The sequence below is a fragment of the Megalobrama amblycephala genome, linkage group LG14 (assembly GCF_018812025.1).
Source record: "Megalobrama amblycephala isolate DHTTF-2021 linkage group LG14, ASM1881202v1, whole genome shotgun sequence".
Taxonomy (NCBI): Eukaryota; Metazoa; Chordata; class Actinopteri; order Cypriniformes; family Xenocyprididae; genus Megalobrama; species Megalobrama amblycephala.
The window spans coordinates 32,751,224-32,813,798 of NC_063057.1; the positions used below are offsets into that span (position 1 = coordinate 32,751,224).

The window sequence follows — 62,575 nt, forward strand, 5'->3', positions numbered from 1 at the left end:
AATAATAGAAACAAAATGTATTAGCATTTTTACCCGTTATTATCAATCTAAATTAATCTCGTTTTTAATTTAACTTAATTTCGTTTTTCTTTATTTAAATTTCGTTTTTCTTTATTTAAATTTCGTTTTTTCTTTATTTAAATTTCGTTTTTCTTTATTTAAATCTACCCTTACTGTGCCAATTTGTTAGTCAGAAAAATATTAGACTACCTTAAAAGTATTGCTTAATTTAACAGACCTGTGTGTGTGCGTTTTATATCACTAGTGCAGTGTCCGTTCTCGGAGCATAAGCCCTGCCCGCGTGAGGTGCGCCGCTTCCCGCTCGTGCTGTTCTGACTGTAGTTTACTAAAAGTTTATTAATTCTGAATGTGTCGCGTCTCGCGTGTCCATCTATATTGCACCAAATGCGACACTGCACTGCCTTGTGAAGTCGACTGGATGAACGGTTCTCGAAATAATAAAAAAGCAAACGGACATACAGACACAGATTCCTGCCTTTATTAGAGAGAAAAATATGTTCAGCCCCTCTCTCCGAAGAGTCGATGTTCATTACTACCGAAGCTTCGAAGCTCAAAAAATGGTATTCGGACCAGCCCTAAACTTTTTCCTCTTACAAGGCTATTCTTGAATTCAGTATTATTCTGGGGGCCGGATGGAAATCTCTGGCGGGCCGGATTTGGCCCGCGGGCCGCCAGTTGACGTTGCATGCTCTATAGCATCTCACTGTCACTGATTCATCATGAGCTCAAAGCATTATGGGTAGAGTCTCTCTACAGTCTGATTCATCAACACAGTTTCACTGATGATCCAGAATCATAAACCATAAACCCAGGATAGAGTGGTTGAGTGAATGTGGTCTGTTCTGTGTGGATGAGGATCATTGTGTCTCCAGAGACGCTGTAGAAGGACAGAGTTCCTGCACTGTGATCCACATACACTCCTACTCTATAGTGATTCTCCTCATTCACTGATCTACTGCTGATGATGGGCTTCACAGGGAGTTTAGCCTCTATGTCATTGTGTCTGAATAAGTAACTGGAGGGAGAGCCCTCCAAACTCCAGGACTGATCATTAATCCAAACACACACTTATAACCCTTTCCCTTCCTGCTGATGCTCTTATATGACACTGCTATATACACATCTTTTCCACTCCACTCAATCTCCCAGTAACAGCGTCGATCACTCACACTCTCTCTACACAACACCTGAGGATTATACACATCAAATCTGTCTGGATGATCAGGATACGACTGTGGTGTGTGAGTGAATGTAATCACTGTGTTGCTCTCAGACAGATGGAGGAGTTCATTCACTGTGTTCAGATCCAGAGTGAACTGAAGGGAATCTGATGGAGATAAAACACATCACAATCAGGAACTAGATAAAAAAACGTTTGTAGACAAACTTTGAAGTAGTTTTAAAAGCTTAAAGTTTGAAGGTTTTCAGCTGGAAAGTTGACAGTTTTTCTCAGTCACTTTGGCTCAATTGTCGAATGAGGCTTTTATTTCTCAGAACAATAAGTTCAGGTCTCTGAACATTCAGTTTCTTGTTCACATCAGACTTGATTTCTTAGTGATTTAAGCAATTTGAATGTGTTTTGTCACATGTGTGCGGAAGAATAAGTACAATTGTCTACAGTTTGCACAACATCTAAATGTACATGTCTTGATGATCAGAACTGAGCTGATTCTCAGTGAAACACATCTTCATCGTGTGAGCCTCATCATGCAAAATCATCCATCCACTTATCAAAATCTGTCGGACATGCATGTATATTCCATAAATACCTGTGACATGGAGTATTTGTAATGTAAGTGTCATTGAAAGGATTCATGCATAAAGATGTTTATTTTTGTTCAGAAAAAAGGGGAATATTTTTGTTGAATATTATTATTACTCGCGCTGATAAAATGTGTCTTTATTTTCCTTAAGATGCAATATGTTTCATTATACAGTTACACCAGTTATTGTCTTTGGTTTGGTACCGCTAGTATTGCGAGATTTAACGAGAGCTTGAGAGACTATCGGGCCACAGGTACAATAGACACGTCCTCACATGCTCGGGACTTTCAGAGCGAGAGCCACGCTTAAGGCAGCTTCCAAAGGCTAGCTAACCAGCTGCAGAAGGTACTTGTTTTGTACATGTATAATAACTGTAATTGTGAAGTTGTGTTGTGCTGATTATACTGTTCAATGTAGACAGCTAGAAAACGCACAAATCGATTGAATATTCGCCTAAAGACGTCCGAAGTGACAGGCGGCCACGAGGTAGCTAATTTTATTTTACACTTGTGTGTTTAGCAAGCCAAAGTGGAGTGTCTAATTGCACTGTTTACTCTGTCCTTTAGTTTTCACAGCGTTTCATGGCATTTGAGAAGGCTAATAAATGCGCCCGTACTCGAGAAACCGTGTGCAGTGTTGTCATTGAGGAGCTACATGTAATGTCTGCTGAATTGGCAAACAGCCTGACACTGCCAGCCAAACACTGTGCACAACCCTCACTGAGATAACACACACTGTCACTCAGAACACACTGAGAGTAAAAACACTAGCATCAAACACCAACACTTTACAGTTTGAACAATTTCAGTGACTTCATACAAAGTCATATTTTATTTAATTTTTTAGAACATAACAATTCTTTAAGGTAAATGAAAATTAGCAGTTTGCTTCAATAGTTTTTTTTCCAAACCAATTTAATCAGCCTTTTTCACAAGAATCTTAAATCATGTGATACACAGTAAAGTTATTTTTGCTATGGGTTTGCAGCTATTAGATTAATATGCTCTTTTCTCAAATATCACTTCTTATCTTCTTCCCAAGTTGCTGTTATATCATCTACAAAGAAATGAATTTCCACTTGTTTGTAACTACGGTCACTCGGAGCGTTGCTCGAATATACCGGCGGGTGGTTTCATTTCACCTGCTGTCAAACAGTATGGGCTCCGCAGCTACTCATTCAGCAGTTCCCTGCTCAAATCACCATACGACCAACATTTATTGATATAATTTATTCATATTTAAACTAAACCCCCGATACATGCTTCAATGCGGGACATAACGTCATGAGATACATAATATTGTCCTGAGTTTAATATGTTTCAAAAGTGACATTACATCCCACATTATTCTAACTAATCCTGACCGATTCAAATGATTAAACTAAGACATAATTAATATCCAAGACCACCCTGTACACAACTATCAGTCTTTGCATTAATGTTGCAACAGAAACAATACTACTACTATGGGTTTGTTATACTGTGCATATTACAGACTTTAAGATGATGACGACAGGAAAATATGAGTGAGTGAATGAGATGAAACATCATTGAGAGATGACAGATTTGTTTATATATATCCAGAAATATCCAGAGTGCGAGCGGTCCTGTTCTCATTATGAATCAGAGGATCAGGTGTGTGTGATAAGGGAGCTGCCAGACGATCATTTTCCCGGCACGTCACGAAAAACACACCCTGCATCCCGATGTGCATACTATCCACCCTAAATAGTACTGAATATTACTAATGTCACATAGCCTACTATTTAGGATGGATATTATACACATTGAGACGCAGACACTCTTAGGCTCAGCTATCTATCACTGTAACCGGAAAAAAACGAAAAAATTCCGGGGAAAAACCCAGAAACAAACATTTTCATTAATTTATTGGTCATTTTAACTGATGATAATATTAATAATTGATTGTTTAATATACCGTGATACCATGATATTTTCTGAGACTGTTATCATACCGTGGAAATCTCATACCGTTACAACCCTAATCTGAACTCTATATGCTCAATATTTTCAATACACGATCGACTCTAAAACTCTTCTTCATCTCTTCTTTCACATGAACACACTCAGAGAGTTTCTCTGCTTGTTTGTCCTACAGTGACTTACATTGTAAAGAAGTCGTCCCTGGTCTTGGGATCAGTTTCTGTGGAAATCAAGAGACATGAAGAGTGTGATTATAATCAGGAGAAAATCATCCCTGCATCATTACTAACACATTTCTAATATGAGGATCTACATGAGATGATGGAGGATCATTTCTGAGAGCAGATGAATCATGAGATCTTTTTGAGCTTCTCTGCGCAGAAATCCTCCAACACAGAAGATATTTAGAGAAATGCTGTTTACAGAGCCCAAATCCTGACACAACCTCTACTGAGGGATTGATATCATTATTGACACGTCACCATATTTAATTTGTCGTTAACACTTCATAATAACGTTCAGTTATAAGTCATTTATGAATTATTAGTTAATGATTAACAAATTATTTACAAAACATGAATATGCATTTATAAATGATTAATAAGTGATATACTAATATTTTATGAATGTTTTATTAATTTAGTTATAAGTCATTAATAACTTATTTGTTAAATATGAACAAATCATTTACAAAATATGGCTTTACATTCATAAATGATAAATAAGTTAAATGTTAACATTTTATGAATGTTTTATTAATTCAGTTATGAGACATTTATAAGTTATTAGTTAATGATGAACGAATCATTTACAAAACATGATAATATACGTTAATAAATGATTAATAAGTGTTGTGCTAACAATTTACAAATGTGTTGTAAGTTATCTAAATCAAATAAATCAAACAGATCATTAGTAGATGGTTTATAAGTTATTAGTTGATGCATTATTTATAACAATAATTGAAGTATTTATGACAAAATTGTTTTAGTGTCAATATCTCAATAAACAAATCATGTTAATCGTGAACAAATGATGAACTAGCGAGCTGGCAGTGGTGACGGACGCAAGAGCGCGTAAGTGTTTTGCTTAATATCTGTTCTGGGTCAGTTGCTTCGTTTATTATTTGCTGCTAGGAAGGATTTAATTCGTATCTGTGTTTGTCCTATTTCCTACCTCGACTATAATTGTATTTTAATTGTACTTGTTTAGAATAACAGCCGCCGCGTTTGCAGACTTTATTGGTGTTATTGCCCGCACTTAAGCTTTAGTTAGTTTCGGTTTTCAGCCATTCACGGGTTTAGGCTTTTGCAGTGCTGATTTGCAAGGCGGGCCTAGCTCGTTTCAATCACGTGTTAATAAGCAGTATATTAATTGTGTGTGCGCGCTGTCGCGGAAGCGTCAGCGGGAGCGTTCAGCCTCCTAGTGTGAAGACCGACTCGGGTAAAGACCTGCGACTCTACCTGCGCGACTCCACCGAGCAACGACACCGGTAGGCACTTAAGTTTCTTCCCTCCTTTCACACTTTTCCTTCTTCCTCAGCATGTGCTTTCAACTCATTCCTGTTGTCTCTCGGCAACGCTCCACTAACCCACGTAAAAGGCAGCGCAATGTTTCTAACCTGCGCCCTATTTACTCCTCTTCTAATACTAACATTCCTCTCTCTGTCTCTGTGGGTCTATGGAATTGTCAGTCAGCAGTTAACAAAGCTGACTTCATTCCAGCCTTTGCTACTAATTCTTCTCTTAATATCTTGGGCTTGACTGAGACCTGGATTCGTCCAGAGGACTCAGCAACCCCTGCTGCTCTCTCTAACAACTTCACTTTCTCTCATACCCCTCGCCAGTCTGGGAGGGGTGGGGGCACAGGTCTTCTCATTTCTGACAATTGGAAATACTCAACTCATTCCTCTCTGTGCAACTACAATTCATTTGAGTTTCATGCTATTACAATCTCAATTCCTGTCAAAATTCATATCGTAGTAATTTATCGCCCCCCAGGCCAACTGGGTACCTTTGTAGAGGAACTGGACATGCTGCTGTCCTCATTCCCAGAGGATGGTAGCCCACTTGTAGTTTTTGGCGATTTCAACATTCATCTAGAGAAGCCTTATGCTTCAGACTTCCACTCTCTTCTAGCCTCATTTGATCTTAATCGGCTCATCACCACGAGTACACACAAATCTGGCAACCAGCTTGATCTCATTTACACACGCAACTGCATCACCGACAACATTCTGGTAAAACCTCTGCACTTTTCTGATCATTTTTTCATTACTTTTAATCTTCAACTCCCCATTTGTTCACCACCAACCCCGCTACCAGTTACCTTCAGACGAAACCTGCGCTCTCTTTCTTCTTCTCATCTTTCCTCTGTCGTGTCATCCTCCCTTCCCTCACCCTCACAATTCTCATCTCTGGATGTGAATACAGCAACAGACACTTTATGTTCCACATTAACTTCTTCTCTAGATAGTATCTGTCCTCTGTCATCCAGGCCTGCACGTGCCACTCCCTCTAATCCCTGGTTATCTGATGTTCTTCGTGAACATCGGACCAAACTCAGGGCTGCAGAGAGGAAGTGGCACAAATCAAAAGACCAATTTGACCTATGTAGCTATCAGTCTCTGCTCTCATCCTTTTCTGCTGAAATTCATGCTGCTAAATCCTCCTATTTCCACAACAAAATCAACAGCGCTTCAAACACACGTACACTTTTCAAAACATTCAACTCTCTCCTCTGTCCCCTCCACCACCACCCACCTCATCCCTTACTGCTGATAATTTTGCTACATTTTTCACTGACAAAACATCTACCATCAGCAGTCAGTTCTCCGCTCCACATACACAGGAACACAGACCAACCACACACACAGCCACACACCTCCTCTCTTCATTCTCCCCCCTCACTGAGACAGAAGTATCCAAACTTCTCCTCTCCAATCATCCCACCACCTGCCCTCTAGATCCCATCCCCACACACCTTCTACAAGCCATCGCTCCCACACTTTTACCAGCACTTACACACATTATCAACACATCTCTCCACACTGGCACTTTCCCTAACACATTCAAGCAGGCTCGGGTAACCCCACTGCTTAAGAAACCCACATTAAACATGTCTCTTGTAGACAGCTACAGACCTGTTTCTCTCCTACCATTCATAGGAAAAACACTTGAACGAGTTGTTTTCAACCAGGTGTCATCTTTCCTCTCACAGAGCAACCAATTGGATGTCAATCAATCTGGTTTCAAGAGTGGCCACTCGACTGAGACTGCACTGCTGTCAGTCACTGAATCCCTGCGGATTGCAAAAGCTAATTCCAAATCATCAGTTCTCATTCTGCTCGATCTATCTGCTGCCTTTGACACGGTGAATCATCAGATCCTCCTGTCCACCCTCTCGTCACTGGGCATCACAGGTACTCCACTTCTCTGGTTTGAATCCTATCTCACAGGAGGGTCTTTCAGGGTTGCCTGGAGAGGGGAGGTATCCAAAGCTCATCAACTGACCACGGGTGTTCCTCAGGGTTCAGTTCTTGGACCCCTCCTCTTCTCCATTTACACTACATCACTTGGTCCCATCATTCAGGCACATGGTTTCTCCTACCATTGCTATGCTGATGACACACAACTCTTCCTTTCATTCCAACCAGATGATCCCACAGTAGCTGCACGAATCTCAAGCTGTCTGGCGGACATCTCGGCATGGATGAAAGAACATCATCTACAGCTCAACCTGGCTAAGACTGAGCTTCTCGTCTTCCCTGCCAATCCGACTCTAAATCACGATTTCAGCATCCACCTAGGCACATCCTCAATTACCCCATCAAATTCGGCCAGAAATCTTGGAGTAATCCTTGATGATCAACTGACCTTCAAAGACCACATTGCAAAGACAGCTCGGTCATGCAGATTTGCACTTTACAACATCAGGAAAATCAGGGTCAGAATATTTGCTGTTGAGGTACTCAACAATGCTGGTCTTGATCGATTTACAAAGCTCGCTATCACCCTCTTCACATGCCAGGAGACTTTCGTTAAAAAGGTGCAGCACAGGTTTCACATAATATATAGTGACGTACTCCTCACCTGATAAAGCATCAGTAAAGTCCTGGAGAGGTTTCAGGACCTTTTGGACTGCTTCTAGGACCTCTAAGTCCTGCCAGGTAGGGACAAGGTGCATGGTCTTTTTGTCATTAGACAGGACTTTGGCCAGTGCTCCTTCCTGCTCCAGGACTCTCTCTATCATCTGCTGCCTGGATCCCCAGCGTGTGGCAGACTCGGTTATGAGTTGGTGACTTGGCAGACCCAGCTGAATCTGGACTTCAGCAAGATGTCTCCTTTTCTTCCAGCTGTATGAAAAACAGCTTACAATTCTTTTGCACAAAGAAATGGCCCGGGTGACAACCTTTCAGAACTTTATTTTTGTCATTCATGCCTTGTCCTGTCAGAATCATAAAAAACTATTAAACAAATGTGCTTATGCGAGAAATTTGACTCTGGTTTCACTTTAACACATTCATACAACTAATCCAAAATCAAGCTTTAGAAATATTCTACATTAATATTATTTTCTCGTTTCATAGTTTATTTTTTTAATCAACACCAGTACTAATCATAAATATCAAATATTATATTAATTTTTTTTCTGAATTTTAATCATGTAAGTGATTTTTATGTATTATTATTTTTGTATAATTTATAAATGATGACTATACTGTATGTACATTTACTCGTGTTCCGTTCTTGTTGTTGTTTAGTATTTAATATTTATGCTATTTTTTAATGCTACTTCATATTTCTACTCCACTAAAAACTCCACAATGTTTAGGCATATGTGTCAACATTAGTTTCTAGTTACTTTGCAGTTTGCTATTTTCAATCCAGAGAAAAAACTATAGTCTATCATAATAGCTAAATATATGTTACTGTAAGGACCCCCCCATCGGCCCAAAAGCGGAGTCCGACGGCGTTGGGCGAAGGTTAACGCGTGTATGTCTTTTCAGCGTCTCTATGAAGTTCACTTAATTTCACTCGTTTAATCTGACTCCAATTTCAAATGATTATTACACTTAGGTTGTGTTTCCAATTAGAAATTCATCATTAGTTATGCATTAGTTTAGATATTTGATGGTTCTGGATATCCCATATTTCAATTGTTCAGTCATTAGGGACCCGATGCCGCACAGAGATACTCGCCCCGGGATAAACTCACGGACATAAACTCGCCAGTCTGATCTTCGTCAGAGGGTGTAATAAGTTGGCTAATACCTTTAGTCGGTTGCCTACTGCTCACTCGAACAAAAGTGTATTTTAATTTAGCCACTTCCATACAACTTGCTAAATCAGCGGTAAACAGAAATCAAAAGGTCTTCAGATGAAGTGCCTACTGCTCCTTCATTCATGCGCCTTCAGTTTGTTTTACCCTGGACACAGATTTACGGTAGCATTAGCCTCCCATAATTTACTGGTAATAATGATATCAGGAGAATCCAGAGTAAATCAAATATAACATTTTATTTGTCAGGTAAAAGTTTATCGTGTCAATTACACAAATAACCAATTAAAGCCAATTCAGAAATGATAAATGCATAACATCGATTACTCAAAGAAATGCATATATACACAGTGATGGGTGAATGTCTTCAGACATTCACCCATCTCTGGGGGCCTCTTCTACAGATGATCCCCCTGACTGCTTTGCTCTTTACCTTTTATACCAGAACCAGAACAAAAGGATCGTAAATGTTTATTACACCAACACCTGTTTTGGGGGAGAGGAGAAGAGACACCACCCAAAAAGAGGACAGAATTTTCCTTAATTTTCCATCTTCTTCATAATTCTAATGACTGCTATGAAATTGAGACCGTTTTACCAATCGCACTGAGACAAATTAAATGATACCAAACATGAAAAGGGAAAAACAATAGATACACAAGTTACATTATATGTTTTGAATAACTTTCAGTGACTTGAGGCAGGGGGAAGGAGAGTTTGTGTGTGTGTGTGTGTGGGGGGGGGGGGGTTTGGGATCACTTGCTTGATCTCAGTTTCGTTTAGCAGGAAAATCAAGCCTTACATTACCTTGATGATAACAACAGGCTAACCAGCATTTTAAAGTCATAATTACCTCACCTTTACCAGCTGTAACATTAAAGTGGTAAATACATCAATGCATCACTAATTCTTATCCAATAACGGAAACCTAATAAATATGGTTCTGAAATCTACCATTCTGTATTGTAAATGATTTTACATTTAGCACTTTAAGTTTTGTGTTTTATTAATGTATTTAACCTATATTTAACAATACATACTGCATTTCAACGGACACCTGGCCAAGACAGCAGCATAAAACACAAAGTTACAGACAGACACACAAAGGAAAATAAGGAAAAACTAACATTTTAATATGTTTTTGATTAAAGTAAAATATCTGAATACTCCTTACAACACTGCACTCACCAATAGCCAAGTGCAGTCTGTGACCGAAGCACTGCATCCTCAGCCACTCGTTCAGCTCAACCGCTTTGATGATGTTGCTCCCGTTGTCAGTTGTTATAGCAACCAGATACTTTTCTTGGAGTTTCCAGCTTGCAATTGCGTCCTGCAGGGCCTCAGCTATGTGCTCACTGGTGTGATCCTGGGGGAAATAACTTGTTTGCAGACACGCTGTTTTCATCTCCCAGTCTTGAATGAAGTGAACTGTCACGCTCATGTAAGGCTCACACGTCCCGCTCGACCACATATCGCTGGTCAACGCAAAATGGGTCACGTTAGCGAGCCGGTCAGCAAGGCTCTGTCTGATTTCAGTGTACATTTGTGGCAGTGCTTCTCGTGCAAAGTAGTTGCGACTGGGAAGCTCATATCTCGGGTCCATAGTTTTCAGTAGCTTTTGGAATCCGACTTGTTCCACAGTTGCAACGGGGACCATATATATTTAGCAATGTGATAGGACACCGCTTTAGTTATAGTACACCACTTGACACTTTTCTTTTCATAAGGCACATTGCGGGAAAATGAAGTTTGCAGTGAGCTTTGTTTCGGGGCTGGAGCTTTTTCGGGTTGTCGATGGCTTGCGGCTGTGGCTTCTGCAGCGCGCAGTTTCAAAGACTCTTCGTACTGCAGTTTGTGCCACTGTTTTAGGTGGTGAAAAAGATTTGTAGTGCTTCCACCCCTGGCAGTAACTTGTTTATTGCACTCCCTACAAATAACATGGTGTTGTTGCTCATCTGATACTTTGAATCCGAACCATCTCCAAATTACTGAGCCACTGCTTTTTCTTTTACTAACCAATTCCTCCGCGTGCTCCGCAGACGTAGTTGCTTCCTCCATGTTTGTTGAAGAGTGGCTCTGTGCCTGCCCCCCCAACCCCCCTCGAAGAGGAGGGGCAGTGGCGTGGGGAGCAGCGCAAATTCGAACTATATTGATATATGCAATATGGTCTAATTCCATATCGCGTCTAAAAAATATATTGATATATTTTTTTATATTGATATATCGCCCAGCCCTAGATTGTACGAATATGTCTGTTGTTGCATTTACGATCTAAAAGATCAATGCCATCCAAGCGTAAAGCTGGATAAACACTGTTGCCATCACTGAATTTAAGGTGATTTTTAATTAATTGGGCTAAGCCTGCTGGGATAGCTTTTACCAAGGTGTTATATTCTTTTGATGGGACTGGACAGTTATGGAGATTCATAAATTGCACATGAGTTAGAATATACCAAAATCGTCAAAGACAGGTAGAATGCAATTAAAGTTATTGTTAAACCATCTAGAAAAGAAGAGGGACTTATTTCTAACAGTTATATCAGCATTATTCCAAAGGAGCACTTTGTGCGGGGAAAAGTTATGGACAAAACACAATTTCCATAGGAGAAGGCATTGTTGATGAAAGTTAGATAAGGAAATAGGTAACTTTCCAGGCAAAAAGTTGCACTTCAATAGGAAAGACGGACCACCGAAGAAGATGTTATTTGGAATGAAAACCCATAATGACACTGGGTTCACAAGGCATCTTCTCAGCCCGTTTACTTTAAAGGTGTTTACAGTATCTGCAAAGTCCAGAAATTCAAGGCCACCTTCACTTCTAGACTTAGAAAGTACTTCTTTTTTAAATTTGTGGGGTCTATTTTTCCAAATGAAATCCAGAAATATTTTGTTATAGTTTTATCATTAATAAACAGAGAGAGAGAGCAGGGTATACGAAGCGAGAGAGCCCTTCCACTTTAGATAAAAGAACTCTACCAGATAATGAAAGATCTCTCTGAAGCCAGATGTTAAAGATGTTTTTAGTTTTTATCATTCTATCAGAAACATTTAAATGATGTCTGGTAACTGGGCTTTTAGTGATATGAATGCCTAAATATTTTACACTATTTTTAACTGGGATACCTTCTAAAGTATGTATCATCTATATCATGAACTGAAATAATCTCACATTTCGAGATGTTGAGCTTTAGACCAGAGGCGCATGAAAATTGTTCCACCAGTTCCAGGGCATTAGGTAACTGTCGTTCGTCTTTCAAAAATAACACGTGGTGTCATCGGCTAGCTGTGCAATTTTAATCTCCCTGTCAAATATAGAAATTCCTTTCAAATTTTCATTTTGGTTAATTCTCAGACAAAGTAATTCTGTGGCTATAAGAAATAAAAACGGGGAGAACGGTCAGCCCTGTCGAACTCCTCTCTGGATGTCAAACCTTTTGGACGTGTCAAAGCTAATCATCACTGAACTTTTAATACCTTCATAAAACATGATTACAGTATCTGTAAATGATGTACCAAATCCAAATAATTCTAGAGTACGGAAAAGAAATTTGTGTTCTATGGAGTCGAAAGCTTTATGAAAGTCAAGAAAGAGTATGAGACCATCTGAATGAATTAGATCAGAATCTTATGCTATTAGATATATGACGGCCTTTCATGAATCCCGATTGGGGATCTGAATTAATGTAATCCAGACCAGAACTTAATCTTTTAGCATAGTCAGAGGCTAATATTTTATAATCTAATGTTAGGCCGCCAATTATCGATTACTAAGGGCTCCTTGCTTGGTTTGTGTGTTAGGGAGATAACTCCCTGTTTCATAGTGGCAGTCATATCTCCCTGACTGATGCATTCCTGAAACATGTGAAATAAAGGTAATTTAAAGAACTCCCAAAAATGGACGTAAAATTCTACTGAAAGCCCGTCAATACCAGGGGATTTGCCTTTTGTCACTGATTGCAGAGCTTGCTTAATTACCATCTCAAATTTGACTGTACTCACGCTCAATAACTTTCCTATGGGGTTTAATTATATCAATACATTTTTCACAAATGTCATAGTTGAAATTAAAGGTATAAAGATTGCTATAAAATTTGGTAACAAATTCTGATATTTCTTTTAGATCTTTAGAGGTAACTCCATCAAAATTTAGTGCTGAAAGAGTTTTCCCTTTTTGAACATCTTCAACCGTAACATCTGCACTCCTGTACACAAGCTTTCAGCGTTTTGTTTTCTCCTCTCTCAGAGCGCGGACCTCAGATTACAGATGATCAAGAGCCTCTTTATGAACGCCGACATCCAAGATAAGCTGTTGAACCGTCGCTGTCAGACTTTGCCTCAGTGGTAGTTTCAATCGCCGAAATGTTTTGGAAAGTTTTGTCGTGTTTTTAAGCAAGCTCACGAATAACTGCCAATACATCCTCATGGCCATTTCCACTAGATTAGCTTTTTTTTGCAGCTGGCTTCTGAGGAGTATCCGAGAGGGAAGCAGTCAAACCACTGTGATTCCGTATCTTTCTGAAGTTTCAATCCCGAGCTACTCGAGGCTGATGCTGAATCCTCAAACTGGTCGGCTGTGTCAGACACGTTGGAAGATATCAAAGTTGTTTAACTTTCTTTTTGCCTCTTTTTCCCATGCATAAAGATGTAAGACAAAGTTATATACTTATTCACTTAATTTTTAGTATTATCACCAGTCTAAACACGTCATCTTAAAGTGACGTAAACGTACTGATGAAATAACTGAAGAAATGAGGAGGAAAAAGGATCGATTGATTTCTTATCCTGTGATGGAGAGCATTAATACTACAATATGTTGATTATTATAGCGCCACCATGTGTCTGAATCTCACAGGATTTGATACACAGCCTCATTTTGACTCAAATATCTTAATATTCATATAACAGTCAGACACTGTGATTTGATCTTATTGGCTGCTGACGGTCATGTTTGTTGAATATGTGTTATCATTTGATGAATATGAATGTTTAAGTTGACCCGGCTGCAGATCTGAGAGTGTTTTTCAGCTGTAGCGCCCCCTATGGCTGGATCTGAGTATATTGGTCTGTTTCCTCATGATATCATCAGTGTGTATCAGGATTCATTGGGTTTGATCAGCAGATGAATGTGTGATGTCTGATCATTTAATATCTTCACAGAGCTTTAATGTATCAGGGTTTTCATGAGTTTTGAGTGAACAACACCAACAGTCCAGAAGAAGTTTTTATTATTTCCTCAATGACGTACAGACATGTTTAGAGCAGAAAAACAATCATTGATAAACAGCACAAACACAATAATGATGCTGCAGCCTGAACCCCTGAAATACACCTGATTAAAACATGTTCAACTAATCTCAATTCTACACACATGATAAATGACTGATGTGACACTATAATAAAAACTGATTTCCATCACCATAAACTTGAGAAAACACACACACTGATCCATATGAGGACAGATGTTCAGATGTTCAACTAATCTCAGTTCTACATACATGATAAATGATTGATGTGACACTATAATAAAAACTGATTTCCATCACCATAAACTTGAGAAAACACACACACTGATCCATATGAGGACAGATGTTCAGATGTTCAGCTAATCTCAGTTCTACACACATGATAAATGATTGAGTGACACTAAAATAAAAACTGATTTCCATCACCATAAACTTGAGAAAACACACACACTGATCCATATGAGGACAGATGTTCAGATGTTCAGCTAATCTCAGTTCTACACACATGATAAATGATTGAGTGACACTATAATAAAAACTGATTTCCATCACCATAAACTTGAGAAAACACACACACTGATCCATATGACGACAGATGTTCAGATGTTCAACTAATCTCAGTTCTACATACATGATAAATGATTGAGTGACACTATAATAAAAACTGATTTCCATCACCATAAACTTGAGAAAACACACACACTGATCCATATGAGGACAGATGTTCAGATGTTCAGCTAATCTCAGTTCTACACACATGATAAATGATTGAGTGACACTATAATAAAAACTGATTTCCATCACCATAAACTTGAGAAAACACACACACACACACACACACACAATTAAATTAAATTAAATTCAAAGTGTGCTTTATTGGCATGACAATTGTTGCAAAGTATTGTCAAAGCATTTCTATCATCAACATGCAGTGAATCACATGTACATATGGAAACATAAAAAGCAGAACGATTAATCAACATTTAGAATTCTATGAACAATTTATAATTGTGTGTGTGTGTGTGTGTGTGTGTGTGTGAGCGCATTACTGATTTGTCGACTCCTCCCTCTTTTTGTGACAGGTATCAATGCATCTTGCTGCTAGTAGGATACGATCTCTTTTTTCACCTAATAAACGTTTAATTTTGTTTGTTTGTTTATTTTACTTTTATGAGGTTAGGGCAAAGTATTTCAAGTTTTGAATCAAATGTGTTTCTGGTTTCCTCATAGTTAGGGCAGCTGGTGAGGAAGTGTTGCTCTGTGTCCAGTAGGGGCAGATGCGTCTCTCTCTGGGCAGCAGTTCTGTCTGTATCTGCCCGTCTCTACAGTCAGCGTGTGATTGCTCAGTCTGTACCTCGTCATTATTCTTCTTCATTTACAGTTTTTCACTGTACTCAGATATTCTGCTGAGCTGTAGTCTCTATTTAGGCCCAAATAACATTCAAGTTTACTTTGTTTTTCTGTGGTTTCAGTCCAATAGGTCAGGTAATTGTTTTTTTGTGCTTTTGTAATTCTGTGTTTGAGGGTGTCAGTGTCCTGAGGCTGGCTGTTGTTAGTCGTGTTAGTTTGTTTTTACAGCATCAGGATCATCTGAATCAGGGGCTTTTTTCAATGTTCATTTCATGGTTTTTAAGGGCTTTAGAATGATAAGAGTTGGGGTTGTTTTTAGATGTTTCCCAAATTTGATGGCTCGTTTCTCAATGTGGATTAATAGAGGGTATTGGCCTAATTCTGTTCAGTGTGTTCCTCTGGACTCTCAGGATACTCTTACAGAACTCGGCATGCAGGGCTTCTGTTGGGGTTTTGTCCCATTTGTCAAATTCGTGGTTCAGGAAAGGACCCCAAACTTCACTGCCATATAGTGCAATCGGTTCTAGGACTGATTGGAATATTTTGAGCCAGATTTTAATTGGTATTTCAGTTTGGATTGATCTTTTGATGGCATAGAAGGCCCTTCTTGCTTTCTCTTTCAGTTCATTCACGGCCAAATTTAGCTTTCCAGTTGCACTTATTTTCAGCCCGAGGTATATGTCATAACTTGCACAATCAATTTCTTTCGTACCAAGGGTGAAATTGTGTTTCTTTCCCTGACATCTAGGTCTTTTCTGAAAGGTTAGAATTTTAGTTTTGGTTGGGTTAATAGTCAGGGCCCAGGTCTGACAGAACTGATGCAGGATGTCCAGGTTCTGCTGTAGACCCTCTTCTGTTGGAGATCATCTGCATACAGGAGGAACTTTATGGTGGAGTCATGTAGTGTGAAATCAGGTGCTGCTGATTGTTCTAGTTGTTTTGCCAATTCATTAATGTAAATATTGAAGAGGGTCGGTGATAGTGGGCAGCCCTGCCTGATACCTCGCCCAAAAAACTCTGTTTGTTTATTGCCAATTTTAATAGTGCATTGATTGTTTGAGTACATTGTTTTTATAATGTTGTATGTTTTACCCCCCCAATACCTGATTCTAGAAATTTAGACAGAAGACCTTCATGCCAAATTGAATCAAAGGCCTTCTGGAAATCTACAAAGCAAGGGAAAATTTTGGTTTTGTTTTGGTTGACGTATTTGTCGATCAGGGTGTGTAGGGTGAAGATATGGTCTGATGTTCTATAATTTGGTAAGAATCCAATCTGACTTTTGCTCAGGACATTGTGTATGAGTCTCGTGTTGATAATACTGCAGAACAGCTTCCCCAGATTACTGCTCACACAGATGCCCCTGTAATTGTTCGGGTCTGATTTGTCTCCACTCTTGAATATGGGCGTTATGAGTCCTCTATTCCAGGTGTCAGGGAAATGACCAACACTCAGAACCATGTTGAACAGTTTCATTATGGCCAATCTGAATTTGTGATTTGCATTTTTAATCATTTCGTCTAGGATGCCATCAGGTCCACTTGCCTTTTTTGTTGGCAGGGTTTGTATTTTATCCATCAGCTCTTTTTCAGTGATTGGGTAATCTAGCGGATTTTGGTATTTGCTAATTATATTTTCTATATGATTTGATTTTTCATATATCTGTGTTTGTTCTATATTCATGTTTAATTTGCTATAAAGTTGGTCAAAGTGGTTTCTCCATGTGTCACCGTCTTGAATAGTTATTTGTTCATGATTCTTTTTATTCAGGAGATTCCAGTTGTCCCAGAAACTGTTTGAATGGACTGATTCTTCAATAGTTTTGAGCTGATTCTGGATGTACTGGTCTTTCTTTTTTCTGAGTGTGTTTTTATATTTTTTAAGCTCCTCACAATAATGAAGACGTAAATCTGAATCGTCTGGTTGTCTGTTTTTGATTTGCAAGCTGTCTCAAAATTTTCTTTACTTTTTTACAATCCAAATCAAACCATTTTTCATTTTTGTTCTTTTTGCTTATGAGATTTCTTAGTGGTTTTAAGATTAGACCTTGTTCCCAAAAAATCAAATATGTAATTTATGTTTTCTACAGCCATATTTATGCCATCTTCATTATGAGGATTAATATTTTCTATAAAGTTATCCAATAATAAGCACACTTGGGGGTGGTCAAATGCAGTCAGGTATTTTTCTGTGCTGTTTTGGACCCATCTGTAATTTTTTGTAATGTTATACAGCTTACTGGGTTGTGCATGTACTGTATGTTAGTATTTTCTGTCGTTTTTAGATACAGAGTAATTTGGCTGTGATCTGATAGGGGTGTTAGTGGTTTGACCGTGAAGGCTCTGAAAGAGAATAGATCTAAATCTGTGATCATGTAGTCAACTGTTGAGCAACCATGAAATGAACTATAGGTGTATCTCCCAAGAGAATCCCCTCTCACCCTGCCGTTGACGAGGTACAGACCGAGGCTTCGACAGAGCTCAAGTAGAAGCCTCCCGCTTTCATTTATTTGGGATTCAGAGTTAGTCCTTGAAAAATGTATGTTGTTTTGTTGAAAGCTCTGTCCAAATATATAATTATTCCCGTTGTCTGTGGTGTAGTCGAGTAGGGATCCCATTCTTGCATTGAGATCCCCACAGATTAACACACTTCCCTGGGCCTGGAAGTGGTTGATTTGACTGTGGAGGGTCTCAAAGATGTTTTCATTATAGTAAGGAGATTCAGAGGGAGGAATATAAATAGCACATAAGAATATATCTTTCGTACTTATTTGAATGTATTTATCAATTTCAAGCTTGTGCCAGATTATGATGCCCCCTGAATCTCTCCCACGGGTTATTTTTTTTCATATTTTTGGGATGATATGGATATTTCCCGATATCCTGGAGGACAAAGAGTGACTTCATCAGTTCTGCGCCATGTTTCCTGTAATATTATTATGTCTATGTCTAATACACTTTTCTTAAAATCCAGGGTTTTGACTTTACATCCAAAACTTGATGAGTTAATGCCCTGGATGTTCCAGTGTGTGATTGTCAGTGGTTTCATGGGATCAATAAACAATTTTAACATTCCTCTAGAATAGAACCAACTCAACTTGAACCAGTTGAAAATCTTTGTGCATACATGTAGGCTGTAAGCATACATTTATATATATATATATATATATATATATATATAGTGTAGTTCAAATTGTTTTTGTTTTTTACTCACGACTACTCCATCAGCCGTGTGCAGATTAAGTTGAGCTTGTCCTTGATCTCTCTCAGACTGGGGCTGTGGGTGTCGTTCGGGCCTTTCAGAACGGCGGCGTAGCTCAGCTGCTCCTGCTGCTCGGGTCTGTGGACGTTTGGCTGTGGAGCTGATGGCTTCTGCGCTGTCGTGGTGTTGCTACCCATCGCCGGGGTTTCTTGGGGTCTTGGCTGTTTCTTCCGCTGCTGGTATGGCGGCACAAGGTCTTGGTGATGCTGATGCTGACGGTGATGGGGTGCAGGGTGTTCCTGTATGGGATGTGGGTGTGGAGGCGGGAAGCGTGGGTGTTGGAGTTCAGGATATGGGTACAGCGGGGCAGGCCGACGGTGCCATTGACGGTGTCTCCAGGGTGCTGCAGTGTACGGCTCCATTGGATGCGGGGGGAAGACGACGTGTGCTGGTGCGGGGATGAAGCGTCTCTGTGGTTGAGAGTTGCTGGATTCTCTGTTACTCATTGAAGGACAGCCAGCGGTTCTGCCAAGGGCAACATCTTTAAGATTTTTAGCAAACACATTCACATTGTCTTTACGAAGGTGGACGTGGTCATGGAGATTGTGAATGTCCAGTGTAGGGTGATGTGCCAGATGAACGTTTGGCAATCGTGAGATGTCTGTGTTGACTCTCTGTATTGTGCGGAGGTGGAAATCGGAAACACACTCACTCACTCACACACACACACACACACTCTCTCTTACACACACACACACACACACACACACACACACACACACACTCACTCACACACACACACACTCACACTCACTCACACACACACACACATTTATTGTGACATGATATTTCAGTATTAATGTAATGAAGAGACTCTATAGAATCTCACTGTCACTGATTCATCATCAGCTCAAAGCATTATGGGTAGAATCTCTCTGTTCTGATTCATCAACACAGTTTCACTGATGATCCAGAATCATAAACCCTAAACCCAGGATAGAGCGGTTGAGTGAATGTGGTCTGTTCTGTGTGGATGAGGATCATTGTGTCTCCAGAGACGCTGTAGAAGGACAGAGTTCCTGCACTGTGATCCACATACACTCCTACTCTACAGTGATTCTCCTCATTCACTGATCTACTGCTGATGATGGGCTTCACAGGGAGTTTAGCCTCTATGTCATTGTGTCTGAATATGTAACTGGAGGGAGAGCCCTCCAAACTCCAGGACTGATCATTATATCCAAACACACAATCATAACCCGTTCCCTTCCTGCTGATGCTCTTATATGACACTGCTATATACACATCTTTTCCACTCCACTCAATCTCCCAGTAACAGCGTCGATCACACACACTCTCTCTACACAACACCTGAGCATAACCATCAAATCTGTCTGGATGATCAGGATACGACTGTGGTGTGTGAGTGAATGTAATCACTGTGTTCCTCTCAGACAGACAGAGGAGTTCATTCACTGTGTTCAGATCCAGAGTGAGCTGAAGGGAATCTGATGGAGATAAAACACATCACAATCAGGAAATAGATAAAAAAAACGTTTGTAGACAAACTTTGAAGTAGTTTTAAAAGCTTAAAGTTTGAAGGTTTTCAGCTGGAAAGTTGACAGTTTTTCTCAGTCACTTTGGCTCAATTGTCGAATGAGGCTTTTATTTCTCAGAACAATAAGTTCAGGTCTCTGAACAATCGGTTTCTTGTTCACATCAGACTTGATTTCTTAGTGATTTAAGCAATTTGAATGTGTTTTGTCACATGTGTGCGGAAGAATAAGTACAATTGTCTACAGTTTGCACAACATCTAAATGTACATGTCTTGATGATCAGAACTGAGCTGATTCTCAGTGAAACACATCTTCATCGTGTGAGCCTCATCATGCAAAATCATCCATCCACTTATCAAAATCTGTCGGACATGCATGTATATTCCATAAATACCTGTGACATGGAGTATTTGTAATGTAAGTGTCATTGAAAGGATTCATGCATAAAGATGTTTATTTTTGTTCAGAAAAAAGGGGAATATTTTTGTTGAATATTATTATTACTCGCGCTGATAAAATGTGTCTTTATTTTCCTTAAGATGCAATATGTTTCATTATACAGTTACAGCAATTATTGTGTTTTGGTTTGGTACCGCTAGTATTGCGAGATTTAACGAGAGCTTGAGAGACTATCGGGCCACAGGTACAATAGACACGTCCTCACATGCTCGGGACTTTCAGAGCGAGAGCCACGCTTAAGGCAGCTTCCAAAGGCTAGCTAACCAGCTGCAGAAGGTACTTGTTTTGTACATGTATAATAACTGTAATTGTGAAGTTGTGTTGTGCTGATTATACTGTTCAATGTAGACAGCTAGAAAACGCACAAATCGATTGAATATTCGCCTAAAGACCTCCGAAGTGACAGGCGGCCACGAGGTAGCTAATTTTATTTTACACTTGTGTATTTAGCAAGCCAAAGTGGAGTGTCTAATTGCACTGTTTACTCTGTCCTTTAGTTTTCACAGCGTTTCATGGCATTTGAGAAGGCTAATAAATGCGCCCGTACTCGAGAAACCGTGTGCAGTGTTGTCATTGAGGAGCTACATGTAATGTCTGCTGAATTGGCAAACAGCCTGACACTGCCAGCCAAACACTGTGCACAACCCTCACTGAGATAACACACACTGTCACTCAGAACACACTGAGAGTAAAAACACTAGCATCAAACACCAACACTTTACAGTTTGAACAATTTCAGTGACTTCATACAAAGTCATATTTTATTTAAATTTTTAGAACATAACAATTCTTTAAGGTAAATGAAAATTAGCAGTTTGCTTCAATAGTTTTTTTTCCAAACCAATTTAATCAGCCTTTTTCACAAGAATCTTAAATCATGTGATACACAGTAAAGTTATTTTTGCTATGGGTTTGCAGCTATTAGATTAATATGCTCTTTTCTCAAATATCACTTCTTATCTTCTTCCCAAGTTGCTGTTATATCATCTACAAAGAAATGAATTTCCACTTGTTTGTAACTACGGTCACTCGGAGCGTTGCTCGAATATACCGGCGGGTGGTTTCATTTCACCTGCTGTCAAACAGTATGGGCTATGCAGCTACTCATTCAGCAGTTCCCTGCTCATATCACCATACGACCAACATTTATTTATATAATTTATTCATATTTAAACTAAACTCCCGATATATGCTTCAATGCAGGACATGAAGTCGTGAGATACATAATATTGTCCTGAGTTTAATACGTTTCAAAAGTGTCATTACATCCCACATTGTTCTAACTAATCCTGACCGATTCAAATGATTAAACTAAGACATAATTAATATCCAAGACCACCCTGTACACAACTATCAGTCTTTGCATTAATGGTGCAACAGAAACAATACTACTACTATGGGTGTGTAATACTGTGCATATTACAGACTTTAAGATGATGACGACAGGAAAATATGAGTGAGTGAATGAGATGAATATCATTGAGAGATGACAGAATTGTTTATATATATCCAGAAATATCCAGAGTGCGAGCGGTCCTGTTCTCATTATGAATCAGAGGATCAGGTGTGTGTGATAAGGGAGCTGCCAGACGATCATTTTCCCGGCACGTCACGAAAAACACACCCTGCATCCCGATGTGCATTCTATCCACCCTAAATAGTACTGAATATTACTAATGTCACATAGCCTACTATTTAGGATGGATATTATACACATTGAGACGCAGACAGCTCAGCTATCTATCACTGTAACCGGAAAAAACAGAAAAACTTCCGGGGAAAAACCCAGAAACAAACATTTTCATTAATTTATTGGTCATTTTAACTGATGATAATAATAATAATTGATTGTTTAATATACCGTGATACCGTGAAACCATGATATTTTCTGAGACTGTTATCATACCGTGGAAATCTCATACCGTTACAACCCTAATCTGAACTCTTTATGCTCAATATTTTCAATACACGATCGACTCTAACACTCTTCATCTCTTCTTTCACATGAACACACTCAGAGAGTTTATCTGCTTGTTTTCTCAGTGACTTACATTGTAGGAAGTCGTCCCTGGTCTTGGGATCAGTTCCTGTGGAAATCAAGAGACATGAAGAGTGTGATTATAATCAAGAGAAAATCATCCCTGCATCCATTACTAACACATTTCTAATATGAGGATCTACATGAGATGATGGAGGATCATTTCTGAGAGCAGATGAATCTCTGAGATCTTTTTGAGCTTCTCTGCGCAGAAATCCTCCAACACAGAAGATATTTATAGAAATGCTGTTTACAGAGCCCAAATCCTGACACAACCACTACTGAGGGATTGATATCATTATTGACACGTCACCATATTTAATTTGTCGGTAACACTTTATAATAACGTTCAGTTATAAGTCATTTATGAATTATTAGTTAATGATTAACAAATTATTTACAAAACATGAATATGCATTCATAAATGATAAATAAGTGAAATGTTAACATTTTATGAATGTTTTATTAATTCAGTTATGAGTCATTTATGAATTATTAGTTAATGATGAACAAATAATTTACAAAATATGGCTTTACATTCATAAATGATAAATAAGTGATATGTTAACATTTTATGAATGTTTTATTAATTCAGTTATGAGACATTTATAAGTTATTAGTTAATGATGAACGAATCATTTACAAAACATGATAATAGACGTTAATAAATGATTAATAAGTGTTGTGCTAACAATTTACAAATGTGTTGTAAGTTATCTAAATCAAATAAATCAAACAGATCATTAGTAGATGGTTTATAAGTTATTAGTTGATGCATTATTTATAACAATAATTGAAGTATTTATGACAAAATTGTTTTAGTGTCAATATCTCAATAAACAAATCATGTTAATCGTGAACAAATGATGAACAAACCATTAGTAAATGATCAGTATATGATTTATTGATGAAGCTGTAAGCTGGTCTGTGTTCAAAAGCACAAACATGCAGGTATGCTAAAGCACTATTTTTAAGAAGAGTAATTTATTTGTTTTGACGTGGATAAACATTTATAAATGCCTTACAGTCAGGTGATTCCAGTGGATTATATTAAATCCTTTCACTCATCAGCACAGACTTGTGTTCTGTGTGGAGTGCGTGGGGTCTAGTGATGAAGTCATCCTCTGATCCGGATTTACCTTCCACTGAAGCTCACATCAGGTGCACAGAGTTAAACACTCCATGTGTGTCAGAAAAGACAGCTGTCTATACCTTCACCAGTCAGCACTCACACTGCAGTACACACTACAAAGTGTTCAACACCTGTTATAGATGATCCGTAAATGCATGAATAAATCATATACTGATCATTTACTAATTATTATTTACTAATTTACTAATACTCATTATTAATCACTGATCATTAACTAATAAATTATAAATGACTTATAACCGAATGATCAAAATGTAAGATTGAAAATATCTAAAGATATTTTAAAATAATCAAAGACATTTGCTTTACTGTTTCAACCCCTCTCTCTTGCTACAAGGGCCATTTGGAAGGCACAAAGGTGCTGATATTGATCAAGCCCTGAGGGGCCAAGACATTGGGGGTCTACAAATGGTCACACCTTTAGTACAGTGGGGGAAGTTTAAATCTTCTGATTGGTCAGTTTGAATGTCTCACATTTGAGTTTTGGTCACATGGTCAAGGAAGGCATAAAAGAAGATTGTAACTGTTGCTCTGGTCTCTTTGATAATCTGCTCTTCTTTCTTGGAGTCTTGGGCACTCTCTGGCCCTCTCTCTCTCTCTCTCTCTCTCTCTTTCTCTCTCTCTATCTTTCTCTCTCAGGTAACTTTTTCATACATGCTGTGTACGATTAATGGTATATGATTTTATCATCTCATACATCTATTTTGTAATTATTTTAAGTGTAACCATAATCAGATATTGTCATTAAACCCTTTCAATTACAATTGATGTGCTAACTAGTTTTGATTTAGTAACATTAATGTGCTCCCTATTGCAATACAATATTGTCACACTATAGCAACGCTCTCCCACATATTTTGCTATTATAACTGCGCTTATTTCCGTCGTTGGTATAAGTTGCAGTGGGTGGTAATAGACAAGAAATGTACAGTTTTCTAACATCTTACTGATAAAGTTTCTTTAGTCGCTCAGCAAACCTTACAGTCTGAACCGCTGTAGGAGTTCCACCCTTACAAAACATTCATAAAATGTTAGTATATCACTTATCAATCATTTATGAATGTATATTCATGTTTTGTAAATGATTTGTTGAACATTATCTAATAATTTATAAATGACCTATAACTGAATTAAGAAAACATTCATAAAATGTTAACATATCACTTATTAATCATTTATGAACATATAATCATGTTTTTCAAATGATTAGTTCATCATTAACTAATAATTTATAAGTGACATAACTGAACGTTATAGTGTTACCATTTTTTGTCATAAATACTTCAATGATTATAAGTGATAAATAATGTATCAACTAATAACTTATAAACCATCTACTAACGATCTGTTTGATTTATTTGATTAAGATAACTTACAACACATTTGTAAATTGTTAGCACAACACTTATTAATCATTTATTATTAAGTGTTTCATAACAGAATTAATAAAACATGCATAAAATGTTAACATATCACTTATTAATCATTTATTAACGTATAGCCATGTTTTGTAAATGATTTGTTCATAATTAACAAATAATTTATAAGTTACTTATAACTGAATTTAAAAAACATTCATAAAATATTAGTATATCACTTATCAATCATTTATAAATGTATATTCATGTTTTGTAAATGATTTGTTAATCATTAACTAATAATTCATAAATGACTTATAACTGAACGTTATTATAAAGTGTTACCCAGTAATCATATCACTTCATAAGTCTTAGATTAAACCTTGACCTCCTTATTAGTCTTTCTCAAAGAGACACTGATTTTTTCAGCAGGGATATTGTTATCAGTCCACCGCTATTTCTCGCAATTTTAAGATTTAAAGGGTTGACATGTATTTTAAAACCTTTCCAATTTTTCCAGATGTCATCCCATATAATTTACAGCAATAAACAAAACATTAAATTACATGTATTTGATATGATCTACAGTTCCATAAATGTTTAATATAGAATATAAACTGCATTGTCCAGAGTTGTGAAATATGTAAATTACAGGATCAGTTTAGGAGACGAGAACGAAATGCACCATATATACAGTCAATAAATACAGTGGGCTTAAGAGTCAACGGTTTTGTGTTTTAAGATGATTATTTGTTGTTTGTGTGTGTGTTTTGTTTTAATTATGAGCAGTTTTTTTTTTTTCACTTGTTCAAGGCTTTGTATTGATTATTGTGAATGTCATATGATTAAGTACAGTAACCTACATTTGACATTAAATACATAATATACTCTGTGTCTTTAAGGACTCTTTGTAACAACAAAAACGAAAGAAATAATATGTTCTTATATACAGTCAAATGGTAAACACTTTTCAACTTGTTACACATTTATTAATAGCCACCTGTTAGGAAATATGGTGGTCAAAACAAAGATTGTGTTACAGGTGAGGCTCCCTCTTCCCTTCCTCCGGATCATCAGAGGGAGCTCTCACCAGAATACTGTTGTATTTCCCATAAGCCCTCATACCTGGGACTGACTGCACACACACATGCAGTTCATCACACACACACACACACACACTATTTAAGCACGCCACACACATTGATTTGATACGGTGGTCATTTCTGAGAGTTTAGATTGTGGATTGTTATTCTGTGTTTGATCTTGGACTGTTTCCTGTTGTTTGATTCTCTGCTGCCCGCCCTGACTATTGCCTGTTTAATAGACTGTGATTGTAAGCTGCCTGCCCTGATCTTTTGCCCAATTTTTGGACTGTGTATGTTAACCGCCTGCCTCGACCCAAGCCTGTCCCAGTTTACGATTCAGTTTTGCCTTCTCTACTGCCACTGCTGCGTCTCGACCCTGTACTGTTTGACTCTGGCTAAAATTAAGCTGCAGATGGATCCTCACTCTGCTGACTCTGCGTTACAAATTGACTGTGTGAGTGAAGCAAATTATATATTTATATATTTTAAAGATAAAGTTTAATGCAAAAAAGTGCATATGACACTTACCTGAAGACGGTATGAGGCTGATAGTGTCACTGGCTTCACTCACTCCCACTTTACCCACAATCCTGTAGCGGATCAAGTACTGCTGTCCAAACTCCAATCCAGTCAGAGTAAAATCTTCATCAGATGTGTTTTTGACAAGCCACTGTTCCTCTTTCACCTGCTGGTACTCCACTCTGTACTGCACAGTTTCTCCAGTCGGGGACTTCTGCAGTTTCAGGGACACACTGCGCTCCTTCACTTCCTTCACTTCTGGTGGGGGAGGCTTCGACACGGGCTGGAACTTTTTGTCTGTCAGTTTCCCTTTTTCATACAGATAGATGGAGGAGCCTGGACTGGATGAATCGGAGATAGCGGAAATAATGAATCTGTATGTCTTTTCATCTTTGTTAGTCTCAGAAAAACTTCTGAAAAGAGATAAGTTCTCTCTCATCTTTAAGACATCATCAAGATCGTTGGACCACTCTTCTGATGCTGAAGTGCTAGAGCTCTTTTTCACTACCTCATCTAGCTTTTTAAACGCATCAGATTCCAGAAACTCCTTCAGGTTTGAAAGATACTGGTCCTTATAATTCAGAGATGTGAAGGTCAAGCACACCACAACATCAATATCAGGATCAGAGAGGAGGATCTTGAGATGGTTTGAGTCTTCAGTTTTGATTCCCTTCAGCTTCTTGATTTGAGAACTCAAGAGGTCAAGTTCAAACTTGGCATCATCTAACCACTGGTTAAGCATGTCAGCTTTGAAAGGGGAGCTGTAGTGGATCTTCAGGATGTCTGCCAGTGACTTCTCCTCTGTCTCTCCTCCTCGTATAGCAGGCAAGACCTTGGCCACTGCTTTCATGAACACTGTTTTGTAAATGTTGAGAGAGCCCTGAAATAAACTGAGCCTCTCTTTGACGTCTCTGAAAACATTTACCAGTGGATTTCTGGAGAGATCATTGCATGTCCTCTCTGCCTCTAACAGCCCCTCTATTATATCTTCAGTGTTGGAAACCAGATGGGCGGTGATTTCTCTCACCAACTGAGCTGCTTTTGAATCCAGAAGAGAGAGAGGATAGAGCCAGACTTTTATTGGAACTGCATTCTGTGGATTCTCCTTCAGGATAGTCGGGAGCGTCTTGTACACCTCCAGGGCCTCCATGTAATTGGTGGGGTTCTGATCAAGACGGACATCACCATGAAATGTGCAGGAGATGCTCTCAGCCTCTTCCTTATCCTCCTCTGTCATTTCTAGAGCTCCTTCTCCCCCAATAGAAAATCCAGGGATGGCCTTGACCATGACATTCAGTTTTCCCTCAATCTCCTGCTGGTTTTCCTCTTCTGAAAATGTCTCATCAAACACCATGAAGGCCTGAGCTCCGTACAGTACAGCTGTGACCACATGAGTTGCAGTTTTCTGGTCAAACACCTCAGGGTAGGTGATCTGGCCCAGCTGAGTCATGGTGAGCTGGTCAAATCTGGTGGTTTCACTGTAATTCATTGTAACTCTGGACTGTTGGTTTGAGGATTTGGTGTCACTCAGAAACTTTCCAGATCCTCCCACCTTCACCAGCCCTCCCAAGAAGCTGGTCTTCAGGGAAGCACTTACATCCAGGAGACTGGACTTACTAGAGAGAGAGTCGGAGCTACTGAACTTCACATCTGTCATGGGCTGTGGATGACTGTCCAAATCTTCACTCAGTGACTTCTTATCCCATAGAGTAACACCTGAAATGAGAAATGGCTTTAACAGTTACACATGAGGACACAATGTACTGTTGAAGGTAATATTTTGTATCTATGTAACGGGTACAGAAAGTATACTGTTAAATATATGTATTCTTGATTAGAGTTGACACAAATTTTTTTTTTTTTTTTTTTTTTGCATATTCCTGATGTGACTGCGTGATTGAAAAGTGATTTCCCTTTAAATTGATGTGATATTATAAGCAAACATAATTTCCTGTTTCCTGTTAGGGTTAGGGTTATTTCCAATTTTCTGTTTTCTCCTCTTCCCTTTCTACATTGTAACTGAATGGGAAAGGTAGGAATCATTTGGCTCCTCTTAATCTTATTTAATCTTTAATGTAATTATTGCTTTTATGTCTATATTTTCACTCCAATGTATATGTATAATGTTATTTTACTTACCTGTGTCATTTATTTGTCATTTTACCCTATTAATCTATTATCTCTCTATTAGTGTTACTGGATCTTAGTGCTGCATTTGACACTATTGATCACATTCTTTTAAATAGACTCGAAAACTATGTTGGCATTAGTGGAATTGCATTGGCATGGTTCAAATCATACTTATCTGACCGTTATCAGTTTGTAGTAGTAAACGATGAGATGTCATATCAATCACAAGTTAAATATGGAGTACCACAAGGCTCAGTACTAGGACCGTTGCTTTTCACTCTGTACATGCTACCCTTGGGAGATATCATTAGGAAGCATGGCGTTAGTTTTCACTGTTACGCTGATGATACTCAGCTCTATATTTCTTCACGCCCTGACGAAACTCAACAATTCACAAAATTAACAGAATGTATAGCTGATATAAAAAACTGAATGACCAGTAATTTCCTACTACTAAATTCAGAAAAAACAGAGATTCTAATTTTTGGACCGAAAACTGCTTCACGTAATAACCTAGAATATTGTCTAACACTTGATGGCTGCTCTGTTAAGTCTTCGTCGTCAGCTAGGAACTAGGGGTGTCGCAATATACCGGTATTGGCGATAACCGTGATATTCAAAGCATGAAATATCGATATTGTGTTAATTTAGGGCGTGACAATAGACCGGTATTGACGATAACCACAATATTTAAAATGAATAGGACTCTTATGATCTCATGACATGTAAATACTCCAGCGCCAGTACCTGGTTGAGCTCTCAGGTGGCAGTATTGCACCTTAACCTGTTAGCCAGCACCCCCACTTTTGGAAAATCCCAAAAAATGACATACCCAAACTAAAACAGATACAGTTCATGAACCCTTTGCACAAAAAGCATAAGTAAGGTCTCATTTGAAAGCAGACACTTTGCAGTTTATGGTAAACTCATAATTAATTATTGTCACAATGAAGAAAATAATTAAAAATAGCTAGGAAATCTTGAAAAGTTATTAGAAATGTATTTTATGAAATATATTTATGAAAATAAAAGTGAAGTTGGCCTTGTGGCAATCTAGAAATGCACTGCAGCTAAAGCCACATGTCTGACCATGTTATATTTCAAATCTGAAGATGATAGGTTTAAAACGCTGAGTTTTATTACATGTTTTTCAAGACCATGTCATGAGACTTTATTTAGAAAGGACTCTAAAATGTTAACTGATGTTTATTGTCATCTCTTCAAGGGTATTGTCTATATTGTGTTTGTGGTGCTAAGTGTCCCATTCAGTTTCAGTCTCCCATGAACACATTCACACCTCTCCAGCCAGCTTATGGCTCTTATTCTTTTCTTTTGTCTCTATTATAATTACTGATGTTCTATTCAAGATGATTTAATCCCTCATTTCATTCACCAAACTTCTCACTTCACCTTCTTTCAAACTGTATCTAATGCCCTTCTTGGAAAAAAAGTGAGCTTTACGATTCAAAATGATTTATTTGCATTAGCTCAGAACAGGTGCATCTCTGGGCTCGTTAGCATGTTAGCTTAGCACACCAACAAAACACGACAATTTATAAGATTAAAACCACGTTTTTGCTCCAAACTTACTAGTCGATTGTTTTAAATAACCTTCTGTGATGTGATGTGGCTTCGGATCAAAAATCAGACAGAAAATATATCATTTTAGGCTATTCTGCACAATGAGAAAAGCTATCTCGATTAGCATTGCATTATAAATATAATCTACTATTATGAATACCTGACATGGCGTGAAGAACACAGATAAACCACATATCGTCACAATCGTGTATTTATTACTTTCAAAAGTGACGTTCTGTAATGTTTATATCAATGATTATAGCGATGTCTGGTAGCCTCTGTTAGTTCCGTGTATGTCACATGATTGCCTCTCGTTCATGTGTTATTTGTGGACTAAAGGTGCACAGAGCGCCCTCCGGCTGCAGGTATGAGTTAAAAACACAGTAGTCAGTGTATACAGCGCTCATATGACGACAACAGCGTGTTTTGGGTAAAAATTGAATAAAAATTACTCCTCTGTATAGAAAATTGACAAACGTATGACAGTCCATCAATATTTCTCCAAATGTGCATGCTTTTAAGCTAAAAGCCCCGAGAGATGTTATTTTGTGAAGTTTTTTCATGATGATGGTACAGAGTTTTTTTCTCAATGGCTGAAGCTGACGCTCATATTTCAATGAAAAGGTAACGACTCCGTTTCTCATATTCATAACTCCCGGCGCATATTAACAAATAACGGTCACTATACGATGTTGAGAGTAAAATAAAGATTAAAAATTGAAGCTCGAGTCTTAGATCTTTTTAATGATGTATAGTTTGTCAAGGTAATTACATAAATCTAACAGTTAATTTGAGCTTAACTGTTAACTACTTAACAAAGAAGCTTCGGTGCGTCAGCGCACCAGTGCAGGTTAACAGGTTTTAACGCTGACGCCTGTCAAACAAGAAGACGACGCAGCGCGCGCAGCTATTCCGAGCGGGAGAGTGAGAGGCTCTGTCCACACCCGAAAAAAGTAAAGTAAGCTCGACAGTATGGGAGTTTTTCGGCTCCTTAGACAGCCCAATCCACAGGATTTGCCTAGCTACAGTCAGCGTGACCTCTGTGTCCGTCATTACGCCATTTTACAGAGAGTAAATTGCGATTATTTTACTAGTCATGGAATGGGAAATGTTATGTTAACCTGTTAACAGCGATTTTCTGTGTTCACATATTTAAATAAAGGGTGATTATTTTAATAAGTAGCCTGCCGCGTTTTCTTTACTCGTCTTATTCAGTGTGATGTAGATATGCATGCAGTTATATGCCCTCAAAATTCAAGATACATGGGCATTTTTTGCCCCGACGATTTTTTGTCATTATATCATATTATAAGATGTAGTTGTTTTACAATATCACATGAGCAAGAGTGCCGTTTTCCCCAAATCAGCACAAATGCAATGTTCCTTCAACTTATTGTTAAATGAACAATGTGTTTAGACACGAGGTTAGATTACTGTAACGCTCTACTGGGTGGTTGTTCCTCCCGCTTGATAAATAAACTACAGCTCGTACAAAACACAGCAGCTAGAGTTCTTACTAGAACTAAGAAGTATGACCATATTAGCCCAGTTCTGTCATCACTGCATTGGCTTCCTGTTAAACATCGTATAGATTTTAAAATCTTGTTAATTACTTACAAAGCACTAAATGGTTTAGCCCCCCAGTACCTAAGCGAGCTCTTAATGCATTATAGTCCTTCACGTTTATTACGATCTCAGAATTCAGGCCAGCTGATAATACCTAGAATATCAAAATCAACCGCAGGCGGTAGATCCTTCTCCTATTTGGCACCTAAACTCTGGAACAATCTTCCTAGCATTGTTCGGGATGCAGACACACTCTGTCAGTTTATCTAGACTAAAAACGCATCTCTTTAACCTGGCATACACATAACACATTATCAATTTATATTTTCAAATCCGTTAAAGGATTATTAGGCTGCATAAATTAGGTCAGCTGGAACCGGGAACACTTCCTATAACACCAGATGTACTTGTTACATCAGAATAAGAATGGCATCTACGCTAATATTAGTCTCTCTCTGTTTATCCCAAGGTTTACCATAGTCAACCGGATCCAGGCCGTATCCAGATGATATGAAGGACCTGTGACTAGACACAACGAAAAAGAAGATTTAATTTAAAGTTTATATGTGTGAATTCCATAAAATAAGGCATTATGTTGTATTTATTTGTTTGAAGTCTCCCCTCCTGTGGGCGATAATGGTACTGCAGATATAGCAGTATATCTATAGACAGGGTTCAAACTACGGGGGAGCTAGGGGGAGCTCGGCTCCCCTTAATAAGACATGGGCTCCCCTGAAAACATGATTTGTAAAAATTTGGGGGGTCTCAAAAAATATTGACAATGTGTTATTTTGATGTGCAATTTCAGTTTTGTGTAATGTGATCATCGTGGATTATTAAGTGTAAAATTGCAAAAGTATCATTCGTTCATATATGACGGCGATTTAAACCTAATTCTCTTCAATAAAGATAACTATACATGCTATTCTTGTCATGAGCATCAAGGTGTGGGGGCGCTGCGGTGCAAATTCCACTCATGTTTAGTATATGTTAACTCGAACAGCAAAAGAAAGCTGACCCCAGACCTGTGTTAAGACGAGGCATGTTATTCACAATTATGGGCGTAGATTTGGTTTCAACATTGGGGGGGGTTGAGCGTTGGTATGCTGCCTGATATTATTTTTTTTAATTATTATTATTTTTTTATGTGTATAGCGTTTTTGGATAATTTATTTCTTCTCTATCTATCTATCTATCTATCTATCTATCTATCTATCTATCTATCTATCATAACTTTATGGAATTTATGTATAACCATTCATCAAATTCTAACATAACGGAGTGATTCTAAAAAGAAAGAAATTATGTTAAAATTTGAAAACGCCAGTAGGTGGCAGCGATTCGACGTTTCAATGAGTGAGCTACTTAAATCGTTCATTCAAGCCAATTCGTTCAAAATCAGATTAATTAAGGAAGAAAACAAACACCGATGTGAATACTTTTGTCATTGATAAGACGCTATTGAAAAATGAAGTAACAAAACAGATGGCTGTGTTGGTAACTGGTTACAGTTGCACTGATAGTTATGGCTAAATTGCAATGGATTAGCTAACTAAAATATATGTGGAGTGTACCTAGCTATTACAAAGTTTTCATACCTCCTTCTCAGTACATGCTTTATTCTTTTTAACGTCCCTCTTTGAACAGAAGTTTAATATAGTTGGCTGGGCAACAGTTCTCTTCATTTTTTGGTGCTACCCGTGCTCTCAGCACCACTCGCGTTGTTGTGGTGAAAGTGCGACGCGCATTGGTTGGGCGTTACCAATCGGTTCAATGGAAGGGTACTTTTTTGACTAATTTATTATGACAAACTCATATTCGATTAGAAACAAAATTATTGTTACAAAATAAATGAATTATACATATGTTAGTATAGATCTACTGTGATTTTCATGTTGAAATATTGGGGGGGTTGTAACTGATGGATTTGAATATTGGGGGGGTTACCTCCCCCCCATCCCCCCCGCAAACTACGCCCCTGGTTGTGGCTGTGTTGTTATAGGTCTTTGTGACTCTCAATGTATTCGACCTAATTTAACGGAGGAATTATATTATTCTTCTGTAGCCTGACGAGTAACTTTAACTGTTGTTCTTGTGAACTCAAAGACAGCCTGATGCTTATAGACTATTTGTGGGTGGCTGTTTGTTGTTTCACCTATCAATTCATGTTGACAATGTATAATAGGGTAAATCCTGTTTAGTGACTTATCCTATATGAAGTAGTGTATACAGTCGTAGCCATGGGTGTCAGAAGCAAAAAAAAATGTGGGTGGGTCCTCCGACTCCTCCCTCCAATTTTTTTTTTGCAATTATATATATAGATAGATAGATAGATAGATAGATAAAGTGCCAAGATCAATCGGTAGTTATTGATTTTTTTGAATAGAACAACGAGACACAAACCTTTACATTCAATCGCGTTTTTGCTCTTTCACACATTGATCACACAGTTCATACAAAGTTTAGTCCCAAAGAGCGCACAACTGGAGAAATACACGATTACCTTTGATTTCGTTAGATAGAAAAGAAGCAGGGCCGTAAACAGGGTTTTATAATTACCGAGGTCACAAAATGTATTATGCTAGGGGGGGTTGGGGGGCATGCCCCCCCGTGAAAATTGTGATTTCCTTGGTGTACATATATGCATTTTAAGATGTTTTAAGGCCAACAAATTGGATAACAATAACTTTAAAACCATGTCAACAAATACATGCATGCACAGTTTTGAGGCAGCTTTAATCGCATGTTTGGTAATTTCATGACTTCATTTACAACAGAATAACGACGGTGCATGCCCGTAGTTTCTTTAGCGCTTTATTTAACCTATATAATAAAGTAATATGCAGCGCGGGCCGGCGCATTTGCTCGAGCAATTCTTGGGTTCACGCTTCGAGCACAGTAGGCTATATTGACTTGCACCTGTCAATATGCACCTATATTGACTTGCACCTCGATTGACTTGCACCTGGCGCTGAGGCAAAGTCAGAATGCGCGTCTGAAAAGTGTTCCGTTTGTGGTGGTCGTAAAGAGATATTTCTATATAAACGCAGCGTTTTACTTGGCGATGTTTTAAAAAACATCACCTGAGGGGGATTAGACAAATGCTGAATTAGAGACGGTGTTATGAAATATTCGGTGTCTGAGATTTTCGGTGACACTGGACGGAGCTTACATGAATATTCACGAGTTTCCTGTTTTGAGTTAAAGCGCCACTGAAAGTGTTAGTGCAAGCTCTTCGGCTTACATTAAAGGTAATTATCATATGTTTCAGCGTTAAACGATGTCAAGCTTATATTCTAACTGTTATTGATGCACAAGATTTTATATATAAGCTATATTGTGTTGTGTCGTGTCATGTGTTAGCTATGTTTGATATGAACACAGCCAATGATTGGCCAGAGGTGTCGTTAGGATTCGCTAAACGAGCCAATAGCATTTTAAGTAGCCTATTTCTGTATTACCTTGAGTCTTTTAAGCATATAGTTTTGAAAGTTTGGCAAAATGTATGGTAGCATAATAATATTAATTATAAACTCCTGTGGTGAAGGCAGCAGTGAACTTTCCTAGTTTGCAGAAGCACTTCTAATCTGGGTAGACTTGAATTTCTATATAAAATGTTAATTGTTATGGAAAGCTTGTAGAATAGAACTAATACATTTCATTGTGAATATACTGCAGGTTTTCTCATTTAGTTCCATAGTTTCATATCAACACTGTTAAACTGAATCCTGATTCACAGTGCTTCATGTTTTTTCCACATTAAAATTTTTTTTGTCAATGAAATGCATCATTTTGTGGGAAAAAAGATTGAGAATGTTTCCTTATAATATGAAAAAAATAACACTTCACTTTAGGATTTAATAAAGTCTCTTTAAAATTATTTAGCAACTGAGAAAGCAATTAAGAAATGACAGAACAATCACAGTAGTATGAATATATGTCTGATTATCCACATAACAATAATATTCCTCATACTTTTGCCAATTGTCTTCTCCATATAAATATTTTTAAATTAAACCTGCATTAGTAACTTTTAGTTTTGTAGCTGATCAATTTAACCACTTGTAATTCAGTTTTAACATTTTAATTGTTGTGGAAAGCGCATTAAAATAAAACCTTGTGAAAGTGCTGCAGGGAAGCTAATATCACTGTCTCATCATGTTTCTATTCATATAGAGAGCATTGTGTGTTTTGCAGAAAAGGATAAAGAAGGTTTACATTAATTCATGCAAGTCAAAAACATAAACGGAACATAAATCTAACTCTCAATGTGTTTTAAAAATAATAATGTCTGGTTAAAGTTATGCAGGCTATCTGAGAAAGCAATAGGGAATGACACAATCACAACTGAAGCTTTTATTATGCCACCACAGATACATTTATACAAGTCATCTTCTCAAACGAACTAAAATAAAATCAAAACAGCTAAAACAAACAAACTCGATGTCTGTTGACTCATTTCCTAACGATAGACCACCAGTGGCCGTAATCACTACTAAAGTATATCTCACGACACAATGTAACCTACAATCTATTGAGCGTACATAAACGTTATTAATAAAAAAAGAATCATAAATTCATTTGACACGGAAACACAATCACGTTACAGAAAACGGTTCTGTGATCCAAGGACAGTCCACTAACATTTTCAGTGGCGCTTTAACTCAAAACAGGAAACTCGTGAATATTCATGTAAGCTCCGCCCAGTGTCACCGAAAATCTCAGACACCGAATATTTCATAACACCGGTTAAAGTGAGTGGGTCCAATATCATTGGTCTTAAAAAGTGGGTGGGTCTTGTCCCACCCACATACAATGGTTCCGACGCCCATGGTCGTAGCTGTTTTGAGGCACGCGCAAGAGCATGACACCCAACCCCCAACCCCCCAATGTCTCCTGGTCTCTGCTTCGACAAGGAAAAAGTTTCCAACAAAAGCAATATATAAATGAAGATGACTTGGCTTGACTATTTGAGTTTATTTTTGTCTTTGACCTTAATATGTGGAAATGAGCACATAGTCAACACATGATGTGTACATCATATTTATTTGATAGAGAGAACAAGGGCAATTGACTCACAGAGGCTGCATAAGTTCTTTTGTACCAGAATAAAAGATCCAACGAGCTGCTTACTGCTGTCCCGTGTCCAACAACCACAAAGCTACACAACGCAGACAAAGTTTTTCATAACCGGTGTCGATGGCTGCGCGAGCCACCGGTTACATCTGTAAGTGTACTAATGTAATATTTGTGTGCTTATGTCTCAAAATGACCACACATGTACGGTTTTGTTGATTCACATTTGGGTGAAAAAGGGAGTAAAAAGCATTTTACAGCACCTGGAATGAAGGTATCACTGCGGCAGTCATACAGCATACCAGGAAACAGAGGTCTTCCCAGAGCTGCCACTTCTATGGGCTTTGATTCCATGACTGCAGTAAATAACAATGAACAAGGGGGATATTTATACATTTAAAGTCTAATAATTACTTAAAAAATAATTTTTACTTGTTACTAATTTCATTATTTCTCACATTGTTTGAATTCTAATTCAGTGTTTATAAAAATCCATACACAAATAAAGGCATAAATCCTTCCCTCACTGAACGAAATCCAATAAATAACGTCTAACCATTGCCTGTGGTGAAATTAATATTTTGAAGACATATTTCTGTTCCTAATGCATTTTGAGTCTTCCTGTATACTGTCGAGATCTAAACACCTCATAATCTGTTGGTGGCTATTTTATGGAGTTGATATTGTGCCATAATTAAACAAACAAATCCTGATTTGCCAAAAAAAAAAAAAATTAGACTCGCAAACAAACAGAAAGTGATGTGCAAATACAAAGGTCAGTTTGAATGAAAATGCAGAGTAACAAATATATGTATTGTTTTACAAATATAAATAAATGTGCCTACATCATATTTCACAAATAAATACAAACCATCCTACAAATGACATGTAACCTGTGAACAGATACCAAATCTAGTGCAAACAAACACACACCTGTCTGTTACGATTGCAAAACACTTGCCTTTTTATGAGATCTCAAAGTCTGATTTTCTCACAAATGTGTGCGGGCAGAGGGGCGCTGCTGAGGTGTGCATGGAGTAGACGTGTTTCATCGAGCTCCTCCACACCAAGTTTTTAAATGAGAGAAACTAGACGCTGTCTTTATTTTTATTTCATATACATGTCTTGTGAACTTCTGTTTAGTTTGTATCTCTCAATTGGTCAGCACCTTGATGTGCAAAATACCTTTAAAATCAGCAAAAGCCTTGAAAAGTTCTGGCCCTCAGCCATTGGCTAGTTGTGTCGAAGCTAATCCCAAGCTTCGACGAGTCAAGCTTCTACTGACGATGATACACCGTTAATGTGGGAAAAGATATCAAACAGGATTCTTGCAACCATAAATTTGACAAGTTCGAGGAAGACTTTAGGTCTCTACAGACATCGGTACGGGATTTCGCGGAGAGAGTGGAGACTGTTGAAGGTCAAACACTGGTTCACGAGGGCCGTTTATGCTCTCTCGAAGCGACTTTGATTTGCAGAAGACCAATAAAGCTCTTAGAGAGAAGGTCAATGACTTAGAAGGGCGATCTCGACGCAACAATCTAAAAATAATTGGTATCCCAGAGGGAGAGGAGAAAGGGAGACCGACCGAGTTTGTTGCAGCGTTGATTCCAAAACTCCTTCCCATTCACTCCCATTATTTGTCTGACAGACTAGAACGGTTGGAGTTAAAAATCATCATTTGTGTTCTGCTTAAGAAACAAAGTCACCTACATCTTGGATGCGCTGGGGGTAAGCAGATAAACATCACATTTTCATTTTTGGGTGAACTATCCCTTTAAGGGAGAAGCTATCACATTGGCTTCTTGGAATGTAAGAGGGCTTGTCCATGTAATTAAAAGAAGTAGAGTGTTTGCACATTTGAAATCACTCAAAGCTGATATAATATTTCTCCAGGAAACCCAACTTAGTGTAACTCATCAGTGCAGACTCAGGACCAACCGGATATCGCAGGTTTACCAGGCCCCATTCAATGCCAAACTATTCTTTTTCGTAAGAATCTTCTTTTTCGACTTTCCATGGTTGCTGATCCTCAGGGTAGATATATAATGGTATCTGGGCATATTAATTCTCTCCCAATAACTTTGCTTAATATACTGTATATGGCCCCAATTTTGATGATTTTGAATTTTTTCACAAAATCTTTAGTGTAATTCCTGATGTAAACTCTTCAAATGTAATAGTAGGTGGAGATTTCAACTGTTACTTAGATCCTTATATGGATATATCATCAAACCACCACCTACAATTACCTCCATACAAACACTTAACAACCTAATCAAATCTAGAAATATGGTCAACATTTGGAGGCTTCAGCATCCGACAGATAGAGATTATTCCTTTTACTCTCATGTCCACAAATCATACACTAGTATTGACTACTTTTTGGTTACATTTGAATTGGTTTCCAATATTAGTAATACTAAATATCATAATATATTAATATCTGATCATAGCCCAGTTACGTTCCAAATTAAAAGTGTTTTGCCAAAACTAAATTACTCGTGGCGTTTCAACCTAATGCTAATCAAAGATTCAACTTTTATTTCATATTTAACTGGAAAAATGGATGAGTTTTTTGTGACTAACGACAATGAGAGGTTTCAGATTCAATTTTGTGGGATACTTTGTAAAGTCGTAATGTGAGGCCATATCATATCATTTGAGTCGTCTAAAAAGCGGGCTTTAAATAGTAGACTTCGGAAAATTGCCAGTGCTCGAACAAGCATATAGAGTGTCACTCTCAAAGTCTGATTATAATCAGACCTTAAAATTAAAGTATGAGTATAATTCTATCCTAAATGGCCAGATAAGTAACCTTCTCCTCAAACTCAAGCAGAAGAAATTTGAGTTGGGGGATAAACCTGGAAGGTTGCTTGCAAGGCAACTGAGGGGAGAACAAGCTAAGAAGGCAATTCACATGATGAATCAAAAACAGGCATTTTAATAACTAATCCCAATGAGATAAATGAATGTTTCAGGGAATTTTATTCTGAATTATATACTTCTAAAATTACAGATTCGGACCATAATTATAATTATGTTTTTTTTTCTAAATTAAGTCTTCCGAAACTTAGTGAATCCTCTAGGTCTGACCTAGAATCTGAACTCTCAGTTGAGGATTTATTAAAGGCAATTCATGCTTTTCCATCTGGGAAAGCTGCCGGCCCGGATGGGTTTGGCTGCGAATTTTTTAAAGCTTTTAGTAAGAGGCTGCACTGTAAAAAAAATCCCGTTGTTTCTACGGAAAAATACCGGCAGCTGTGGTTACCAGAACAATACTGTAAAAATGACATCAAACCGTAAACATACTTACGGAGTTACATGTGAATTTTACATTTTAAATATGTATATTTAACATTGGATTTCAGCATGGGCCCTTATATGCTGAGAATGCTACAGGATTCAATTCAAAGGAAAAAACTTCCTGATTCTTTGTATGAAGCAAATATTTGTGTAGTTCTGAAAAAAGGAAAACCTGAGACAGATCCAGCCAATTATAGACCCAAAAAGTTTTGACTAAAATATTGGCTTCCAGATTAGCACAACACATCTCAACGATTATCCATCCTGACCAAAACTGGGTTTATTCCAGGAAGGTTTTCATTCTGTAATGTCCGCCTACTTCTTAATATTTTATATGCAGATCGTCAACAATTCTGCAGCCATTATTTCACTAGACGCCCAAAAAGCCTTCGCTCAGATTGAGTGGCCATATATGTTTGAGGTTTTGAAACAGTTTGGATTTGGCGACAAATTTATCAACTGGATCAAAATTGTTTACTTCCATCCGTCCTCATCTGTTTTGACCAATGGCATTAGATCCAGCTGAACTGGGGTGTACGACAAGGTGATCCTCTATCACCTCTACTTTTTAACATTGCACTCGAGCCATTAGCTGTAGGAATTAGAACCCATCCACATATCCATGGAATTTCTTTGGGCAGTGCTGAAAGTCTGATAAGTTTATATGCAGATGATCTTTTACTGTGTCTGACAGATCCTGTGGTTTCTGTCCCGAAAATTTTAGATTACATTGACACTTTTAGTAAACTTTCAGGATACTCAATTAATTGGAGTAAAAGTGAATTTATGCCCCTAACGAATAACTTAAGTGATACCTTTTTGAGCAGCATACCATTTAAAATAGTGGATGATCACTTTACATATCTCGGTCTGAAAATTCCAAAGAACCGTTGTTTAAATTAAATTTTTTAGACATGATTAATAAACTTTAAGCACTGAAAGCTGGAAACTGCTCCCCTTATCACTAATTGGCCGTGTAAATATGATAAAGATGGTTACTCTTCCTATGTTTCTATATCTTTTTCAAAATCTCCCTATTTATTTGCCTGCAACCTTTTTTAAGCAACTTGATTGAGTTATTCTTTCATTTGTATGGAACTGTAAAACACCTTGCATAGCAAAAGCCCACTTGCAAAAACCTGCTGATTGTGGAGGCCTTGGGCTTCCCAATTTTAAGCATTATTACTGGGCAGCAAATGCCAGGGCTCTCACTTTCTGGCAAAGGGGTATTCTGGATGACATGCTACCTGAGACTTCTCCTCTATGGGTTCGTGCAGAGGCTATGTCAGTGCCAGAGTCTTCTCTCCCAACTTTACTTTTTACAGAGTGTAAATCTATCTGTAAATTAGGCAGCAGTAATTTTGCGTTGAGAAATTCTTTGAAGATTTTGAATCAGATCAAAAAATGTTATAAACTACCAGAGGTCTCAATCAATACACCAGTATCATGCAATCCTTCGTTTGAGCCTTCTCGGATTGATGGAGCCTTCTCAGGATGGAGAAAAAAGGGTTTATGCTATCTCTATAAAGAAGATCAATTTGCATCCTTTTTGCAACTTAAAAATACATTTGTACTCCCACAGTCTCACTTCTTCCGTTATTTGCAAATTTAATGTTAAGAAGAATATTCCACATTTTATAAATAAACCTGAAAACCATATTATTCATGAACTTTTATCTTCTAATCCTGAAACTAGACATTTGGTATCTGGTTTTGTTCACGCTTTTACAGCACCTATATGCACCAAACACCTTAAAACAGCCTGGTCTACTGACGTGAACGACGACGTGTCTGATGAGATCTGGGAAGAAGGCCTGTCGAGAATAAAGATCTGTTCTGTAAATTCGAGATATAAATTAATCCAGTTTAAAGTTATGCATCGCATTCATTATATAATATAATTACATATAGACTAGCCTGAAAAAAGTTTACAAGAAGTTTTCAGCTGATGAAAATGAGTGGTGAACAGGTGAGTATGATGATTTCTGAAGATTTCAATCATGTGACTCTGAAGCCTGGAGTAATGATGATGAAAATTCAGCTTTGATCACAGGAATAAATTACATTTTGAACAATACAACAGAAACCAGTTACTTTGCAATAATATTTCACAGTATTACTGTTTTTACTGTATTTGTGATCAGATGAATACAGCCTTGGTGAGATTAAGAGACTTTCAAAACATTAAAAGAAAACCCTTAATGTTCACAAACGTTTGACCGGTACTGTACATGCAGTGAAGATGATCAGTGTACGCTGAAGTTTTGTACAGTAATTCCTTATGATATATTTGGTAACACTTAATTACTAGTGGGTTACTATGATCTTCAGATATCATCAAGTGGCTTGACGTCACTTCCTGTTTTTTGCTGCCGCGCTGTTTGAGCTAGAGCTTCGTCAAGCTGATTCCTAATTGCTTGTTTTTGCCTCTTAAAATCAAACTTATAACCTATCACTCTTTCTTTTTCAGTGGGGGAACACATCCCCAACATTATTTTATATAAAAAACACTCGGATTACCTTGATATCGCTGGTTTTATCCGACTTCCTGAACATTCGCTATTAGCTTTAGCCCATTAGCAATAGCGGCGTGGTCACTCTAGCGTTTGTACTCTTCTCTCACTATATTATTGTTCATCTATTCTAATGGCGAGTTTATCGGATGCTTCTCTACCTTTGTGTGCAGGTGAAGACACGTTTGAGCTGCATGCGGTGCAGTTGGAACTGGAGGACGTGGAGCGACAGATCCGGACCCTTCTCGAGAAGCAGGCCGAGCTACGCGAGCGGCAGACAGCGCTGGAAACTTCCCGTGCTGGCGCTCACCGCTCCTCGGTAAGTTTACAGCGCGATATTAACACTCCTGCTTCCTCTACGCCGTGTGTTTCTCTGCACAGGGCCCGAGCTCCCAGAACGCGTTCATCCCAGCACTCGTTCACTCCGGCGCCGTCTCACCAGGGACCTTGGGTGCTTCAGCAGCGGAAGACAAGAGCCAGGCCTCGGACCAGGACCTCTTCTCCTCCGCCGCCCCCGATCTTCGAGGTCTCGACACGGAACCGCTTCTCCCCTCTTCGCGAGGCGGAACGCGACGCCGTGGTCATCGGAGACTCCATCGTCCGCCATGTTCACGCTACCACAGCCAAAGGTAAGGTGCGCAGTCACTGTTTTCCTGGTGCTCGTGTTCTCGATGTCGCTGCGCAGGTTCCCGCGATCCTCAACGGTGCTGAGACCATCGGAGCTGCACGCGGGGGTGAACGACACCAGGCTGCGGCAGACGGAGGTGCTGAAGCAGGACTTCAGGAGCCTGATCGAGACGGTACGAGCCACATCGCCCGCGACGAGGATCATCGTGTCCGGACCGCTTCCGACGTACCGACGAGGACATGAAAGGTTCAGTAGATTATTTGCTTTAAATGAATGGTTGATGTCTTGGTGTAACGAACAGAAGCTGCTCTTTATAAATAATTGGAATCTTTTCTGGGAGCGTCCTAGGCTCTTCCGTGCTGATGGCCTGCACCCCAGCAGCATCGGAGCTGATCTTCTGTCGGAGAACATCTCAAAGACGCTTCGCACCGTATGACTAGTAAGTCAAACCTCAAATCACAGTCTGTGTTCTGCCCACTTAATTGATAGAAATGTGAGTGTAGTACAGTCTATAGAAACTGTGTCTATTCCCCGAATTGTGAGGTTTAACAATAAAAATAAAGGATCTAGAAAAAATTTATTCATTTGAAATTCTTATGCTAAATGTTACACTCTCAGATATAAGTAAAAAGTCGCTACTATCTCTTGCTTTAGCTACCGTTTATAGACCTCCAGGGCCTTATGCTGATTTCCTAAAAGAGTTTGCAGACTTTCTCTCAGATCTATTGGTCAACGTCGATAAAGCGCTGATTGTTGGAGATTTTAACATTCATGTAGACGATACAAATGATGCATTAGGGGCTGCGTTTACAGATTTACTAAACTCCTTTGGGGTCAAACAAAACGTCACTGGACCCACTCACCGTCTTAATCATACACTAGATTTAATTATATCACATGGAATCAATCCAACCGATATAGAAATTCTACCGCAAAGTGATGACGTCACTGATCACTACCTTGTAACATGCGTACTGCATACTGATGATATTTGTCAAATTGCGCCGCGATATCGACTAGGCAGAACAATTCTCCCGACAACTATAGATAAATTCACAAATAAACTGCCTGATCTGTCTCAGTGTTACAATAGGCTGATGTATAAAGCACACGACGAGGAAATATAGTCAAAACAGGTCTTTACTAGGAAATCCAACAGGAGATATCAGGAGAGATCAGGAGAGATCAGGAGAGATCAGGAGAGATCAGGAGAGATCAGGAGAGATCAGGAGAGATCAGGAGAGATCAGGAGAGATCAGGAACACACAGGAACATACACCAACGTATACACAAACAATACCGGACAACACATGACAGGAAACACAGGGCTTATATACAAGGGATAACAAGGTGGGTGATTAGACACAGCTGGATGTGATGATGAGGTGATCAGTAACCATGGTGAATGACTAGTGGCAGGAAATAGAACAACAACAAGTCCAGAGTGAGTCCAAAACAGAGTGCACATGTAACACTCAGCTGCTCATCGTACCTAAACACGCAAATGATCTCGAGAAAATGACTAGCAGCATGTGCACCATTTTCACTAGTACATTAGATGCTGTTGCACCGATGAGATTAAAAAAGGTTAGAGAGAAAAATACTGTACCATGGTACAACAGTATTACTCGCGCTATGAAAAGAGAAACTCGTAATCTAGAACGCAAATGGAGACAAACTCGTTTAGAGGTCTTCAGAATCGCATGGAAAGACAGTTCGTCCCGCTATAGAAAGACTCTAAAAGCAGCCAGGGCCGAGCATCTCCGCAAACTCATAGAGAATAACCAAAACAATCCACGGTTCTTGTTTAGCACAGTGGCTAGATTAACAAATAAACAGACATCACCAGAACAAAACATTTCATTACAGTTTAGTAGTGATGACTTTATGAATTTCTTTACTGAGAAAATCGAAAGTATCAGAAATACAATTGTAAATGTACAACCTTTGACAGAGTTTTGTGATTCAGCTTCAATTATCACCCCTCAAGAACAGCTGCAGTGCTTTACAACTATAGGACAGGAAGAGCTAAATAAACTTATCACTGCGTCTAAACCAACAACATGTTTACTAGATCCAATACCCACTAAACTACTGAAAGAACTGTTACCTGTAGCAGAAGAGCTTCTTCTCAATATTATCAACTCGTCTTTATCTCTAGGTCACGTCCCACGACCGTTCAAGCTAGCAGTTATTAAGCCTCTCATTAAGAAACCACAATTAGACCCAAATGTATTAGCAAATTACAGACCCATCTCAAATCTTCCATTTATGTCTAAAATACTAGAAAAAGTAGTGTCGGCCCAACTGTACTCCTTCTTGCAAAAAAACGCTATCTATGAAAAATTCCAGTCAGGATTCAGGTCTCATCATAGCACAGAAACTGCGCTCGTTAAAATTACAAACGACTTGCTTCTAGCTTCTGACCAAGGCTGTGTCTCAATACTAGTGTTACTTGATCTCAGTGCTGCGTTCGCACTGAGACACAGAATCTCTCAGACTACAATCTGCATTTAGAAGGATGTACTGTTACTCCATCCTCGACAGTTAAAGACCTGGGTGTTATATTAGACAGCAACTTGTCCTTTGAAAATCATATTTCATATTTCATATTCCTCAGAAACATTGCTAAGATACGGAATATGTTATCTATTTCTGATGCAAAAAAGTTAGTTCATGCTTTCATGACGTCTCGACTAGATTACTGTAATGCATTATTAGCTGGTTGTCCTGCTTCATCAATAAACAAGCTACAATTAGTACAAAATGCAGCTGCTAGAGTTCTTACCAGGTCAAGAAAATATGATCATATAACACCAATTTTATCATCTCTACACTGGTTACCCATTAAGTTCCGTATCGATTATAAAGTATTGCTAATGACCTATAAGGCTCTAAATGGTTTAGCTCCTGTGTACTTAACCGATCTTCTATCGCCCTACAATCCTTCACGCTCTTTAAGATCACAAAACTCTGGACTTCTGGTTGTACCTAGGATAGCTAAGTCCACTAAAGGAGGGAGAGCATTTTCACATTTGGCTCTGAAACTCTGGAATAGCCTTCCTGATAATGTTCGGGGCTCAGACTCGCTCACCCAGTTTAAATCTAGATTAAAGACGCATCTCTTTAGCCAAGCGTTCACATAATGCATCTCATATCAGATCAATTGCACATGACTATCTTTGCTTAATGTTATGAACAGCAGCTACGCTAATTATTCTCCATTTGCTTTTCTGTTTTACCTCGGGACACCTGCCCCGAGGTGACTAGAGAGGACTTCAGCTTCAGTTTGGATCCAGCCTCTTAAGAAGACCTCAGATGACCATCACCTGTGAAGAGACGGCGCCAGCTCCTGCGAGGACTTCAGAAGACGCAATCATCTGGATCAACATTCACATTGCACAATTTCTATATCCTAATTATTGTTAATGTAATTCATTTTTCCAGGAGCTCATTGATTCTATCTTCAATTAAACTGCTAACAGTGATTGTAAATTAATTGCCTAAATTATTACATTATTTGCTAACTGCATTCTTTAAATTGTGATGTTGACATGCATTCTCTGTAAAGCTGCTTTGAAACGATATGTATCGTGAAAAGCGCTATACAAATAAATGTGAATTGAATTGAATTGAACTTTAGAATACTGATCCAAATAATTAGTAGTTCCTTTAGAAGGATGTAGTAACACTTAATTAATTACTAGTGGGTTACTATGATCTTCACTTTAGAATACTGATCCAAATAATTAGTAGTTACTTTAGAGTTATATAGTAACTCTTGAGTTATTACTATCCAATACTTTACAAAAACCTCAAAAGTTTACAATGACTTCAGTAGTTACTAGAGAGTTATCATGCTTTTCACTTTAGAATACTGATCCAAATAATTAGTAATTCCTTCTGAAGGATTTGGTAATACTTCAGTCATTACTAGTGTGTTACCATGACCTTCACTTTAGAATTAATTATACATTATGCATTATGCACATTAATTATGAACGTGTATATAGTAGTTCTTAGTAGTTCTCTGAGAGGAATGAAAAAACAGTAGTTAGTGATTAGTTAATAGTGAACTACCACCTTCAACTGAGCACTATTACTTACTAATTCATTAATCAGAGTTTATTGTTAGTTAATAGCAGTTACTAGAGTGTTAATAATGCATTACTCATTTGTTCCTGTGTAGTTATTCATTAATGAAGGATCAGTATTCTAAAGTGTTACCGTCTGTTTTTGTAAAGTGGTTTGAGGTGCAACTTTTAAAGGCACTATAAAACAAAGTTTATTATTATTATTATAAATGGATGTTTCAGGGCTTCTCTCAAGACACTAGCGTAAATTGACCTGTAGCAAAGCGCCATCTGCTGTTTTGGAAGAGGAAGTTGCTCATCTGCATTTGTGAGAAAATCAAACTTAGAGATCTCATAAAAAGGCAAGTGTCTCACAATCGTAACAGACAGGTGTGTGTTTGTATGCACTAGATTTGGTGTTTGTTCACAGATTACATGCCATTTGTAGGATGGTTTGTATTTATTTGTGAAATATGATGTAGGCACATTAATTTATATTTGTAAAACAATACATATATTTGTTACTCTGCATTTTCGTTCAATCACTTTCTGTTTGTTTGCATGTTTGTAAGTCGAGTTTTCCCTTGCAAAGCAGATTGTGTTTGTTTACAAAATGCTGGATTTGTTTGTTTAATTATGGCACAATATTAACTCCATACTATTCACACTGTCATAGCATAACCTGTTCGTATCATTTTAAAGTGGTGTCTCACCTGGAGTCCTCGTGTGTATTCGCTATGTTAAGAAATGAAGTCGTCTGGTAATGTCTTCAGTTGAAGTCTGAAGCCAACTGCGTTCTTCGGTCATATTTATAGTACTGTTGTTCAGGAAAAGTTTCCTTTAGGCATTTTCACTGGAAGAAAACTTCCACAGAAATATATCTGTTTAGACAGAGTATTGCTCAACAAGAGGGTGATTAACTGGCTCTATAAACCTTTTAGACTAAACCACTTCCTCCTGTGTTTTCCCATATGGAAAGGTTTTGTTAAAAACATCTGTGATTCTTATATGTTCCAACAGAATATTATAAGGGACGTATATGCTGCAAAAAACCTATATACAAATTGCATAAAATGTATGTATTTTCAATCCTATATGTCATATATGCCTCACATATAACTAAAGTCTTATAGATTTTCATGATGTAAAAACAGGAAAATAATGCAAATTTAATAGGCCTATGAATGTCCACCATATCTCATAAGATGTGTATAAAACATAGTGCATCAGTATAAGGCTGTACTTCACTCATGCCCTCGCTCTTATCTTGTCCTAAGTGGAGCTTTACGCCTGTCAGTCACAGTCATATAAAGTAGATTCATAGACCTTCAATCTTAGATGAAACACATATAAACTACACACAAGCACATATATTAATTACAAAATTAACATTTTAATTACAAAACTAATTCATTAGATTAACGATTTAACATTAACGGATGACACTTGGTGACTTTAGTTGCATTAGCTCTGTGAACACAAAAATCATGGACATGATTCAGATATGTTAAAGGGTCAGGAGAAAAAGTCACACTTGGCTCCTTTGCGGTTAAAAATGGCCCCATAGGAAATTAATAGGAAATACGAAAACTCTGAGAATCTTTTGGTGGTACAAACTACAAATCAACCACTGTGCAGAAAAAAAGTGCACAGCAATGAAGAGGTCACGCTCTAAAATATCAAGAGCAAAACAGACACATCCACCCCACACTAGTGTGACTATAAAACTGAGCAAGTTTTCATAAATGCTAAATATCAAGAAAATCAAGAATTCAGCCACTATGCAGGAAAAAAAAACATCAAGATACAAGTTTACACACGCACAAATGAACTGGTGTGGCTGTAACAATTATGGTAACACTGAGCCAAAAGACAAAATAGAAAGTTTTGGCTGGACAGGAGATTTAATATCAAAATAAATGGACATACAGTGCCCTCCACAATTATTGGCACCCTCAGTAATTATGAGCAAAGGCAGCTGTGAAAATAAATCTGCATTGTTTATCCTTTTGATCTTTCATTCAAAAAATTCACAAAATTATAACCTTTCATTGAAGGAAAAGAATTGAAAGTGGGGGGAAACTTACATCATGAAATAAATATTTTTCTCCAAAACACGTTGGCCACAATTATTGGCACCCTTTTATTCAAAACTTTTTGCAACCTCCTTTTCCCAAGATAACAGCTCTGAGTCTTCTTCTATAATGCCTGATGAGTTTGGAGAACACCTGACCAGAGATCAGAGACCATCCCTTCATGCAGAATCTCTCCAGATCCTTCAGATTCCAGCTCCATGTTGGTGCTTCTTCTCTTCAGTTCACTCCACTCATTCTCTTTAGGGTTCAGGTCAGAGGTTCATGGCAGAAGCTTCATTTTGTGCTCAGTGACACATTTTTGTGTTGGTTTTGATGTTTGTTTTGGATCATTGTCCTGATGGAAGATCCAACCATGGCCCATTATTGGATTTCTAGCAGAAGCGGTCAGATTTTGATTTTTTATCTGTTGGTATTTGCTAGAATCCATGATACGATATATCTGAACAAGATGTCCAGGACCTCCAGCACAAAAATAGGCCCACAACATTAAAGATCCAGCAGTATATTTAACCGTGGGCATGGGGTACTTTTTATCCATGTGTGCACCAAACCCATCTGGTGGGTTTGCTGCCAAAAAGCTCTTTTTTTAGTTTCATCTGACCATAGAAGCCGGTCCCGTTTGAAGTTCCAGTCTTGTCTGAAACTGAATATGCTGGAGATTGTTTCTGGATGAGAGCAGAGGATTTTTCTTGAAACCCTCCCGAACAACTTGTGGGGATGTAGGTGCTGTTTGATAATTTTTTTTAGGCTTTCTGAGACTCAAGACTCAACTAATCTCTGCAATTCTCCAGCTGTGATCCTTGGAGAGTCTTTGTCCACTCAAACTCTCCTCCTCACCGCGCATTAGGATCATTTAGACACGTCCTCTTCCAGGCAGATTTGTAACATCTTTAGTTGATTGGAACTTCTTAATTATTGCCCTGATAGTGGAAATGGGGATTTTCAATGCTTTAGCTATTTTCTTACAGCCACTTTCTATTTTGTGAAGCTCAACAATCTTTTGCTGGACCAGTGGTTAATAGACTTCTGATCAGAACCAGTCGCTCCAGTGCCCAAGTTCTGCTCCAGCTCCATCCACGGCGCGAGGACGTGCCTACCGGGAGGGGAAGGTACTGTCTCCGTCTCCGTCTGTTCTGGACTCCATTTCCCATCATCCTCCCTGACCCTCACCTGCACTCACTCAGTCATCAGTTAATCATACTCACCTGTTCCCTATCAGCACTCATTACACAGGACTTATAAGCACGTCACTCACCTCCCTTAGTTGTCCAGTCACTATAATGTTTTGGATGTGTTCACCTGCTGTCGTAACTATGTTTTGAGTTATCATTAAACCTTTTTGAGTTCTTTGAAGACCTGCTTCTCCTGCCTACTCCCTCCCGTGGTCACACCGTTAGTTACATTCTTCTAGTCTATTATTACTATTAGATTAGGCTACTTTTATTATTAAATTAATATTAATAAATTTGACCCGCAATAATTTCATGGCGCATCACATAACTGACGTGCTGTGAGGATAATAAAAGATTAGGCTATTAGCTCATCTTTGAAAATGTTTTAATTTTTTTGGTCTATTATACAATGAATTATAGGCCTATAATTAAAATTATTAATAGTCTATAATATTTCCTAACAATGACTGAAGTCAATGAAAATTAAGAGCTACATCAAGCACCGACTTAAAAAATACAACCTACTGAACACAAAATACTAATATTCTCAGATGTTTCACTATATACGGGCCACAAGAAAAATAATGGAATAAATTAAGACAGTTATATAGCGTTATGTTGAAATCTGTCTCTGAGAGAATATTGTGCGTTAATGCAGCGCCAGACAGCTCCGTCACTTTTTACTTTCACTTTGAATAGCCTACTGACTGAGGTTAAGTTTTCACCGGCATAACTCTTGCGCAAAGTTTCCACGTTGCTTCTTGTGAGATATCCACGGGCTCCCCTTCTTGGATTAAAACGGATAGATTTACAAAATTGTGACGTATCTCTCCTTTTTAAATTCATTTATGGTTAATGCACGCTCGAGTAGTCGATTGTTTCCCACAGTGCCAACTAGTGGTTGAAGAGGTCAATCTCTCAACTATTCGACTAGTCTATGCAATCCCTATTGCACATACACAGCATTATACCCCCTACCTCCTTATGCAGGGGCTGCAACTAATTATTATTTTACAACCAATTTATCTGTCAATGTGTTTTATTAATTGGATGACAAATATAAATAAATTATAAATTGTTTTTTTTTTTTTATTAAAAAATAACCTTAATCCATTATTTTAAACAATGTCAGTCCACATCATGCCCAGTTTTGTCTATTAAACAATGTGTAATATAAAGCCTAAGAAAACAAATATAGTGACTGTATCTGTGTAGGCTCTACTGTACATTATAAGCATTAGAGGGTTAAAATACAAACATTACATTATAAACCTATAAACAACAGTCTGATTGCTATTTTATAACAGAAATGAAAACAACTTATTTAAAATAAAAACAAAAGCACAAAATGTTAACTTGTACGAGGTATGAGGAACAAGAACAAACATTCGTCTGAACAGAGTAATTATATTATATTAATGGGCAATTTCAACAATAGTGCCTTTACTGTTACTGCTCTCATAAATATCATTACTTGTGTTGCATGCAGGGTTTTAAACCTACACTTAATTTCTAACAAAAAAAAATATTTTAGCAAAATGTGTATTTTAGTCAGAATTATTGATCTCTTTTTCTACTGCGCTCTGTTTTGATGTGCTAATGAAATTTGTTGACGATTATGCTCATTATCAATAATATTACCTAGATTTTATTGATTAGCTGCTGCAGCCCTAGTCTTATAAAACCTGCAAACACAAGCCCAACACAGGCAACCTTGATTAAAAAATCTTTAACCCTCTGGAGTCTGAGGCTGATTTGGGGCCTGGAGAAGTTTTGACATGCCCTGACATTTGTGCTTTTTTCAGTTGTTCATAAACATATTAATGACACAAGTGTCATTACACTGTATTCAGCACAAACTAGGCTACCATAATATGTGAGGAACATGTGTGTACATGTTTGTGTTTTTGAAGGAATAACGTTTATGCGTGGTTACTGAAAAAACAAAAAACTTAAGTCACTGATATAAGGCCAATAAAAGTATATTAAATCTGTGTTCACAAGACTTTTGGGTATTGAAGGTTGTAGACTAGAGTTTTTGCTTCAAAATTATGTAAAAATTATGCTGACTACTCTTTCATTTATAACAATATACTGATTTAGTTTTTGTAAGACACTTTTTGCCAAGAAACACGGTATGCGAGGAGGCGTGAATCTCCATGAATAATGGCTCATTCTCACCTGTGAAGACAAAAGAATTGAATAGTAATGACCTGAAAAGACTTGCATATTAATGAGGCATTTCAGTCAGGTAGGCTGTGAAAAAAAACTTCTGTGATGTCTCAAGCTCATCATGGTATATGAAACATACAGAAAAATTTTATTACAATATAAAATAATGGTTTTATATTATACTTTAAAAATATAATGTATTTCTGTGATGCAAAGAGTCTGAATATAGGCTTTTAGTTTAAAAGCATGCACATTTGGAGAAATATAGGATTCTCATATGTTTATGTCAATTTTCTATACAGAGGAGTTATTTTTTATTTAATATTCATTGTTATCTCTATGAGCGCTGGTGTTTGCAATTCATACTGCAGCCGGAGGGCGCTCTGTGCATTTTAGTCCACAAATTCACCTAAGAAGAAGATGATATTCCATGAATGGTGTTTACCAATTCATACTACAGCCGGAGGGCGCTAAAGAAACAAAAACTCACTTAAAACTTATCAATAGAAGAAAACAAACAGGAATTTACTGAATGTCTTCCAGAGATCGCTAACCATGGCTTTTTCATCCAGATAAACAATTTTCAAGGCAATAAATACACGATTGAGATGATGAATGCATGTGTTGTCTCTGAATTTGCCTGTGAATAGCGCTGGCTCCGTGGGCGTGGCCGCATTAGTGGGTAATGAGCTGAATCACGGACTTCTGACATGGCTCTCTTTTCATACAGATTACATAAACACAGAATGTTTGTTTTCGATTTGACTTGCACGATTTAAAACCTGACATTTCAATGTTTTGTTAGACATAAGTATGAATTTTTTGTGATTAGTATTCACTAAGTTACACTTCATTTTCTGAGAACTATCAGATTGGACTTCGTTCAGAGGGAGATGAGAGATCACGCATCATGTTAGTTTTCTTTATTTTACAAAAAGCACAACATTTTGTTTTTACTCTGAGTGTATACAAATAAAAGGAGATATTCTATAGTTTCAATTGATGTATTGCTTATGGCTCTATGACAAAAAATGACAGAGTATTTTAAGTCTGTTTTGCTGCAATGTGAAAAAAAACCTGCAAAACGCGCCGGCGCGTTTTTAGACCTCAGAGTGTTAAAGGTAAAAATTTTTCTTTCATTGGAACAGTCTTACATTTACATTTATTCATTTGGCAGACGCTTTTATCCAAAGCGACTTACAAGTGAGAAATACAACAAGCGAGTCATCCTGACAAGGCAAATGGACACAATAAGTGCTCACAATACAAGTTTTAGGCAGTGCTCAAAGTATCATAGGCTATAACAGAGAGGGATAAAAGGAAGTGAAAGGATAGGTATAGAATTTTTTTGGTTTTGTTTTTTTTTTAAGATGAGGTTAAGTGCTCCCGAAAGAGATGAGTTTTCAGCTGTCTTTTGAATATTGCCAGGGATTCTGCATTCCAGATGGAGGCAGGAAGATCATTCCACCAGCAAGGAACAGTGAACGAGAATGTCCTGGAGAGTGATTTTGTGCCTCTCTGTGATATTACCACGAGCCTTCGCTCATTTGATGAGTGTAGGCTTCTGGTAGGAGTGTAGACTCGTAAGAGTGAGTGGAAGCTGAGCTGTCTTTGCAATGTGGTCTTTGAAGGTCAGTTGGTCATCAAGGATTACTCCAAGATTTCTGGCCGAATTTGATGGGGTAATTGAGGATGTACCTTGCTAGATGCTGAAATCCTGATTTAGAGTTGGAATCTGGTTGGAATGAAAGGAAGAGTTGTGTGTCATCAGCATAGCAATGGTAGGAGAAACCATGTGCCTGAATGATGGGACCAAGTGATGTAGTGTAAATGGAGAAGAGGAGGGGTCCAAGAACTGAAGCCTGAGGAACACCCATGGTCAGTTGTTGAGCTTTGGATACCTCCCCTCTCCAGGCAACCCTGAAAGACCTTCCTGTGATATAGGTGTGAGATAGGTCTGAGTTCCACCTTTCACCTTCACCCCATATGGTCTCAGAACCTAAAAATGAGAAGAATATATACAAGATATCAATACACAGTGTGGCAAGGGGGGCGTGGTTTAACGAACCCTGCAGCGGGTGAGAGTGTCAAGAGAGGCGAGATGTGTGAGTGGGTTAAGCGCAAATAACAAACACCTGTCTCTTGTTGCAGTAATTGGCGTGGAGAGAGTATAAAACGCCAGGAGAAACAGGAGTGAGGGAGAGAGAGAAGGACTGCTGGCTGCCACACTCCAGGATTGTTGTGTTTATTTTTGTTGGAGTGTTTTTGGAGTGTTGGAGCAGTCAGTAGTCAAAAGCAGACCCTGCTGTCTTCCCTCCGACAACACGAACATTGTTACACTGGTGCCGAAACCCGGGAGGGAAGATGGATGCCGCCGCCACACCTGCGTCCTCCGCTGCACCATTTGCAGAGCTGATTACATCCCTCGCGGTCATGCAACACGACCAACATCAGGCCCTGCTGGACCTACGACATGACCAGGAGAGGCGGTTCCAAGCCGTCCTCCAAGCCCAGCAGGAAGACTGCGAGAGGTTCCGGAGCTGGATAGACCGGGAGGTTCGGCCGGAAGCCACGGTCCAGCAAGCTGTGCCCGCCCATCTCCCGCTCAACAAGATGGGGCCTGAGGACGACCCGGAGGCGTTCCTTGACCTTTTTGAAAAAGCGGCCGAGGTCCATGGATGACCGCGGGACCAGTGGCCGATGCGCCTGGTCCCATTGCTCTCCGGGGAGTCCCAGGTAGCGGCACAGCAGCTTCCAGTGCGGAATCTCCTGGTCTTCGAGGATCTGAAGAGAGCCATCATCCAGCATCTACCCTTCGTGATGGCCCAACAGCTCCGGGACTCCTGCCGCAAATGGTTGCTGGCCGACGGAAGCGACGTGGAGGAGATCATCGATCGAGTGGTACTGGAGCAGTTCGTCACTCGGCTCCCTAGAAGAACGGCCGAGTGGGTCCAGTGCCACCGCTCCACGTCGCTGGAGTTGGCTATTCATCTCGCGGAGGACCATATGGTGGTGTGCCCCGGAGTCGGCGAACCTCTGCCATCCACTTCTCTCTCTCCCTCTTTTTCTTCTCCTTCTCTCTCTCGGCCTGTCCCTTTACCCAGGTCCCGTCCGCCCGGCACTCCTAGAGTCCCGCCCCGCCAGAACCACTATGTAGCTCCCCGAGTCCCGCCCAGGGGGGGACCCGCACCGGCCGGGTTGGACCCCGCCCCTGTTTCTCCGCTCTCTCCACGTCAGCCGCTTAACCCACTCCCTGCCACTGGAGCGGCGGGGAGGTCTGGGCCGGCCTGCTGGCGTTGCGTGGACCCGGACCATTTTGTGGACAGGTGTCCCGTTATGGAGGTGGGGACGATGATCCCGCAGGCTGCCCCCGGTCAGGCTGGGTGGTACCAAATACCTGTGAGTATCAAGGGGGGTACCTATCAGGCATTGGTGGATTCAGGATGTAACCAAACCTCAATCCATCAAAGTTTGATACAATCCAGGGCATTGGATACGAGCCACATGGTTAAAATGCGGTGTGTGCACGGGGGATGTGATTGAGTATCCTATTTTGCCGGTCATTATTAAATTTCGGGGACAAAAGCATAGTGTTGAGGTGGCAGTTAATCCGCACCTCCGGCATCCGTTAATTTTGGGGACAAATTGGCCAGCGTTTAAAGAATTATTGGGGATTTTATGTACGGATGCCTCTTGGGGGAAAAATGCATCGGAGGGGAGAGAGAGTGTGCAGGTGGGAGAGACTGAATCGGGACCACTGAGTACTGCCTCGGGGGAACAGAGCGAAATCGAGAGAATTATTCTCTCGGAGCACGATTATTTTCCCCTGGAGCAGTCTCAGGATGAGACGCTGAAACGCGCATCTGAACAGGTCAGTACCATCGACGGTCAGCCTCTCCAGCCTGAACAACCGCTTACCTATCCATATTTTGCAATAATTAAAGATAGGTTGTATCGAGTGACCCAAGACGCTCAGACAAAAGAAGATACAACCCAGTTATTAGTACCTAGGAGCCGCCGGGAAATGCTTTTTCAGGCGGCTCATTCCAATCCAATGGCTGGTCATTTAGGACAGGTAACAACATTAAATCGCCTCATGACCCGATTTTTTGGCTGGGCATTTACGAGAATGTGCGCAGGTGGTGCGCGGCTTGTCGTGAATGTTAGTTGGTAAACCCACCGGCCACCCCAAAAGCGCCTTTGCGCCCCCTTCCATTAATGCAGTGACTGATTTCCTCTCCAGAAATGGGGTGGGGGGGGCTGCAGTCCGGATGGCTCCCCGGCCTGAGTCGGGCGGGTATGTGGCAAGGGGGGCGTGGTTTAGCGAACCCTGCAGCGGGTGAGAGTGTCAAGAGAGGCGAGGTGTGTGAGTGGGTTAAGCGCAAATAACAAACACCTGTCTCTTGTTGCAGTAATTGGCTTGGAGAGAGTATAAAATGCCAGGAGAAACAGGAGTGAGGAAAGAGAGAGAAGGACTGCTTGCTGCCACACTCCAGGATTGTTGTGTTTATTTTTGTTGGAGTGTTTTTTGTTGATTTCTGACCGTTTTGTGCCTGTCTGCACACCCTTTGTTTTATGTTTGAAATAAAGAGCAGTCAGTAGTCAAAAGCCGACCCTGTTGTCTTCCCTCCTACAACACGAACATTGTTACACACAGCTTGCTGGAATACTCAGTTGTTATTGATCAGTTGCACAATCATCTAGCCATTTTTGGATAAAATCTTATAGAATTATTGCTCATACAATGTCACTTTGGATGTCAAAGGCTTCTTAAAATAACTGTAAAAAATAATATAATAAAATCATTTTGCAAAATAAAATAACACATGCATGGGGATGTGCAGTATTGGTCAAAAGTTTGTAAACATTACTATTTTTAATGTTTTTTAAAGATGTGCGTTTTCACATTTGGCTCTTAAACTCTGGAATAGCCTTCCTGATAATGTTTGGGGCTCAGACTCACTCTCTCAGTTTAAATCTAGATTAAAGACGCATCGCTTTAGCCAAGCATTCACATAATGTATCTCATATCTGCGGAGCCCCACACATGACATGCAAGAAAAAAATTCAATCGTGTGCACAATTTACTATTTCGTTCCCTTGATTTATATATCATGCGCATGATTTAAAAAATCGAGGGAATGAAATAGTAAATTGTGTGCACGATTTAGCCTATTATTTTTTCCTGCATGTCATGTCCAGGGCTCCGTACATATCAGATCAATTGCACATGGCTATTTTAGCTTAACCTTGTGAACAGCAGCTACGCAAATTATTCTCCATTTGCTTTTCTGTTTTATCTTGGGATGCCCCTCCTAAGGTGACTAGAGAGTACATCAGCTTCAGTTTGGATCCAGCCTCTTAAGAAGACCTCACCTGTGAAAAGACGAGCGATCAGCGCGTCGAGAGTGCTCATATGATTTGTTTGCTCATCAATATAACAGACTCCCTCACGCTTAATGTACGACTCCTGTACATCACACAATCGTCTTTACTTTGATTGCAATCCTCATCCATCAAAACTTTCATAGCGAGACGCTGGTTTGCTTTATCCAGCAAAAATAAAAAACATAGTTTTCATATCATCTGGTAACACAGCGGTGGGATGTTTCGACGATCCGTTCAGATGGGAACAGTGCGATGCGGGGGGTCTCGCGCTCTTCAGATACAATGAGAGAATGTGACAGGAGAGTTCATGTTTTAAAGTGAAACGTGATATAAATTACGTTATGATACAATTTCACATGAATTATTTTAACGCGTTAAGGATTTTGAATTAATCACATTTTATGGCCTTCAGTGACTTTTTTTTCACAAACCACTTATAAACATCAATTTTCTCAAAACTACAAATGTTTACATACATGCAGAGTTTGTGCTGAATAATCTGACTTTAGCCGTGAAAATGTTAGAAGAAACAGAAATAAGCAGAGATGTCAGGGCATGTCAAAACCACTCCCGGTGACAACAACACTTCCAGAAAACAACGTAAAGCCCAGAGGGTTAAAGGACACAATTCAATAATTAACGTGTCTCAACATTAAAATATATTTGCATAATGCCTTCCTCTGGCGTTCCACATAAATGAACATGAACATCTCGCTTCTGTCACGACCTGTTCAGAATCAGAAAGAGCTTTAATGTCAAGTGTGTTTGCACACACAGGGAATTTACCTTGGTACTGAAGCTTTTAGTGCACACATACAAATACAACAACAAGAAACATAACATTTAAGAATAAAAAATAAAGAATATAAAAAGCATAAGGACACAGTTAGGCTTAGTCTTAGTCATAATATACATATTTACCGATTATGAACATATTTACAGTATTGTGAATAATATGATTAAATAATCGTAACATCCAATTTAGGATGGTTTCTGCACATTTTATAAATGTTAAAGTGCCCAGTGTTCTGAATCCTGTCCAGATAGCAACAGTTCAAACAGGTTGTGGAAGATGGTCCTGAGAGATGATGAAGAAGAACATCAATAGATACAGAAAGTCATCTGATTTTTGTTAAATAGCTGTAATAACTTGGAAAAAATTAAATAATTGCCTTTTAGTTTTATTAATGAACACTGATATATTTATACACATTGCCTTAATATTGTCTGATGTTGAAGGTCTGGAATCAATAGGAAAATTAAATCTATATAGGTCAGCATAATATGAAGCAGTATTTACTAACTTGTCAAGTTTCAAGTTGAATTTATTTCTAGAGCACATTTAAAACAACAGTAGTTGACCAAAGTGCTGAACATAAAGGGTCATAAAACAAAAAACAAACAAACAGGTACTGTACAAAGTACTGTACATTACAAATCAGAAAAACAAACAACAAAAAGAGAAGAACCACAGCTCTCAGACTGAATTCAAAGCCAAAGAATAAAAACATGTTTTAAGACTAGTTTTAAAGCAGACAGAGTTCGGGCCATCCTCACAGACAACGGTAATGAGTTCCAGAGTTTAGGGGCAGCCACTGCAAAGTCACAATCTCCCCTGTGCTTCAGTCTTACTCTAGGGATGGCCATGAGCATATGGTCAGCAGACCTCAGAGACCTTGATGGGACGTGCAGTTGTATAAGGTCAGGAAGGAAAGTTGGGGCTAGGCCATTTAAGGATTAATAAGCAATCATTAGTTACAACCTTAAAATCAATCCTAAAATGGACTGAAATCCAATGTAGAGAAGCCAATATGGGGGAAATATGTTCCCATTTACGTGTTCATGTTAAATGTCGAGCTGCAGCATTCTGCACTAACCGCAAGCGTGAGAGAGAGGCCTGGCTGACACCAACATTACATTAGTCTAAACGAGATGAAATAAAACATGTACAAACATGTAAAAGGATTCTTGCTTCACACCTGAACTGGCTTCTTGAGAAAAAGCTCTGAAACTCATCAAGGGAGTTTGTTTTCCCGGAGATGAGTTTCAAAGCTTTTTCTCAAGAAGATAGTTCAGGGGTGACGCAACAATCCTTTTACACTGTGGCATTAACAGCTCAAACAAACACTGCAAACAATGGCTGATTGTCAGCACAAGTGTCATCTCTATATAAATGAGAGTCAAATCATCATTGGCTTTTTTAACAAATGACGAAGATGTTTCTTATTTGAAGTTATAGGTTTTTTAAAAAGTGCCTGCTAAAGTAAATCTGGCTCTTACTGTAACAGTCATTTCTCAATCTCAATCCATCTGCATACATCAGATGAGATGTACCTGTGCTCTGGTAACAGGCTGTGAATTTACCCACAGGCTTTCTCTCATGTCTCTCAAATCTGGCACTGCTCCACAATAGGAAGGGAAACTCAGTTGGGAGAAGTATGGAGTGTCCTTAATAAGATGGTTGGTGTTTACAGAACTCAGAATATTGCAGTTTTAGAAATGAAGGGAAAACAGCAGTGACTGAAGAAGCTGAAAAAGCTGAAAAAGCTGTTAGCCTTCACCTTTCAAAAAGCACAGATAATCTAGAGAGAAATTAGAAGAGAAGGAGGGAAGCAATTTTAAAACAACATCAAGATATTTATATTTAAAAAACAACAACTAATAGTCAATCAGCTTTAGATGCCAGCTTTAAAATGTGGGAACTAGAAAGAGTATTAATGAGGGTTAGAAGAACTGCTCCAGGAAAAGATAGAGTTTGCTATACTATGATTAAACATATGGATGAAATAATACTTAAAGCAATATTGGATCATTTTAATAAAATATGGGTGGAAGGACAACCGACACCTTTATTCTGGAAACAAACCGTCGTAATCCCTATTCCCAAACCAGGGAAAGATTCTGCAATAGCAGGAAATTATAGGCCGATTGCTCTGACGTCTAACCTCTGTAAAGTGATGGAAAAACATAATTTTTAAGCACCCCTATTATGTGTTAGAAAGCAGAGGAGTAATAGCTGCTAATCAGTTTGGTTTTCGTGGTAGATCCACTTTAGATGCATTAATAAGATTAGAAACTGATGTAAAGAAGGCATTAGCTATGAAAGAGGTGTTTGTGGCAGTATACTTCGACATTGAAAAGGCATATGATATGATGTGGAGAGAAGGATTGTTATTAAAGTTGCGAAGAATTGGAATTGAAGGGAGATTTTTTAAGTTTCAAGTCAAGGTGGGCAGTATATTATCTCAGATGGTGAATGTAGAAAATGGAACACCTCAGGGAAGTGCTAGGAATCCTGTATTATATGATGTTTTATTAACAAAATTCAGGAGGAGCAGGTGCAGATAATTAGACTAATTATCACAGGTGGAAGAATTCAGCTAATCAACCAACGGAGGTATATATACTGCAGACTTACCTCTGTTCGATTGACAATTTATCAGCATTTCGGTTCACCCTTCTGCTAGCATGTCACAAGTCAACGTCTCTCCATCCAACGACGAACCAACTTACCCCAGGGACCTTCGACTCCACCTGCCGGCCCCTCGACAACTCCTCCTCCGCCCGACACCACACTCGAGCCCCAGGCTTCCAGGCGCGGAAGACCGCCTGCCCGTGCAGCTACACGCTCACCTAGTTGCCGAGCTCAGCCCTCGCCTCCACCGAGACCTCAATATACCTCCCCGGCGTCCTCCTATCATTCAGCCGTCCCAACGATTCCACCTATTGGGAAGTGGACAGTAGTAGGATTGAGGCAAGCGCTGACAAATTCGGATGTATAGTTCTCGCGGAAACTGAACAAAGCGTAACTGTACGATCTATACGTCAATTTACAGTCAGCCTACCTCTCTCCGAAGTCCACTCCAGCTCCCAAGATGACCAACAGGCAGAGCAAAGCCTGCA

At 38.8% G+C, this 62,575-nt stretch overlaps 1 protein-coding gene across 1 annotated transcript; it reads right to left on the bottom strand.

Moving 5' to 3' along the window:
• Positions 1–18,816: 18,816 nt before the first annotated feature.
• LOC125244429 (verrucotoxin subunit beta-like) lies at positions 18,817–48,770 on the bottom strand. Its single transcript, XM_048154515.1, has 7 exons — positions 48,558–48,770; positions 37,588–37,680; positions 26,981–28,687; positions 22,870–22,905; positions 20,243–20,310; positions 19,910–20,029; positions 18,817–19,476 (listed from the first exon to the last, which is right to left on the bottom strand). The coding sequence occupies exons 2-7, from the start codon at positions 37,676–37,678 to the stop codon at positions 18,817–18,819; spliced, it is 2,682 nt and encodes an 893-aa protein (XP_048010472.1). The 5' UTR covers positions 37,679–37,680; positions 48,558–48,770.
• Positions 48,771–62,575: the final 13,805 nt, after the last annotated feature.

Coding starts and splice junctions, on each gene's coding strand:
- LOC125244429 (XM_048154515.1), bottom strand. CDS start 37,678: ATGGAATCAAAGCCCATAGAAGTGGCAGCTCTGGGAAGACCTCTGTTT. Junction 28,688..37,587: donor CAGTGATACCTTCATTCCAG/GTGCTGTAAAAT, acceptor TTCTCATTTCAG/GTGTTACTCTATGGGATAAG. Junction 20,311..22,869: donor CAGGGACGACTTCCTACAAT/GTAAGTCACTGA, acceptor TATCTCCATCAG/ATTCCCTTCAGCTCACTCTG.